Source organism: Saccostrea echinata, unplaced genomic scaffold (assembly GCF_033153115.1).
Source record: "Saccostrea echinata isolate AGI-Se365-2 ecotype Australia unplaced genomic scaffold, CSIRO_AGI_Sech_v1 ptg000020l, whole genome shotgun sequence".
NCBI lineage: Eukaryota > Metazoa > Mollusca > Bivalvia > Ostreida > Ostreidae > Saccostrea > Saccostrea echinata.
The window spans coordinates 6,387,294-6,459,382 of NW_026889769.1; the positions used below are offsets into that span (position 1 = coordinate 6,387,294).

At 34.8% G+C, this 72,089-nt stretch overlaps 6 protein-coding genes across 6 annotated transcripts; 3 read left to right on the forward strand and 3 right to left on the reverse strand.

The window, feature by feature from the left end:
* Nucleotides 1–17,726: 17,726 nt before the first annotated feature.
* Nucleotides 17,727–18,656, reverse strand: LOC133190011 (uncharacterized). The gene is made up of 3 exons (XM_061325486.1): nt 18,517–18,656; nt 18,265–18,382; nt 17,727–18,030 (listed from the first exon to the last, which is right to left on the reverse strand). The coding sequence occupies exons 1-3, from the start codon at nt 18,603–18,605 to the stop codon at nt 17,773–17,775; spliced, it is 465 nt and encodes a 154-aa protein (XP_061181470.1). The 5' UTR covers nt 18,606–18,656; the 3' UTR covers nt 17,727–17,772.
* On the reverse strand, nt 18,649–21,991 carry LOC133189855 (uncharacterized). The gene is made up of 4 exons (XM_061325248.1): nt 21,959–21,991; nt 19,627–21,750; nt 19,226–19,357; nt 18,649–18,675 (listed from the first exon to the last, which is right to left on the reverse strand). The coding sequence occupies exons 1-4, from the start codon at nt 21,989–21,991 to the stop codon at nt 18,649–18,651; spliced, it is 2,316 nt and encodes a 771-aa protein (XP_061181232.1).
* A 12,106-nt stretch (nt 21,992–34,097) lies between these two features.
* LOC133189856 (uncharacterized protein K02A2.6-like) lies at nt 34,098–37,568 on the forward strand. The gene has a single exon (XM_061325249.1). The coding sequence runs from the start codon at nt 34,098–34,100 to the stop codon at nt 37,566–37,568; it is 3,471 nt and encodes a 1,156-aa protein (XP_061181233.1).
* On the forward strand, nt 37,535–39,787 carry LOC133190009 (uncharacterized). The gene is made up of 2 exons (XM_061325485.1): nt 37,535–37,878; nt 38,557–39,787. The coding sequence occupies exons 1-2, from the start codon at nt 37,677–37,679 to the stop codon at nt 39,759–39,761; spliced, it is 1,407 nt and encodes a 468-aa protein (XP_061181469.1). The 5' UTR covers nt 37,535–37,676; the 3' UTR covers nt 39,762–39,787.
* A 126-nt stretch (nt 39,788–39,913) lies between these two features.
* Nucleotides 39,914–41,987, reverse strand: LOC133189857 (uncharacterized). The gene is made up of 2 exons (XM_061325250.1): nt 41,718–41,987; nt 39,914–41,339 (listed from the first exon to the last, which is right to left on the reverse strand). Exons 1-2 carry the CDS (start codon nt 41,927–41,929, stop codon nt 39,914–39,916), a joined length of 1,638 nt encoding a protein of 545 aa, XP_061181234.1. The 5' UTR covers nt 41,930–41,987.
* Nucleotides 41,988–51,455: 9,468 nt separating this feature from the next.
* Nucleotides 51,456–54,209, forward strand: LOC133189858 (CD166 antigen-like). Its single transcript, XM_061325252.1, has 4 exons — nt 51,456–51,510; nt 51,946–52,278; nt 52,563–52,869; nt 53,807–54,209. Exons 1-4 carry the CDS (start codon nt 51,456–51,458, stop codon nt 54,207–54,209), a joined length of 1,098 nt encoding a protein of 365 aa, XP_061181236.1.
* The last annotated feature ends 17,880 nt before the right edge of the window (nt 54,210–72,089 follow it).

A 72,089-nucleotide genomic window follows, 5' to 3' on the forward strand; every position in this document is an offset into this window, starting at 1 on the left:
GAGTTTGTTGATATCCATTATAAATAATACGTGTTAAGTACAGGTGATAAAAGTTGTATTATTCTAGTTATACAAGTTTTTGTCAACAAGATAGTTCACTGACACGTTCACTCATACTAAATGTCTCACTGTTATCAAACAGATTATGATTTTTGGAAAAACATTGATCTTTAGATATATAAGTTAATGCATTAAAGATTGCTCCAGTTTTGTGTTAGCGGGCTTGCCATTTTCCTTATCTGTGAGAGTTATAGCTGCAGGTTCGGGTTGCACTGGCCAGAGAGCTTCTTCTGCGGAATCAGACGAACATAATTCCTACATAGAGTTATCTTCGATTTTAGCCCCACCCTAACCCAAGGGTCAATAACTTGGTAGAAAAATGAATTTAATTAAAAGTGTTTTGCATATTAATGATTGGTTGTACGTGACCTTGCTACCCTTGAAAGGATTTGTTTCTACATATTCCCTTGTAAAACTCTGATTCCCTATTGTAAGCCCATCCCAACCTCAAAAAAAGACACAACTCTTAAAAGGAACAAAGAAAATTGAATCTTCATTTCATCATAATGCTTGAATATAAATATACCTAATCATGGCTTTGCTTTTTGGTCTATTTTTTTCACTATATATTCCCATGTCAAACTTGTGGCCCCGTTCTACCCTTGATGGCCATGATTTGAACAAACTTGAATCTACACTACCAGTACCTGAGTATGCTTGCATTAATATGGCTAATTATAGCCCTGCTGTTAGTCATCAGAAGATTTTTTTTAAAAACATGCTAATATTCCCATGTAAAACTTTGATTTCATACTGTGGTCCCACCCTATCCCAAGAGCCCATGATTTGAACAAACTTGAATCTACAGTACCTACAGATTCTTGCATATATTAATATTAATCATAGTCTTGTTGTTCTTCATCAGAAGATTTTGAGGGTGTTTCCTATATATTCCCATGTTAAACTGTGATTCCCCATTGTAGCTTCACCCTATCCCAGGGGACCACGATTTGAACAATCTTGAATCTACAGAATCAGGAAGCTTTCATAAGAGTTTCATCTTTTCAATGGTGAGAAGATTTTTGAATGATATCACCGAATTTTCATTAATTCAAAATCATCTCCCCTTTAAAGAGGGTTTGGGTCTTCTTTTGAACAAAATTGAATCCCCTTCACCCGAGGAGGCTTTGAAGCAAATTTGGTTGAAATTTGTCAAGAGGTAATAATAATAATAATAATAACCTTTCATTACCAGGGTGACATACATGTATTTAGCATAAAGCTAGTTTTCATTGTGGTCCTGCATCAACACATATTTACAATCATATATGGGCATATAAAATTAACATCTAAATAAAAACATAAGATACAAGAGTACAATCACATGACAGATATATACATGTAGAATCATATTTGTAACAATACACTCATAAATTGGCACATTCAATGAATTCAAAAGGAAATCTAGTTTATTTAAGTATTGACTCTGTTAAAATACTCAGTAAGATACACAGATTTAAAAATGCCCACTGAACTTGAGTTCCGAACATTTTGTGATAGTTTGTTCCAAAGAAATGCAGACGAATAGCTATATGAACGTCTGTAATTTTCTGTTTTGATTCGTGGTAAATATAAAATATTTGACATACAATCATTCGACCTGGTTTGGCGACAACTGGTCCTAAAGAAGAAGTCGAAACTGGTAAACAGACGGACAGACGAACAGTTAGGCGGAGTTTAATAATCAGCTCATACTTTGTTGAAGGTATACATTTTGTAAAAAATAAAAAAAATATTTAAAAACAATTAGAATTGAAGATATTTTTCTTAACTTACTGTGGTTTCCATGGTAACACATAATAAGGGGAAAAAATAATAGTTTTGTTGGTCGAAAGTCATTTCATATATGTGAAAGTTGTGTGCTGTGAACACTTTTTCAAACCAGTAAAGAAAAAAGTAGGTTAAAATTTTTAGTTTCCATCTGAAGCTTGATGATTAGTGACATTGCCTCTTAAAAATATAGTAATAAAGATAAAAATAAAAGATCAGCATAAATGCCTTCAAGATGTTAATGAAAAAAGAGTAAAAGAGGGGAAAAGAAGGAAAGGAATTTTCTAGAAAACGTCATACATGTACATTTAAGAAGTATTTCGACATCGAAAATGATAAAATACGTGCTTTATTTCTATCTTATAAAATGATATCGTTTGATCCGCTCTAACAGATTGCTTCATAAGTTGTGTAGAGATCTACTGGAGAGAATCAAAAGATTTTATATCAGTTAGATTGAATATTAATTACGCTTCCTTTGTTTGTAGATCTGCTAAATATTTAGAAATAATGTATCATTTTAGACACAGGATGGTCACGGATTAAGTTAGTATCTTACCTGACAAATGTTATCCCCCCCCCCCCCAAAAAAAAATCTTTAATCTTATCAGGTTAAAGATGTTTATTGAGTAACTTATGTCAGAAAAGATAGTAGGTTTGATTAAATACCGTTCATGAAAATTCTGGACTTTCAGTTACTATGGCTATTTTCCGTGGGCTATTTTGTTTATTACAACATTCAAACAAAAAATACAAGCCAGGAAAAATTCGAAGAATCCTACACGGATGACTGCTTTTAGAATGCTATTCAAGAAATATGTGCTTACCGTAAACATAAGATGTCCTTTATTGTGCTAATATACATTATACATTATGTGTGAATAAAAAAAATCCTAGAACAAATTTTCCTTATTTAAGGAAATCATGCATATACGGAACTTTATGAAATAAAAATACTTCCTTGATCAGGGAAATCAACAAATATATCAACTGAATATGCACACGTAATTTCGAGGTTATATGTTTTTCTTATGAGTTGAATCATTTATATTGATTACCTTATAATGCATTTCCATCTTTAAATATTTTTAGATTTCCAGTTTTATACTTTCGGAATGTGGACAGCAACATGCTCACAATGTGCTTGTTTATCCTCCTTGTCCTCACAAAAGGTAAGAACTATCTTGAATTTATATCTAAACCGTCAGATTTTGTTTGGGCCGTTTGATAAACTTAATATTTTTTCTAGAGTAATTTTACTAAAGAAATCAATGACAGGCCATGCACTGATTCATTTAGAAAAGAAGAATTTTTAGTTCACCTGTATATATTTTTGCATATAGAATGCATGGTTAAAGAGGAACGACATTGTCCTTGCCCCAATGATGCCTAGAGATGGAGGAAAACCAACCAAAAAATCTTCTTTAATCCTTAACTTCTTTCCGGGTACAAACATTTGCATAATTATTATGAACATTGACATTATGTTGAAACAGGGAAATTCTTAACCTTATGTTTTCGATATTGAAAGTGCATTACTTTTTTTTAATTCTTGCATAATAATAAAGAACAATGTGACCTCCTATTCATTGCGATCCATAGGTCCAGAATTCGAGCTAAAAGATCCACTTGAGTCGTACATTGAATGAAATGTATGGAGATAACGAACAGTATTCAAGCTCAAAAGTCCATTAATCAATACAAATTTTGGAGCAGAGCAAACACGGACCTCTTAAACATCATAGGTGGGATCAGGTGCCATGGAGGTGTGAGCATCCCTTGCCGACCGGTCACACCCGCGTCGTGCTCTTTGTCATAATCGGGAAATTACTGAAAAATCCGTCGACAATTCAGTGATATAGCTTTCGTTGACCCAAGGTTTTTGTTCATTTTTTTTTTCATTTAAGTATGCATCTAATAAAAACAGTTTTAGAGTTCAACATTGATAAGAAAGCAAATCTGTAGAATGGTGGTGTTTTGTGTCACTTAGCAGTTAACATGTCAAAGTATTTTTTTGCCTTCTGTGAAGTATATCAATTAAGAAGATTCGCCGAGCCCAAATGGCCTGGTGAACATTGTTATTCAAGGATAGCACAAAAAATGATTGTGTTAACCCCAAAACATTCAGGGATAGTATATATTGTACAGATTACTCTGAAACGAAATTTAGATAAAGATTGATGAACTCTTTATTTTATAGCTGTCTATCTGTCTCAAAGACAATTAAAATATGAAGACAATTTATCGATGGGAAACAACCCACTATCATGTTTATTTGCTTGTTTTTTCTTCTTTAGGTATCAGCTCAATAACAGTGATAACAAAGCCAGAGATAAATGTTACACTCAGGTCAAATACACCCATTGTTTTGAATTGTACATACCCAACAAAAACTAATGTAAGAACAATAATGTGGAAAAAATTAATTCATGGCCTTTACAAGTACTTGGCACTATTTGATCCTAGTGCTAGTGACGCGAGTTTTACTGGTGATGGTATTTACTTGCGGAATAGATCTACTCTTATCAATCCCAAAAATGGTTCTACAAGTGCTGTTCTGATGATCAATGACGTCAAGTGTGAAGATGACGGGAAGTATCAATGTTTAGTAGAGTACCACGATGAAATATTTCAACAAGCTACAAGTGAAACAACCGTCTTTTTACAAGGTAATAAAATATATCGAATGAAACCATTTGTTTATCTTTCAGATGGCATAATTTTTCAGTCATTGTGTGACTGGGCAATCACTGTTCAAGTCTCACCAGGTAGCTAGTCCAGACGCTGGTTCTTTATTCAGAATAACTTCAGAATATTTAAATGCCATCTTTATAAAACGATTTTGAAATTGTGGTTAGATATGATGAATACAATGTATTAGGAGAATTATGAAATCCTGTCTCAAAAACAAAGTTATTTATTAAGCAGGCTGATAGTTTCAAAGGATCATAGTAGCTATCAAATCGTCAAAATTTGGTAATGGTACCGTCTTTATTAATAAATACACTATATTGAGAAAAGGACACTTTTAAGAGCTTCTTAGTTTGAATATTTCTTAGTTTGAAAATTTTAAAAGAGAACTGCTCACAAATTGTCCTGACAAATATTATGTTATGCATTTCAATTCTCTCAATCTAAATATGTACATACAGATAGAGACAAAAATTCCATATATAGTTAATCTCACATTGATATAAAGAGATAACAGTTGAAAACTTATAAAAATATAATTATACTGATTAGGAAGATTAAAAATTGATTTTCGGTAAAAGATTGAGCAAGACTATGTATTAATTATACATTAAGAGGGATGCGTTGTTGAATAGGCCACCATTTACATTATTCTTAAAACTATAGAGTTGAAATATTTTGTAAGGTTACAATAAAAATACAGTCATGCCTCATTAATCGGGCGCTTGTGTTCCCGTTCAATTTGTCCGGATTAATGGAGCGTCCGGATTATTGCATTTGTACAGACATCTCGTGCCAATATTCACCAATATAAGTTCAGCAACTCATTTATTATATCACCAATATAAGTTTAATAACTCATTTATTATATAAATAAAACATTCCCCAAGTGATTTATATTAAATATTAATCGTTTAAATTAAATACATTTAACTCAAAATTAATGAGAGGTCTTCAGTATCGGTATCTAAAAGTTTGCAAGAAGACAGGTAGTCCTCTTTGAAAAAAAAAAAAACAGAAAAAGGTGAAGTTAAAGGACGTCACGTAGCAGCGAGTAGCGATATAATTTCGTTTCGCACTTGGGAAACCTCTAAACAAACTCTGAAAATGGTGGAGAAACCAGGAAATATATATGAATGAGTAGTTTATTTGTATTTTAATGATAAAGACAGTGTTTGAGTGGTAGAGACTTTGAATGGGACGATGTACAGTTTGTGAAGAAACAGCTTTTCGGCGCTACAAACCATGTGAGAAATGACGAGGGAAATTGTAACTTTCACGACGTTGTTTTTGACGTTACAATGAAGTTAAGAGTCAGCATTTATTTTTAGAGATATTTAAAAGAATTTCAAATGTTTTCAAATATTAATTCAATTCGTTTAGTTATTCATCAGATATGTAGAAATTAATGATTAATGACCAAAAAAAAAAAAAAAAAAAAAAAAAAAAAAAAAAAAAGAAAATACGACACACTATTTTTTTCCAGTAACTATCGATAAGATACCTTACTGTCAATCAGAATTTTGATGACAGTGTACCACTCAAAGTGTACTCAAATCAGACATTTTACTATTCAAACCTTATCGCAGTATTATAAAATTATAAAGTTAAGGACGTATAGCCAAATTAAAAAAAACACTATAAAAATGGTGAAGAGACCATGTTCGACGGAGTCTGTAAAAAAGCTGTAACATTTACCTCATTATCATTAGGTATGTCTGAATATTTAGTAAGCAAGTTTTTCAATTTACATGTACTCTTTTTGTAACAGGACACAAGCTATTATTGTTAATATTTACGTTTCACCGGGTGTGTTCAATTTGTTAAACTCTGTACACATCACTGAACACGGACTGACAATACTGGTGAGTTGGTTTTGCTTTCTCACATTTCTACTCTGAATTTTCTGGATTATAGTTTTAATATTTTTCATTAATACATACCAAAATTTTTACTTTTCATAAGTATATAATGAGGATAAAGTTTACTTTGTGAAAGTGCAAGGATGTGTCAATCAAACGCGTCCCGAAATTCGTAGTTTCAATAATTTCCAGATACAATAAGTTATTTTTTATATTTCCGTGTAAAATGCTATAACAACATATAAGTGATGATATTGTACAGAAAAATTGAGAAAATATTAACTTCAAATCTGTGTCCAGGCCCCTTTAATGAAATGATAATGTTTTTCCATACTCGCCTTGAAAAGAATTCCTGAAATGGTCTTTCTTTAATCTTGTCCTTTTTGCCTCGATGTGTGAGCCTGATGTACAATGAGTAAACAATTGTATTTGACCACGATATCTGATTATCAAGTTTTTCTCGAGACAACGGATTATCGATATTCTAGTATTTCATCGTAGACAACAGTCACACTACACCGTTTGCCGTAAAAATCACTACAGCCACAAGTATCGTTTCTAAATTAAGCAAAGGCGTCTGAACGGGGGGGGGGGCTACGGGGGCTTAACCCCCCACTTTTTTGCAAAGATAGACATAATAAAGGGATTGAAAATTGGAACTTAGTCCCCCAAACATTTTTTGTTTGTGTAGCCCCCCTTTTTTGTGGCTTCCGACGCCTTGGCAGAATAAAATAATTTTTAAAAAAGACTTTAAATTATCTTATTATTAACAAGATTAACTAGAGTTTTGCGCTCCTCTGTTCATTGTTGACGACACATGTCGTATCCGCATTAGTGTAGCGGATAGTTAAAAAAATAGTTCACTTGAAGAGAAAAGCTCCAAATTTGGCATGAAGGTTCCTTTTCTATTACCTGAATAGGAAATATCGTTGGTCTTTCATGTTTCAGCCATTTTCAAAAATGACCGAAAATGCTTTTCAAAATGGCGTTATTTCTTATATTGCATATTTAGCATTTTCATATTTTTTTTTTGTGTCAAACATTTTAAAAATCTTTGAAATATCCAATCAAAATTTGGTCAACCTAAGACAAACAAAGTCTTATCACACGTATATATATCCAGTGAGCATGCGCTAAAGTACAGTTTATTGCTGTTTTATAGAACTTATAAGACCAAGTCTTAAGCGTACACATTACAGATGCATAGAGCAATACACGGTAATTCTACCTGAAACAATTAGTTAACCAAACAAGTAATTCTACACTTATCCAAGTACTTCTTGGCATGAGGCTGTCATCACCACCAAACAAAAATGTTCTGTATGTGACTCAAACTTAGCCATTTTTGTTTTAAAGGTGACTCATACCGGCTGCTTCCATGTATGCTCTGCTTCCGAGACAGATTGTTGATATGCTCATATACGAGGGGTGATCAAAAAGTTCGCGAACTAATTGAATTACTTCCATAAAAGAAATAAAATTAGGTTTCAGTGTTCATTATTTTTTAAAGTAGTCCTCTCCGAATTTAATGCACATTTGCCACTGTTCTGTCCATGCGCGAATCGCGTGATCCAGGCGGTCACGTGACATGCTCCGTAGCGTTCTGTTCACAGAAGCTGAAAGATTTTTCCGAGTCTTATATTTCTTACCATGCAAGTTATTTAAAAAACAAAAACAGTCCATTTGTCAGAAATGGCCAATCTCGGAAATAGGATGGGTGGATAAGGAAATCCTTTTCCAGAAAGAGCATGGTGACCATCACAGCCCAAGTCCTCTGTCTTATGAACGTTGTTTATCCAATATGGATATAGGATGGGCGCCTTCTTTTTATCATATCTGATATGTTTAAAGTCTAAAGTAAACAATAATTTAGGGTTTTAAGAATTAGATTACTGTTAAGTTATTCAACTATTTTTCTAACTGTAACTTGGCGATCTTTCATATAAAATTGATCTACTAAAAACACATCTCATCCTCAGCTTGCTTTCACTTGGAAACAAAACTAACACCATTTTTAACCATCTCCCTTCCTTCACTAAAACAATCAATCCAGTTATTGATTGAACCTCTGGCAAGTCTTTTGTCTTCATAAACCTTGTACAAAATATTATATGCTACTGCAAAGGAATTTCCAAGATATAAGTTAAACTTTACAGCCTTTCGTTGCTTGAGTACGACTGAGTGAAGCATTTTTTGTAACAAGTCACCTACATATTTACGTCATTTTCACATTGTGACGTCACAAACATGAAGCAAAAAATTACATTACATCTGCTATTTATAGAACATATATATGTATGACTATATGTGTGTCAAATTTCATTCTGATCTGAATTGTGGTTTTGTAATTATAGAGATAGTTCGCGAACTTTTTGATCACCCCTCGTAGAGCAGCTCTTGAGAGCTGAAGTGCTATCAAGGGAACCCTGTTTAGGGTAAAGATGTCAAGAAAGACGGATTCCATGTTGGTGTAGAATTTTGGCCTTCTCTGAGGTTGCTGTAGACTTCTAAGATCTTAGAAATGCAAAAGCCTGCATTCCTTTGCTTACGTAAACTTAAATGTTTATATCAGTTCACCTGTTTGGTACTACTAAGATAAGAAAATTGATTGACTTCTTTTATGTCATCTTCTTCAAATGTTACCTTTCCTCCTTTCTAAGTCGTAACTCTTTTTAACTTTATATCTTTAGCCTTTTTTCCGTTTCAGATGTTTTATTTTGTCTCTCATGATTGTTAGATTGATTGACCGATTGTATGTTGTTTTACGTCCCATTCGAGAATTTTTCACTCATACAGAGACGTCACCATATACCGGGGAAGGGCTTCAAATTTTGACCTTTACTCGACACTCAGGGCCATTGAGCATTGAGGGATCTTTATCGTGCCAACGCCTGCCGTGATACGGAGTCTCGGTTTTTAAGGTCTCATCCGAAGGACCCGCAACTTTCACTTCAAAGTGCCGAGCGCATGGCGAAGGAACAGTTGCTACTCATTTTTTATCGACTTAGGTCTGTCGCGGCCGAGATTCGAACTCACGACCTCCCGATCACGAAGCGAGCGCTCTACCGACTGAGCTACTGTAAACGGTCTCATGCTTGTTAGAGTGTCGTATATTATCTAACCGAAGAGGGGCTGAATTCCTCTTGTACTTTTGTAAATACCCATTCAACAACTATCAGAAATAGTATTGGTAATAAGGGACAACCTTTTAAAACCCAGTCTTTTAGTTTTACAATAAATGATTCTAACATTCAGAGTCCTTTTGATGAATGACTGACAATGTCTTTATCATGATGTTTCATATCTCAGTAGTTTCCCTAATACATGTACTATGTCTATTGATGTTATCAAATGGATTTCATGTTGGTGCTAATTTTGGTATTCTCTGACGTTTCTGTAGACGTCAGTGCTGATCTTAGCATTGTGAAAGCCTGCATTCCTTTGCTTTTGATTAAATGTTTATGTCAGTTCTCCTGTTTTGTTTATGATACTACCAAGATAAGAAAATTTATTGACCCTAGGTCTCTTCTATATCATTTTCTTTGAGTGTTAAAATTCCTTCCCTTTTGGTCAGGTCTCTCATTTTTCCTTACTTATGCTGCCATATACCTTCATCACTTGATACGGGGTTTATATTTCACAGTTGATTCGATACACAAGAGCATGCTCTACGCATGAACAATTTCTAAAACGAGGTAAGTTATTAACAAACAAGCTGATGAAACAAGAATATCAACAGTCTTGTTTTAAGTCGTCATTTCGTAAGTTCTATGGTCGATACATTGATCTTGTCAGCAAAAACAATTTATCATTAAGTCAAATGCTGACTGACTTTTTTCATACTAATTGTTAGGCCATTATTTACACAGTGCATTGTCGACGGATTTTTACGTTATTTACCGATCATGACAAGGCGAACACGGCGTGTGTGACCAGTTGGCAGGGGATGTTCACTCCTCCATGACCTAATCCAACCTCAAATGCTTTAGAGGTCCATGTTTGCTCTGCTCCTTATTTGTATTGTTTAATAGACTTTTGAGATTGAATACTGTTCGTTATCTCCATATATTTCATTTATTGTTGTACTAACATCAATTCTTTCATTTAATATCTTTTTTTGGTTAGGATTTCAATTACTTTTTAGCTCACCTGAGCTGAAAGCTCAAGTGAGCTTTTCTGATCACCCGTTGTCCGTCCGTCCGTCTGTAAACTTTTCACATTTTCAACTCCTTCTCAAGAACCACTTGGCCAATTTTAACCAAAGTTGGTACAAAGTATCCTTGGGTGAAGGGGAGTATAAATTGTTAAAATAAAGGGCCAAGTCCCCTTACAAGGGGAGATAATCAAGAAAAGACAAAAATAAAGTGGGGTCATTAAAAAATCTTCTTCTCAAGAACCACTGGGCCAGAAAAGCTGAAACTTATGTGGAAGCATTCTTGGATAGTGTAGATTCTAAATTGTTAAAATCATGACCCCCGGGGGTAGGGCGGGGCCGAAATAGGGAATCCAAGTTTTACATTGAAATATATTAGAAAAATCTTTAAAAATCTTCTCAAGAACCACTGGGCCAGAAAAACCGGAACTTATATGGAAGCATCCTGGGGTAGTGTAGATTCTAAATTGTTCAAATCATGACCCCCGGGGGTAGGGCGGGGCCACAATAGGGAATCCAAGTTTAACATTGAAATATATAGGAAAAATCTTAAAAAATCTTCTTCTCAAGAACCACTGGGCCAGAAGAGCTGAAACTTATACTGAAGCATCCTGGGTTAGTGTAGATTCTAAATTGTTCAAATCATGACACCTTGGGGGTAGGGCGGGGCCACAATAGGGAATCCAAGTTTTACATTGAAATATATAGGAAAAATCTTAAAAAATCTTCTTCTCAAGAACCACTGGGCCAGAAGAGCTGAAACTTATACTGAAGCATCCTGGGGTAGTGTAGATTCTAAATTGTTCAAATCATGACACCTTGGGGGTAGGGCGGGGCCACAATAGGGAATCCAAGTTTTACATTGAAATATATAGGAAAAATCTTTAAAAATCTTCTTCTCAAGAACCACAGGGCCAGAAGAGCTGAAACTTATACTGAAGCATCCTGGGGTAGTGTAGATTCTAAATTGTTCAAATCATGACCCCCGGGGTAGGGCGGGGCCACAATAGGTATTACAATGGGGGAAATCTGGTAAAGAACAGCATGGCCAAAATTACTCAGGTGATCGATGTGGCCCATGGGCCTCTTAATTAGAAAATGTTTTTGCCTGCATCCCATTTATTTATCTAGGTCTTCTGTGGTATCTAGACTTTGAATTTGATTTTATTGTTGGATTGGAAATCCGTGTCTTTCTCTTTTTTTCAACAATTTACTCTTACGTAACTGAATTCCGAGCTTTTCATCTCTGACTTATCATGACAAGATAAGTCTGGTTTTTCTTGAATACATCTTCTGGACTCTCATGTTTCTTTTCAGAAATTCAATACGAGGGAGTATGGAGCCTCCGATAACAACTGCATTTATTTCACGAAATTCAGTCAGAAGGTCTTTTGCATTCACGTCCCCAGATGCATTATGCAGATACACCATGTCTTCTCATTAACTTTTTTCTTGACAATCGTTGCATTCATGTCACGGTAAACTGTGTCATTTTGCAATTGCGAAATTGAATTGCTTTATGAACCGTCATTCAGCTTTTGCTTTACAATATGATGATTAAGATGTCTTTAACATTTTTAGCATATTTATAACCAGAATATATCACAAAATGGCCAAAGTATGATATTCAGGTCATTAGCAATTGTTTAAGAAGTGGGGGAGCCAACTTCACCAAAAAAATCTGACAAGCAAAAAAAAAAAAAAAAAAAAAAAAAAAAAAAAAAAAAAAGACACAACAACAACAACAATAAAAAAAACAAGGAAAAAACTAACTAGATATCATTGAGATGGTGGCCATCTCAAAGGGCCCCGCTTTCAGCAACGAACATGAAAATGTAAGGTGGCTGGAAAGGGTTTTATTTTGAAGAGGAACATTTGTGTACTATTAAGGGATGTTTTGTTTGAGTCTAAAGGGCTTCTATGTCATCCTTGTTATAATAAAAAATGGCTAGAAAATCGCGAGTGCTCCATACCCTCTATCAAAAAACGGCACAAAAATCACGAATGTTGCATATCCTCTATGAAAATTGTTGCATATCCTCTATCAAAATATGGAAGGAAAATCAGAAATGTTCCGTACCCTAAGTCAATTGGTAAAGTTTGAGGCTGACTGGACTAAAGGGAAAGAAATTATGCACCGAACAAAGATTTTAAACAGAGAGGCTTTTTTTTTACCTTGACCCTTGATCTAGAAACTTCGTTCAAAGTTACTGCACATCCATTGACCAGTGTCACTCTGTGAGTGAAGTATTAGCCACATTGGACAAAGGGGAGAGAAGATATTCTCCGGACGAGGATTTTTCATTTAATTCTGCTATGACCTTAACTTTAGACCTAGAAACATGGTTCAAGGTCACTGCACACCCTTTACTCAAAGGCACTCTGTGGGTGAAGTACGAGCCAGATTGGGCCCAGGATAGAGAAGGTATGCTCCGGACAGATCTCGGACGGACGGACGGACGGACGGACAGACTGATCACTATAGGGCGCCCGCAGAGCGGGGCCCTAAAAAAAGCAAAACTAAACTTATCAAAGTGTTGGGGGGGTTGGGGGGTTGGACAAAGTCCTAAAATTATTTGACAAGCAAAAAAGGCAATTTACTGTCCATTTTGCCAGTCTCCGACCTTACAAATCAAAAAGGGGGTGCAACCAGCATCTACAGGAAAATTTACTTAAGCAAAATAATATACTCAGAAAAAAGTGGGGGTAGCCCTAATCCCGCGTTCTACGGGCCTGAAATATTACAGAAGTCGATCAGTGTAAGTCCAAGTAGTATAGAAATATCGCCATTTTGTTTCAGCGGCAGTCGTCTTGAAAACTGCGATGACCAATGATGATTTTAGGAACAGTATCATCTGACAGATAATTGTGCCAAATTTCATGCCTGTCTCCACAAGTGAAATATTCGGGTGAAATTTTGCTCTGAGCCGCTACACTACATGTCGAGACCAGTTATTTGACAAACGTGATAAAATAATCGTTGTATTGTGTAAATTATACGAATAACACTACAAAACTACGCATTTTAATCAATAATTCACCAAAGATCAAAAGAGAACATGTATTTTTTTTTTATTTTACAAAATGAAACAAGATGTATTTGTGAAACACTGATGCCCCCGTATGGCAGCTTATGGCGAAGGTTAAAGTTTCTCAAATGCAAGTCAAAGTCCAGGCCAAAAGATAAAAAAAATTGGTACCCAAAGGTCTTGTCTCGAGGAATATACCTGTGAAATTTGAAAGACCTAGCTGCAACTGTTCAAAAGTTATGGCGAAGGTTAAAGTTTTTTTAAAGTAAGTAAAACGTCAAGGTCAAGGTCAAAGTGGTTGGTATCCAAAGAAAAGTCTCGTCAAAAGGATTACATATGTGAAGTATGAAAGCCCTAGCACCAACCATTCAAAAGTTCTGACCAAGGTTAAAATTTTTCGAAAGTAGGTTAAACTCCTATGTCAAGGTCAAAGGGTCAAAGTGGTTGGTATCCAAAGGATGGTCTTGTCACAAGGATTACATATGTGAAGAATGAAAGCCCTAGCACCAACCATTCAAAAGTCATGGCCAAGGTTAAAGTTTTTCAAAAGTAGGTCAAACTCCTATGTCAAGGTCAAAGTGGTTGGTATCCAAAGGAAGGTGATCCACAAGGATTATATGTGTCAAGTATGAAAGCCCTAGCATCAACAATTCAAAAGTTATGGCTAAGGTTAAAGTTTTTCAAAAGTAGGTCAAACTCAAAGGTCAAGGTCAAAAGGTTAAATTGTTGGTATCCAAAGGAAGGCCTTGTCACAAAGAACACACATATGAAGTTTGAAACCCCAAGCACCAACTGTTCAGAAGTTATGGCAAAGGTTAAAGTCTCATAAAATTTTGCAAAAGTGGGTCAAACTCCAAGGTCAAAAGGTCAAATATGATGGTACCCAAAGAAAGGTCTTGTCACAAGGAATACACATGTGAAATATGAAAGTCATAGCTCCAACCAATCAAAAGTTATGGACAAGGTTAAAGTTGGCAAGATACAGACAGACGGACAAACGGACAAACAGACAGAGATGACAGAAACAATATACCCCCGGGATCTTTCGATCCGGAGGCATAAAAAAGTTAATAAAAGTAAAAATAACAACACGTGGATTTGTGACTTTTTTTTCTCTGTTACGTTTTTACCGCATCCGACCCCCTTTTGCCAGTCGCGGTTTCATATGTATTGTTCTCTACTAAAACCTCTGTTTCCTATCGTGGCTCCACGGTGGTGGTAAGAAGACTTTTAAATGGCCCCACCAAATTTTCACTATTTTTTTAATTACCTCTCCATGAAGAAGGGCACAGCATTTATTGAATAAAATTCAAGGAATATTCATGGCAATTTTGGATGAATTTGGCGCACGCAGTTGTTCTAAATAAGAAGTCAAATATGTGAATTATAATTATAAAGACGAAACACTACAAACATATGGATATACAATCAGAAGGACGCCGCACACTTTACGGTCAGAAAAGCTCACTTGAGCCATTGGCTCAGATGGACCGCTTTAAACTGTAAAACAGATGTAACTTTATATGTTGGCCTTGAGGATCTGGTGACGGCTCAATCTCTAGTTTCTAAGATCTGAATTCGAGATAAACAAGCATTCTGAGAGTATTGCATAAGCAATACTAGTCCCCCTACCGGCAAGTGTAATCTGGTTCCCGTTAAAAATTGAAAATACCATAATTTCGTCAAAAATCAATAAAGTGGAACGAAATGCAAACTTGATCTATAACTCGTCAAGGTAAAGTCACGAACCAAAAATCAGCTAAATATCTGCCAGCGTTTAGAAGAAAATTGCGGAAAACTCTTCAAAAAATTGAAGAGGTTGTAATTCAAAAATCAATGAAGCGGAACAAAATACAAAATTGATCTGTAACTCATCAAGATACACTCACATACCAAAAATCAGCTCAATATCTGCCAGCGTTTAGAAGAAAATTGCGGAAAACTCTTAAAAATTGAAGAGGTCGTAATTCAATGAAGCGGAACGAAATGCAAACTTGATCTGTAACTCATCAAGATACACTCACATACCAAAAATCAGCTCAATATCTGCAAGCGTTTAGGAAAAAAGTGCGGAAAACCAAATGGGACAAACTGACAGACAGACAGAGGGACAGACAGACAGACGGACCGACAGCTAGACAGACGGACGGACAGACTCAGAGGAAACCTTTAGTCCCCTCCGGTTTCACCGGTAGGGGACTAATACGCCGTACAAAGTAAACGAGCTTTAAGGACCGGTGTAGCATAATATTTTGATACCGCGATATATTGAACCCGGGTTCAATATATCGCATAATATTTTGAACCCGGGTACATTTTTTCGCTGCGATATAATGAACCCCCTTATAAAATATTGAACCCGGTGGGTTCAAGATATTATGACCATAAAATATTGAGTCCCCTACCCTTTTTATTTGAGAGGGAGGGGGGTTCAAGATATTATGACCATAAAATATTGAGTCCCCTACCTTTTCAATTTAAGAGGAAGGGGTTTCAAGATATTATGACCATAAAATATTGAGTCCCCCTACCCTTATAATTTAAGAGGAAGGGGGTTCAAGATATTATGACCATAAAATATTGAGTCCCCTACCCTTTTTATTTAAGAGGGAGGGAGTTCAAGATATTATGACCATAAAATATTGAGTCCTTCTACCCTAATAATTTAGGAGGAAGAGGGTTCAAGATATTATGACCATAAAATATTGAGTCCCCCTACCCTTTTTATTTAAGAGGGAGGGGGTTCAAGATATTATGACCATAAAATATCGAGTCCCCTACCCTTTCAATTTAAGAGGGAGGGGGGTTCAAGATATTATGACCATAAAATATTGAGTCCCCTACCTTTTCAATTTAAGAGGGAGGGGGTTCAAGATATTATGACCATAAAATATCGAGTCCCCTACCCTTTTTATTTAAGAGGAAGGGGGGTTCAAGATATTATGACCATAAAATATTGAGTCCCCTACCCTTTCAATTTAAGAGGGAGGGGGGTTCAAGATATTATGACCATAAAATATCGAGTCCCCTATATACCCTTTCATTTAAGAGGGAGGGGGATCAAGATATTATGACCATAAAATATTGAGTCCCCTATATACCCTTTCAATTTAAGAGGGAGGGGGTTCAAGATATCGAGTCCCCCTACCCTTTTAATCTAAGAAGGGGGTTCATGATATGGCCATAAAATATTGAGTCCCTTATATACCCTGTCAATTTAAGAGGGAGGGGGATCAAGATATTATGACCATAAAATATTGGGTCCCCTACCCTTTCAATTTAAGAGAGAGGGGATTCAAGATATTATGACCATAAAATATTGAGTCCCCCTACCCTTATAATTTAAGAGGGAGAGGGGTTCAAGATTTTATGACCATAAAATATTGAGTCCCCTACCCTTTTGATTTAAGAGGGAGGGGGGTTCAAGATATTATGACCATAAAATATTGAGTCCCTTGCCCTTTCAATTTAAGAGGGAGGGGGTTTAAGATATTACCACAACATATTGAGGACCCTGTTGTACGTGTGTGTGTGTGTGTGTGTGTGTGTGTGTGTTTTCATGGGGAGTTTTATAATTTCAAGTCATTATGATTGCAAAAATATTGAATTTCTATTACACTTTTGAGGAGTTGGGTTTTAAATATCATGGCTGTAAAATATTGACCCCACTTAAAGGTTCGTGGAAACTGATTTCAAGATACAATGGCTTTAAAATATTGACCTTCCCACTTACATTTTAATTTTTCATTAGGGATGGGGGTTCAAGATTTTATGGTTGCAGAATTCTGACACCCCCTCCCCCTTTTTTAACTTCAGTGGTCAAAAAGAGGGGTTCAAAATAATATGGCTGGTAAATATTGTACCCCAATTAGACTTCTTTAGGTACTCATTTCCGTTTAATGTAGCTTTCTCCCTTCATAAAACACCAAATATTCCAGTTACACCCTATGGGATGAACTATTGAATCTAGCCAGATTTTAATGGTCAGATAAATGGTGGTTGGCTGATATATACTGTTCATCCTTTTGTTTCTTTCAATTTTACCATTCTTGGACATAACATATATAAGAAAAGACAAATTCCATTTCATTATAAATTAATTTATGGCTGGTACACTGTAATAGTTAAATAAATAAATATAAACATCCCAAACATTAAAAAAAATAATCTTTTCTCTAACGTCTTTCTACTCAATCACAAGACTGTCCTATGCACAATAAATACACGTCTCCACAAAGTCTTTTTCTCTGGTGCCAAGGCAGGCATGGTGACACCATCTTAAACAAGAGTAGCACTGGATTTGCTTCTTGTAGCTTGCTGTACAGAATGGAAGGTCGCATGCGAGGCTCCTTTTGTCTAATTTCCCATGAGTGAGAAGCTCCTCACGAACATAAGCTCTGTAGGCCTCAACATGACACAGCCGCATGACTTGGGGGGAGATGTAGGATAAAATGGCTGCTGAATTCTACAAATCATTTAAAATGACTGTATAAGATACCTTGTTGATTAATGAAAGTTCTGAAATGCTATTTGCATAAGTAACTAATTTAAAACAAGAAATAATTGCTTTCTGCTTTTTTACATTTAGTGAACAAATTGTTCTTACATGTATTTAAATTCTTTTGACATTATTATATACAATCATTTACTTTTGTTAGCTGCAGTGGAGAGATAGTAGACAATTTTCTTGATTTCTTACCATTAGCACAAAAACTCCACAGGAATGTCCATCTTTTTGAACTGAGGACTTAATGGGGCCAAGAGTCCATGATAGAGGAGTTGCAGGCTCAGCTTGAAATCGGGTTTCCATAAAGCATCTGGAAATAAAGGAGAAATCTTTTTAAATTTAAGATTTATGCTTTGGAATTCTTGAATAATTTGAATGCAAAACCTCTAATTTTACATTTAATATGAGGGAGAAAGAATTTGCAGAGTATATAAAAATATTTACCTCCAGTGTTTGGCAATTTTTTTTTCTCTTTGCTTCTTGGGCAGAGAATCCAAAATCAGCAGAGTTTCGAATTTTGGATAGCCAACCATTAGAAACCAGTGGTCATGATGGCACACAGGCAACAAAATAATGTCATAGGTGTGAAGACTGAAGAGGAACCTATATTGAAATAAAAAATGTGTATCATTAACTAAGGCTTCTTCTAAAAATATTTACGAAGTAGTTGTGACAGTTTGATACGCATAGTAGGGCTGATTCAGCATATTTGTACATAAAAATTCAATAATGTATCATATCCAAAAATTAACTTCCAATTTGTATAGGTCATGCAGTTTGTCTTATAATTCTGTGAAAAACTTGACCTTTCACTTAATTGACAAAATGTAGTTAATATTGAGATATCAACACACTTAACTTTCAAAGAGTTATCACAGAGAAAACAGTTGAAAATGTAAATATTTTAAGCTCCATTTAGTAAAGATATTTAACATAAAAATGTAAATGTAAAATAATAAAATGCAATTAGAAACATTGTGATCAACAGCAAGTGTCCAAAGATTAATGACGAGTTGGTGTATGATTAATTACATATATTACACCTGTGTGTGCATGTGTGCATGTGTGTTTCTTTACATCCCATATCCTTTTAAGATTACTGTAAATGTTTGTGTTCATATTCTAAATGTATTGTTTAAAATTCTTATATTACCTTCGGGAACAACCAGGATGAGTAGTCTCCGTTTTCCCATTTTGTAGCCACAAAGCAGGATAGCACGTATGCTGACTGGGGTTCTTTAGAATTACATTGCCAGCTCAACAATCCAAGATATGAATGTATGATCTGTAATGTAAAAATGAAAATACTATAAATATATGCACTATTTTTGTGCTTTTTATCTATCTACTATATATCTCCTATACATTTGCATTAATGTTGAAAAAGTAATTTAAGAATTTCAGATTGTTTTTACTTACATTTTTTTAAGAATTGGGGTTTAATTGATAAAAGTACAAATAGTAATTATTTACTCAATGCCATTTTCTGTTTCTATTTTTCTGTTTCATTGCAGTTGTATATAATTTAAACATGTGAATTGATAGTTATAATACCTTGTCATTCAGCCAATTTGTGGAGTCCAGAGTGCTAATATCAGCTTCATTTAAAACAATTCCACCAACTCTAAGACGATTGATTTGTCCCTTTGGTCTCTTGCAAGATGAGGTGGAATTACCCAGTGGAACACTATCAAGGGTTGGAAGAAATTTCTGAGCTGGTATTAGGATTTTGTAGGACTGGATGAAAATGGCAGCAGCAAGCATAAGTCCAGGGGCAGTCTCAGAGGATTCCTGAAGAGACATGTCCTGACTGTGTGCTCCAGAAATAACTTCCATAAGATCATTTACACACTGATTTAGGTCATCTTTACTCTCTCTTTGGCAAGCAAGATACAAGGAAACAGGTGGTGATCTAGGTGCAGTATCTGCAAGGCTGTACTTTGAACAATGTCTGACAATTGATATGATGTCATCTGATGAGTAACTCCTCAGGTATACATTCTGTGATGGTTGTAATTTTGTTTTCTCTATTCCCTTGACCCTCTTGGATGGTTTTTCTTCAATTGTAGATCCTTTCCTTTTCTTCAGGGTTCGACTAGATGACTTGGAAACTTTGGGTGAGTTGGAAACCTCAGATACTCTTAGTCTTCTATTAGGATGTACATGGCATGAACGTCCCTTTTGCAGAGTTTTCAGCTTTGATTTATTGGACCTTCCTTTAATCTTCCTTTTGCTAATCTGTGAAATTGAAGTACACTTTCCTTGGCCCTTCACAGTAGGTGCTGTAAACTCCGTCTTTGGTTGGGATACAGCACTGTTTCGACTGCTTCTCCTCCTCATTACCACTGTTGAACAGGTAGGCTTAAATGCTTTCTTCTGTTCTCTTTTTCTTCTTCGGCATCTTTGGAGACCACTTACTCTTTTCTTTGAGGTGGCACTCTGCTTAGTTTTTCTTCTAGACTGAGATTTCTGATTTTCTGTTGTTACAGTCAAATTCTCTCTGTACAACTTGATGCTTTTAATGTTGGCTATTTCTTTTCTTTCCACCAGCTTGTATACCCCTTCTCCAATGCATGTAGAAATAGTATAGGGACCAGTCCACCTGTGGAGCATTTTGTCACCTTTCCGATTGATCCTTTTAGAGTTCCTCAGGAGTACTCTCTGGCCAGGTTGAAGAAGATCGGCAGTTCCATGTTTTCTATCATAGTATGTCTTCTGTTTCTTCTGTTCAATGCTGATGTTGTCTTTAGCTGCATCATGGGCCTTTAGAAGTTCAACAAATGAAGTTATCCTGTCACTGTAGATTTCATCAAACTCTTCTTCTGTTTGCTGTCTCTGCATATTAGGCACTGTTGTGGGAATATCTAATTGAATTGGCAGGACTACTTTTCTCCCATAGATTAAATAGAAGGGGGATTCTTTTGTGGACTTCTGCTGACAAGTGCGCGCAGCAAATGCAACTTGTTGTAGGTACTGGTCCCAGTCATCCTGCTTTTCACTTACATATTTTGTGAGTGCACTGCAAAGAGTTTGATTAAATCTTTCAGTCAGTCCATTGGTTTGTGGATGGTAGGGGGCTGAAACTCTGTGCTGGATCCCCATTGATTGGCACAACTTGTCATTAAGAGAATTGCAGAACTCCCTGCCCCTATCTGTAAGGATGGTCTTTGGTGCTCCATGTCTGCAAATTACTTCAATAATGAAATCACAAATAACGTCTGCATGTTTTGAAGGTATAGCTTTGACTTCTGGCCATTTTGTCAAGTAATCAGTGAGGACAGCAATATATTTGTTTCCACTGGTAGTCTCCTGAAGGGGCCCAACCAAATCTAGTCCAACCATCGAAAAGGGACCATCATGGACTGGTATAGGATGAAGAACTGATGGTGTTTTTCTCAGCTGGTTCTGTCGTTGACACTTCTCACAGGTGTCCACATATTCAACAATGTCCTGCTGCATGCCTACCCACCAGTATCTTTCTCTTATTTTTGTGGCAGTCCTGTTCACTCCCTGATGTCTAGCAGTAGCAGTGGTATGACATGCTTTAAGGATGGCAGCCTTTTCTTCAAATCTCACAACTCTTACTGAAGAATGCTTCTTGTGAAGGTAATACAGTGTTCCATCTAGGAGTTGAAATACTTTTGCCTTTCTTCTAAAGTTATTCTTCTGGGAATTGGTCTGAAATATTAATGTTGTTCATATACCTTTTTGTAATTTACAGAATTACCTTTAAACTAATATAGCATTTCTATCTGTGTAATTTGTAAACAATTTGATTATCAGGTCTTTTCCCTTTGGTAAAACTTCTGGGAAATATCTTGTTTTATGTCTTTTTATTTCATATGATAATAAAGTAGGAATAATTAAAACTTGTTTTAATAATAACATCCTGTGTCAATTGTTCCCATAAAGTCCCCATACTCCCTTTAGGTGCCTAATATCCTATATGTATCAATAAACAGGACAAAGTTTTTGTATTGTAAACTTCAAATTAATCTTTTAAAGTATTTTTAGGTCTCCTGAGTTACTCAGGTGACCTATTGCTATATGTTTTCATCCGTCGTTGTTAATACGCTGAATGTTACAGCTATTGTTTTACATGTTTCTCAAATATGGCCAATACCATTTAAATCCATGTGTCGATTGTAAAGAATTGAACACTCTGAAAATGCTGAACCAATTTCAGCCAATTTTATCTATAAGTGAAGGTGAACAAATTTTGTGAATTTCATGGTCCCTGCCCCCCTGGGGTCTGAGGGGTGGGGCTAAAACCATCAAATTAGTGCTATCTCTAAAAATCTTCTTCTTTACTTCTGGACATCAAGCAGTCATTATGACTGTTGGCATGATTGTAATAAGCATTGAGTCCTCTACCAAAATGTGAAATTCATGGCCCCCAGGTCAGGGTTCTGGTGCTAGAGCTGGGCTATATAGTTCATATAGTGAAAGTGCATTATTTCTTTTAAAAGCTTCTTCTCTGCTCCTGGGTATTTAACAAACAAACTTAATGCATTGTTGTGATGAGGAAGGGTGTCTCCTCCAAAATTGTGAATTTTATAGCCCCTGGGTAAGAAGTTCAGATGTTAGGGTGGGACTCTATTGATTTTATAGTGAAAATGCAGTAATTCTTTGAAAACTTTCTTCTCTACCCCTGGGTCTTATGCTGATGATCTAAGTACATAGTTATGATGAGCAAGGGTTCTTTGTTCAGAATTGTGAATTTCAAGGCCCCATGGGTCAGGGGTACAGTGGGGGACTCTAATGATTAATTTATACTGAAAATGAATTAATGCTTTGAAGTCTGCTCCCTGGTATTAATCAAACATTTATGATGAGCAATGGTGCCTCTTTCAGAATTGTGAATTTCCTGGCCTATGGTTTAAAACATAAACCAAATTCAATTGTTGGAAAGTTGTTGCATGATACTCAGGTGACCTATAAGGCCGGTGGGCCTCTTGTTATAACAGCATTTGTAAAGCAAAAAGAGTATAAGCAAAACAAATTTCAAAGCATGTGCATGCACATATTTTAAAAATTGTCAGAATCATGCACAATAATCTCATAGTGGGTCAGGGGTTCTGGAGTTAGGATGGGGCTCTATTTATTATATAGTGAAAATGCATTATTTCTCCAAAAATCTTCTTCTCTGCTCCTGGGTATTAAGTGAATAAACTAAATGCAAGGTAATAATGATGAAGGGTACTCTTCCATGTCCCCTGGGTCAGGAGTCTGGTCTTAGGGCAGTGCTTTTTTCATAATTAAGTAAATCTGCATTTTTTCCTTGAAAATCTTCTTCTCTAGTCTGTTGTTAGGCAGGGGCTCTATTGATCATGTGGTGAAAATAAATTCTTTGAAAAATCTTTATTCTATGATCCTGTGTATTTAGTAAACAAACTAACTGTATGGTTATTATGAGAAGGATGCTTCGTCCAAAATAGTGAATTTCATGACTCTGATAAGAGGACAAGTTGAGGGAGCTCTCCATTGATTGTATTTTGAAAATGCTTAATATTCTTCAAAGTGATTTGCATCCAAACATGTTTAATGTTTTAATGAGCTAGGGTATTTTTACAAGTTTTGTAGAATTCTGGACCACTGGATCAAGTGTTCTAGTGCTTCGCATGGCTTAATTTCTTGATCATGTATGATCAGGTCAAAGATGTTGGTACCAAAAGCAACATCTTGTCACAAGGGAAGGAATACACAGGTGACTGATTGATTGTTTTTTTTGTTTAATGTCCATCTCGAGAATTTTTCACTCATAATGAGACACCCCCACTTGCCGGTGGAGGGCTACAAATTTTGACCTATGCTCGGCACTCAGGGCCACTGGGCAGTGAGGGATCTTTTTCATGCCAGCACCTACTGCGACATGGGACCTCGGTTTATAGGGTCTCATCCGAAGGACCAGTCTCCACATCCCGTAGTGGGATTTGAACCCACAACATAAGGATCAACTTCTTACTCTGCAACTCTACAGCAGACGCTCTAACCACTGCGCCACGCGGGCGTGTAATACACCGGTGAAATATGAAAGCCCCTTGAAACCTGACAATTCAGATTGGAGGGTCTAGCTACTAAATTAGCTGAAGACATTATTTATGATTTTTAGGTCACCTGAGTCCCTCAGATGACCTTTTGCTGTTTGTTCAATTCATGACTCTGGGGATAGAGTGGGGCCACAATGGATGATCAAAGATTTACAGATGAATACATATGAAAAAATCTTTTATTAACGATCTTCGTCTCAAGAATAGCAAAGCCATGATCTGTCTTATTTATATGCAAGCATCTTTGGGTAATATTAATTCAAATTTGTTCATATCTTGACCCCCTGAAGTAGGAAGGGGCACAACAGATGATCAAAAGTTTTTTAGTTAGGAATTAATAGGAAAGATCATTTAAAATTCTTCTCAAAAACAACAAAATCACGATAAGTCATTTCAATATAATTTAATTTTGGTTGAAACACATCATTTGATTGGATAAAAAATTTATATTGTATAACCTGGATTTTTAGGTCACCTGAGTCACTCATGACCTATTACTATCCGTTTTTGTCTGTCATCGTGCATCGTGCAATGTGCATTATAACCAATTTCAACCAAATTTGGCATATAGCATCTAGGGGTGAAGGGAAACGAAAATTTTATGGTCCCTGTCCCCCTGGGGCCTAAAACCATCGAAATTAATGCTATCTTTAAAAATCTTCTTCTTTACTCCTAGACATCAAGCAGTCAAACTGTTGGCATGATTGTAATAAGCATTGAGCCCACTACCAAAGTTGTGAAATTCATGGCCCCAGGGTCAGAGGTTCTGGTGCTAGGGTGGGGCTATATAGATCATATAGTGAAAGTGCATTATTTGTTTGAAAATCTTCTACTCTGCTCCTGGGTATTAAATAAACTAAGTACACAGTTATGATGAGGAAGAGTGCCTCTTCCAAAGTTGTGAATTTCATGGCCCCAGGGTCAGGGGTTCTGCTAAGTAAAGTTACTCCCTTATGCTATTCACCTTTGATAATAAATCACTGTAAATAATGTATTTGAAAGGTTAATAGAATAAGAAAATTATGCAAAAATATTTATTGTATAATACAAAAAGTACTTTCATAATCATTTTAATGATCAGGTAGACTTGGAAATAATAGATGAATAAAAATGAGACAAAAATAACTTATCTTTTTAAATGTTCTTCAAGGGCCACGAGAGGCCAGTGTGAAAAGTAACTAGATAAGTAATTAATAAGTATGGAAGAAAAATCACAAGTTTTTTGCAGCATTCAATTTATATTTCATGGATCCTCTATGGATTGATGTTTTATACTCAGGTGACCATTAAGGCCCTTGGACCTCTGTTGTCTTTATTTTTATGGTTTGAAAGAAGAAACAATAACAAGCTTTCATTCAGAAAGTGGTAATAACTCCTTGAAGGGTCAAAGTTCAAATATGCACATTCAACTGCAAAAATCTTATGGACTATAAATCTTTTCAATAAATCTTGAAATTCAAAATTATGCATTTGAAAAATGATACTAACTATAAGATTGATTGTCCGTGAACAATTAGAAATCTTTTCACCTCTTTTAATTTTTTCACAAATCTGCTCCTCAGCCAGGAACAATAACTCAAAAAAATTCAAATGTCTCAAAATGAAGCTTGAAATTGAAATATTTTCATGCTTCCATTTTCATTTCATGAATTTCAATATGATTCATGGTTCTCTGAAGTCTTAGAAATGGACTTTTAAAAAGTTGACATTTGTAAAATACTTTGTAGCAAAATCAAATTCCATTAATCTTGCCTTAATTAATATATCGATGCTTATTATAATGATATTGGAAGTGATCTGTGAGGTCTTGCAATGAAAGCACAAGCTTTTTTACACTATGAATTATATAAAAATTGAAGTAAATAGAAGAATTGAAATACCATATAAGTATTAAAAAACATGCAATTTCCTCCAATTGCCTGGATACTTATAGTTTCTCATCATTTATATATTTTGTTGAGCAAATTTCAACTAGAAAAAAATGCACAGTGGGGGCTTTTATTTGCAATTCCTGAAAATTTTTTGAGATTTGATAATTATGCACCAGGATCGAAAGATCCCGGGGGTATATTGTTTTTGTCCTGTCTGTCTGTTTATCTGTTTGTCTGTCTGTCTGTTGTCAACTTTAACCTTGCCCATAACTTTTGATTGGTTGGAGCTATGACTCATATTTCACATGTGTATTCCTTGTGACAAGACCTTTACTTTGGGTACCATCATATTTGACCTTTTGACTTTGACCTTGGAGTTTGACCCACTTTTGCAAAATTTCGTGAGACTTTAACGTTGGTCATAACTTCTGAACAGTTGGTGCTTGGGGTTTCAAACTTCACATGTGTATTCTTTGTGACAAGGCCTCCTTTGGATACCAAACACCTTGACCTTTTGACCTTGACCTAGGAGTTTGACCTACTTTTGAAAAACTTTAACCTTGGCCATAACTTTTGAATAGTTGATGCTAGGGCTTTCATACTTCACTTATGTAATCCTTGCGACATCACCTTCTTTTGGAAACCAACCACTTTGACCCTTTGACCTAGACATAGGAGTTTGACCTACTTTTGAAAAACTTTATTCTTGGCCATAATTTTTGAATGGTAGGTGCTAGGGCTTTCATACTTCATATATGTAATCCTTGTGACATCACCTTCCTTTGGATACCAACAACTTTGACCTTGACATAGGAGTTTGACCTACTTTCGAAAAACTGTAACCTTGGCCATAACTTCTGAATGGTTGGTGCTAGGGCTTTCATACTTTACATATGTAATCCTTGTGACTAGACCTTCCTTTGGATACCAAAAACTTTGACCTTGACCTTGATGTTTTACTTACTTTTAAAAAACTTTAACCTTCGCCATAACTTTTGAAGAGTTGCAGCTAGGGCTTTCAAATTTAACATTTTTATCTTTTGGCCTGGATTTTGACTTGATTTGAGAAACTTTATCCTTCGCCTTAAGCTGCCATACAGGGGCATCAGTGTTTCACAAACACCTCTTGTTTTCTCTATATAATATGATTAACTATAATTTTTAAACTTAATTTTTAAAGTTTATAATAAACTTAAGGTTTATTTAAGATTATTTATAATTTTAAACCCGTGCACTAAAACATTGTCCTCTAAAGTTTATTGTTTTAATAATGATATGGATTATAATATCATATGTATAATGACATTCGGATCTCTGTAACATTTCGTGCATCTTACATACCTTCTTCAGAATTGAGCCCTGACCCCACCCCCGAAAAAGGAAAACACACTAGGTACCCCATCATTACATTTCATCTGAAATATGAAACATGAAATATATGTTCTTTAAACGGTTAACATTGATAAGATGCTATTTAAGTTTAACATTTATATTCAAAGTACAATGAATTTGAATCGATGATTAGACTCACTGGTGCTTTTTTTTTTTTACCAGGAGCAATAATTCGGTTCGGGACTTGGCTGAACAGGTTAAATTCTTTATCACTGAAAATATTTTTTCTGGCTATTAGATCTCATAAGATAAATTAGAGATTTTTTTTCATTTAATACAGAAGCCAGATATAACTTATATTGCTTTAAAATCAGTTTTTGGAAACATTTAAAATTTTTAAAATTTTTATGGATTGGAGCCTTAATCACTGCAATTAAATGTAAACCTAACTGCCAGGGAAAAGAAGTACACAGTTCTAGCATTTCCTTTTTTCCTCCATATTTCTGTATGACTTTCATTTTCATGCTACATGTATAACTAAATATCGAGACACCCTCTGGTTATTATGACTGTTTAAAAAAAAATTAACATCAACAACTAATTTTTTTCAACAAAGGTCATAGTCCTGGTGAGTAAGTTTGGATTTTTACATCGACGTCTATAGAACGCTTTGCTATAAAAGGTACAGTACATGTTTTTAGTGATATTTTTGCGATATAAACATTGGAGTCATATATATAAATTATATACCATTTAATTCTAAAAATTCTAGGCTTTTGAAAATATTTTGAACGGCACAGATTTGAAACGTGGCATTTTTTAGCCAATACCGTACCTTGTTCTTTCACGAAATTATGAAATCACTATAAAAAATCTAACTACAGGTTGTTTCATAATTTATCTTTATGCCTTTTTCTTTGGGAATTCTTTAGCAACAGGGTCTAAAATCCTAAACCATACTGAATTAGCTGAAAAAGAACATAAACCTTCAAATGAGGAGGGTCTTAGCAAAAATGTGTGACAATGTTATAACAATTTCAAGAAGCAACTTTATCTTGCAATCAAAGTAGGCGAAGATCATTTGGAACATGTAATGTGGGTTTTGACGTTGTGAAATTCAATGTATCAAAAGTGACGCAATTTAGAAATTTCACTAATTTTCATTTATGTTTGAGATTTCGGCCTGTATTTAATATTTTATTTGGTAATTGTGCATAAAGAATCTAATGGATACATGCATCAAATTGATGAAAACTCTTGTCTGTATCCTTTTCTTTTGTCAAATTATAGATTCAAAATGTAACATATATTATGAAAAACCCTGTACACTAATAAAAAACTGCATTTTTAATGATTTTTCCAACATATAAAATTTATAGATAGATGTTGTAATAGTGCATTTGTGACATTATGATAAGCTGAAAGTCTTTAAGAGAGAGTCATAAACAAGAGGCTCATGGACCACATCCCTCACACACACATATATATCAGTCAACTGAGCACATTGGCTTGGGAAAAGCATAAATCAGTCCAGTATTGAAAAAATTACCAGAGGGGTGGGGGTGGGTGGGGGGATTTTTAAAACTAGCTGAGAATATAACAAATGGCTTTGCTGTTCTTGATAAGTTTTTTCCCTATATATTCCTGTGTAAAACTTTGATCCCCCATTGTGGCCCACCCAACTCCGGGGGGGGGGGGGGTCATAATTTGATAAAATTTGAATCTACACTCCCTGAGGATGCTTCCCTATCAATATGACTAAACATGGCTTTGCTATTCTTGAGAACAAAATTTTTTAAAGTTTTTCCTATGCATACCTTTGTAAAAAATGTGTTCCTCAATTGCGGCTCTACCCTACCCCCCATGGGTCACCATTTGAACAAACTTGAAACCACACTATGTAAAGAAGATTTCTTATAAGTTTCAATTTTTATGGTCCAGTGGTTCTTGAGGAGAAGATTTTTAAAACATGCCACAAAATTTTTCATTATTTCTTATTTATCTCCCCTTAGATGAGGACATGGCCCTTAATTTGAACAAACTCACATTCCCTTCACCCAAGGATGAAATTGGCCAAGTGGTTCTGGAGAAGAAATTGAAAGACAGACAGCTAGACCACAGACAAAATGTGATCAGAAAAGGCTCACTTTAGCTTTCAGCTCAGGGTGAACTAAAAATGAATCTACACTACCAGAGATTGCTTCCAGCTGCACTGTTCTTACGTAGAGGAGTTTTACAGTTTTTCTCAATATAATCCTATGTCATTATTTGATTCCCTATTGGGACCCATCCTACCCCAAGGGGCCATGATCTGCACAATAGAGAATGTACATTACCTCGGGAAGCTTCCACATAAGTTTCACCTTTTCTGGCGAACTAGTGGTTCTAATCATTAAATGAGAAAAAGATCTTTAATGGATTTTCCTTTTAAATATTACAATGTAAAACTTTGATTCCCTATTGTAGCCCCACCATTCCCCAAGGACCATGATTTGAAATTTTTAGAATCTACCCTATTGAAAATCACTTTCTTATTTGCGACGACTTTTTTAGCATATTTAAGAGAGTCTGTGTGCTCATGAAAATTTTATCCTCACTTCTATTTATATTGTTAAGATACTATACAAAAATAAATGCAGCTAGCTCAAATTCTGTCTTGCTAATAAATGACAAAAATAAGGTGTCATGAAAATAAAATGATCTTTAGTATTCTAGCCCCACCCTACCCTCAGGGGTCATGATTTAGATAATTTTTTAATGACCCCACCCTATTTTTGCCTTTTCTTGATTATCTTCCCTTGATAGGGTTCTTGGCCCTTCATTTGGACAATTTAGAATCCCCTTTAGCCAAGAATGCTTTGTGCTTACTTTGGTTACAATTGGCCCAGTGGTTCTTGAGAAAAAGTCGAAATGTGAAAAGTATACAGACAGACAGACAGACGTAGGGACAGATGCCAGACAATGGGTGATCAGAATGGTTCACCTGAGCATAACATTTAAATAAATGCAATTACATATAAGTTTTTCCTGAATGAAAATAAAGATATTTGTATGTTCAATAATATATTTTCCAAATTTGGACATCTCTCATAGATTTTCCAAAATATATGAAAAAAAAAAACCCATTTACATACTAGTTGAACTTCGGTATCTTGAACACGGATATCTCGAATGCCATGGATATGTTGAAGTGATTTTGAAGTCTAAACTGCTTTTTCCTTAAGTATTTTACCCTGGATATCTCAAATCCTCGGTTATCTCAAAGTATTTTCTCGGTCCCTTCGAGTTTGAGATAACGAGGTTTGACTGTATGTGAAAATTGACATACAGGAATCTACAGCTGGGGTGTATGGCATCAATAATATCGTATTTATAACTTGGAATTTTTAATTTTTTAAAGAAATAAAAAAAATTGTTTTATATATTTTAAAAGAGTTCGTTAAATTAAATAAATGCGTAAAGTTGGAAGACGTCAATGTCCTTCAGAGATTAACGTGAGTATAGCATCTCCCTAAAGAATTTTTCTATTGTAGTTTTCACAAAGTAAAACCCAAGTTGGCTCTTTTAAATAAGTTTTAGTAACAAAAAGGTCTTCTTTCAGAATAATACACCAAACATTTGTAATACCTCAAATTAAGGATACATTGTAATTCTTGATTCAGAAGATAATATAAGGTTTGATTTCACATTCTTCTTAGTGTTCAAGGTCTTATACATGTATGCTATTTTTGAAACCTACATAGGCAAAAATATTTTTTCTCGTGACATTATATTAAATCAGAGCATTATAAGCTCAAAGGAGATCATTTAAATGATATATATGTAGATGGAATTTTACATATTCAATTCATAAAGTTGATTTCCTAAATCAGTCAAATATTCATCCTATATTGTACAATCCAATGCGCCAAATAAGTTATATATTGGCAAAGACTTGAAAGTTTGGAAGAAAATGAGAGAATTTCCTTAACTCAGAAATGCATATAAACATTCTAAGAAACTATATGCTAATAATAGATCCTCTTGGTGCATGTCACTACACATTATTCTAGATAATATACCAGAACTGAAGGGATGTTTAAATAACAGGAAAAAAGTTAGTTAATATATACATTTCATAAACTTCTGAAGAAAACTTACATAAAATTATGGCATGACAATTTGGGCAAATATATGGATAGTAAACTATGGACTTATGTCAAAATTAAAGATCAATTTGGTTTCAAAAATTATCCTAACATCATTAAGAATTTTGAGATGAGGAGATGCCTGAGTATAAATTTAGAATATCATCACATATCATTTACAAATTGAAGATGGAAGGTTCCAGGGTGTCCCAGCACACATGCGATTATGTTCAAAATGTGATTTGAACAAGGTGGAGGATAAAATACATTTTCTCTTCAAATGCTCTTAATTTAACGATGAACACGAAATTTTCTTAAAATCTGTCTCAGAATTATGTACCAATTTCCCTAATCTTGATTGTAATGAGAAGCTTAATATATGGCTATTTTCAAACGGAAATGAGTCAATCTTAAGGTAGTATGGGATACCTCCACGTTATGACATTTTTCTGTTTGAAGTATTGTTTTGATTTGCATGAGTGCTTATTATCGGGTCAAAATTTGCATTGTGCTGAATTATGACCAATCAATTATCACGTTATCCAGAGCTGTTCTTATTTGTTATTTAATTCAAAAAGTAACTGTTTGGTCACAAAGAGCTATAGCTGTTGTATACATTCCCAAAACGTTTAGATGAATGCAATTGCTCTGAACGAGACATGTCTTGGAAAGCGATTTTCCATATACTGTTTTCAAAACATTTCAAAGCTGAAAACTACCACTGCAACAAAGTGCGATTTTTTTTTTTTTAAGTTTGGGAAAAAATGCTCATCATTTCTGAAATAGCACCCAGGTTTTTTCAACCCTTGGAAAATAAAGAAGGATAACTCTTCCGTTCAGATCTTTTAATTCTAAAATTTTTTAATGCATCCTATATTTTCCATTTATATATATTTTTTCAATTTATCTATTTCACTTTGCTAACGTATGAAGATACATTCTAATTGTAGACTTTCATGAAATGTTAACATTAGAGACTATTTTATAAATGAGATCTGGATAAAAAAAAATAAGGTCCTATTAGGGGACTATTATACCTACTTTTCTAGTAGGGACTTTTTAATATTAAGCATTAACCAAATAATAAGCCATACTCGGTAAAAAGGTTACAATAGGAGATCAAAGGGTTAATTAGACATATATAGGACAAAAAATCTCTATGCATCTCTTCTCATCAAAAACAGCAAAGCCATATGATATATAGTATATATTATTCATTTTTATACAAGCATCCCCAAATAGTGAAGACTAAATTATTTTTTTAAACCCCCCACAAACGAACTTTAGGGGGGTATATTGGAATCACCATGTCTGTCTGTCCTTCCATCTGTCGGTAGACGAGATTTTGTCCGGACCTGTTCTCAGAGACTATATTGCATGGATATGTCTGAAAATTTGTACACCTATTATTCACCATATGAAAGTGTGCACCTACTATTTTCATCATGATTGGATAATTTTTCTGCATTTTACAGGTGTTTTTTTTTTTCATTTTTATTAGGTGATTTGTCCCTTGGGAGTAATGAGTGGACATGCATCCAATTAAAGGTTAATTAATGAGTTCAATGTGGGAAGCTGTTAGAGCATCTCTGATCATGCAAGCATGTGTTATTTATATCTTCTGGGAATCGGGCAGAAGAATCAAAGATCTCTGTTCTTTAACTTTCTTAATTGTAATTTATGTGTGTCAAAATACATAGTTACTGGATGAACAACCTTTTATTTTTATAAAATGAACTTGATATTAAGTTATCAAGATTTATTTGATTTTTTTTATAATTACCCATGTCAAAGTGGAAGGCAGTTTGTTGGCAGTTATTAATGTAATGTTTAAGTGCGAACGTTAAGATAAACAGAACCGTGCAGTTTGTTTATGTTCCTGATGGCTGAACTCTTAATGCTTTGAGACGTTTATTGTTTTATCTTAAACTCCATCGCCTCACTGGTCAACTGTTTATACTTTCTCAGGATATCATATTAATTCTGCTATTTTGTATCTTTGTTTATCTCTGTAGGAGTTAGTAATAGATTTGCATCCAAAGAGAAATCATGTGTTATTCTTACTAGCAACATTACATTGGCGACGAGGATATAAATTTAACATAGTGTTTGAGCGGTTATTAATTTTGACTGAGAAATATCAAAAATGGCTACTGGATTTCCTCCATTTCCGAAGTTTGATGTCTCAGATCAAAGTTCAATAGGACAGCGTTGGAAAAAGTGGATCCAGCGATTTGAAAATTTCGTCCTTGCGATGGGAATTACCAGGAATGATCGCAAAAGGGCAATGCTCTTACACTATGGAGGAGATGAAGTGTACAACATTTTCGACACACTCGCTGATACAGGAGGGCCTAATGACTATGATGCAGCAAAAACAAAATTAACGGAGCACTTTAACCCAAAGAAGAATGTTGAATTTGAAATATATAAATTTCGACAAGCCAAACAAAACTCCAGTGAAACAATGGATTCCTATCATACAAGACTGCGACAATTAGCCGAAAACTGTGAGTTTGAGGATATAGACATGCAGAGAAATTAAGTCACAAGTCATACAAGGATGTGAGTCAAGTCGTTTGAGACGCAAAGCACTGCGTGAGCCTGACTTAACGCTCCAACAAATCCTAGATTCAGCGAGAGCCATGGAAGTCTCTCAACTCCAAGCCTCCGGTATGGAAGACCATAAGAGTCAAGACATACAACTAAATACTGCGAATAGGAGAATGAATTCTTCTAAACAAAGGAAACAAAGAGAACCAACAAATACGTGTCACAATTGTGGAAAGCAATGGCCACATAAAGATAGACCGTGCCCAGCGAAGGGCAAGGCGTGCAACAAATGCAAGAAAATCGGACATTTTGCAAAGCAGTGTAGGTCTGGCCAGAAACAGGATACCAAAAACTTCAACCGCACATCCAGAACAAGGAAACCATTGGTCAACAATCTGGATAATGACAGTAGTGATGAAGAGTACGCTTTCGGATTGTCACTCAATGCAACAAAATCCTTGCCTATCGCAGATGTCAAAATAAATGGGATTGAAGTTGGTATGCTGGTGGATTCTGGAGCAAGTGTTACTGTCATGGATGAGTCGACATTTGAAAAAGTAAGTCGCAAGAAACCAATCAAATTGTCAAAATCAAATGCCAAAGTTCATGCTTACGGAACAAAAGCAGCATTACCCATAAAAGGTAAATTTCGAGCTGAACTAGAATCTAAACTTAGGATTATCGACACTGAAATTTTTGTGGTGAAAAGTGCAAGTGGATGTTTACTAAGCTGCGCTGATGCACAAAAGCTTGGACTCATTTCGATTACAATAAATGCTGTAGACCAAGATGAAACTACGGACCAATCCAGCATATTAACGAAGTTTGCTGATCGATTTGAGGGGATAGGAAAGTTGAAAGACTTTCAAGTAAAACTTCACATTGACGAAACAGTGAAGCCTGTTGCGCAACCGCATCGAAGAATTCCGTTTCACCGACGAAAGAAATTAGAACTAGAGCTAAAGAAACTTGAAGAAATGGACATCATAGAAAAAGTTGATGGACCGACTCCTTGGGTGTCACCTATTTTAGTAGCTCCCAAACCTAAAAATCCTGACCAGGTGAGAGTTTGTATTGACATGAGAAGAGCTAACGAAGCTATACTTAGAGAACGCCATTTGATACCTACTATTGATGAACTCATCACTGATTTGAATGGAGCTAAAGTATTCTCTAAACTTGACCTAAATAAAGGCTATCACCAACTTGAATTAGCACCTGAATCGAGATACATCACATTTTCATCACATGTTGGACTGTTTCGTTACAAAAGACTGATTTTTGGAGTCAATTCGGCAGCTGAAGTTTTTCAGGCAGTGATTCAACAAACTATAGAAGGCATACATGGAACACGCAATATAAGTGATGATATTATTGTGTTTGGGAAGTCTCAGGAAGAGCACGACAAGTCGTTAAAATCGCTCTTAACTCGACTGAGGGAACGAAATCTTACACTCAACAAAGATAAGTGTGAGTTCAACAAAAGAAAGCTTGAATTCTTTGGATTTATTTTCTCTGAAAATGGAATCTCAGCTGACCCCAAGAAAGTTGAAGCTATCAAACATGCAGAAAACCCCAGGAATGCATCTGAAATGCGCAGTTTCCTTGGCATGGCTAACTACTGTGCGCGATTCATCAAGGACTTCGCCACGATTTCACAACCTCTACGTGAATTGACCAAAAAGAATCAACGATGGACTTGGGAAAAGAAACATAAAGAGGCGATGCAGAATATCAAGGAAGCATTAACAAGTAGTGCAGTTATATCTTATTTTGACCCTTCAAGGCGCACAGAAGTCATCGTCGACGCAAGCCCTGTCGGACTTGGAGCTATCCTTACGCAAATTGATGGAAATAGCACCCGAAAAGTTATTTCCTATGGAAGTAAAACACTTTCTCCAGTGGAACAACGATACTCCCAGACGGAACGTGAAGCTCTTGCAATTGTCTGGAGTTGCGAACATTTCCATCTTTATCTTCTTGGAAACACATTTGAACTTGTGACGGATCACAAGCCATTGGAATTAATATTTGGAAACCCAGCTTCAAAGCCGCCTGCCAGAATTGAGAGATGGGCGTTGAGACTACAGCCCTATGATTTCCGTATTAAGTACAAACCTGGAAAGTTCAACCCAAGTGACTATATTTCACGTCACCCAATTCTTCAAGAAAATTCTGAATCACTCTCTACTGTTGAAAGTTGCATCAATTTTGTAGTCCAGACAAATATCCCGAAATCCATGACTCTGGATGAAATTCAAAAGGCTTCTGACAACGATATTTTGATACGAGACATGCGAGAGGCAATGAAGAGTGGATCATGGGCTGTTTTCAAGAAATCAACACGACCAGACTGGCAATCTGTCTATAAACTGAAGGATGAATTAACTGTTTCGGAAACTGGGATAGTTCTCCGAAATGACAAACTGTTTGTTCCACGCTCACTCAGAAAACATGTCATAAGGTTAGCACATGAAGGACACGAAGGTATCGTGAAAACAAAGTCGTTGCTAAGGGAAAAAGTTAGGTTTCCTGGAATTGATAACCAAGTTGAGTCGACACTCAAAAGCTGTTTGCCTTGTCAAGTAACAACAGAAACAAAACATCTAGAGCCACTGAAGATGTCACCTTTACCAAGTGGACCGTGGACGGACCTATCAATGGATTTTTGTGGACCGTTTCCCTCGGGAGATTATCTCATGGTTGTTATGGATGAGTACTCGAGATATCCGATAGTGGACATTCTTAAATCTACCTCTGCAAAAGCTGTTATTCCTAAGTTAGACAAAATTTTTGCAGAATTTGGAATACCAAAAATTCTGAAGACTGACAACGGACCTCCATTTAACGGAACGGAATTTCGCCAGTATTCGGAATACCTGGGATTTTCTCACAGGAAAATTACTCCTTTATGGCCTAAAGCAAATGCAGAATCTGAAAGATTCATGAGAACAATTGAGAAAACTATCAAAGCAGCTAATGTGGAGCATAAAAGTTGGAAACAAGAAATCTTCACCTTTCTAAGGAACTACAGGGCAACACCGCATTGTACCACAAAAACATCTCCATTTGAAGCACTATTCAGCCGGAAGATCAGAACTAAGATGGGTGTAGACATTCTTAAAGAAAATAAAGGAGGAAAATGTGAAATCCACACCGAACTAAAGGAAAATGACATTAAAGCTAAGTTAAAGATGAAACAACATGCTGATCACTATTCTCGGGCAAAGGAAATAGATTTGGAAGTAGGGAACAATGTTTTGGTAAAACAGCCAAAAACAACCAAACTGTCAACCCCGTATGAACCAAACCCACTCGAAATTTTAAAAACTAAAGGTACCATGGTCACTGCAGGAAATGGTGAGAAGACAATTACAGGAAACGCATCACATTTCAAAAAGATTGAAAGTAATAAGGCAGATCAGGACGAGGAACCAGAAATTGACATTGAAATACCCGCGAAGGCAGATAACACCGCGACTGACATACCGAGCCGTCCCAAGAGAGTAATCCGCACGCCCAAAAGGCTAATGGTACACCGGCGCCTGTTATCTTTCCCTTAGGTGGCGCCACAGAAAAATGCGGTCCCCTTCGGAACTAGCTCGCGCATTATCATTACGATTTTACCATAGCACATGTAAACAAATCGCTGTCATATACACACGTGAAACATGCCGGAGACTTGCTGTTGCGTACCTGGGTGTAGTAATAGAGGTGGACACGCTTTCCCATCAGATCAAACGAGGCGAAAATCATGGATTCACGCAATTAGACGAGGAGAAACACGTTTTCAGAGCTGGGAACCTTTTGCCTATGCTGTGGTGTGCAGATCGCATTTCAAAGAAAGCGATTATTTAGCAGAGACTGTTCACGGTAAAATACTAAAAATTTCCTCATCTATTTTTTAAATGTTACATAAACTTATTATGCACAAAATAATTTATGGTAAAAAATTATAATTTTAGGTATGAAATCAACAAAATACAAGTAAAATATATGATACGTTCTGCCGAATTTCACGAATGACAATTGACATATTTTTGAGTTTTTATTGAGTTTTTTTTTTTTTTTTAGTTTTAGTGAAAAGTTTAGTCTTTCTTTATGTGTCTCATTTTTTATCAACAAAAGTAGTTAAATTATATCGTAAACAACAGCTCTTGACATCAAATGCCAAGAGTACACCCCCACTGATTTGCACTATCGGAAACATGCCATACATACGTAAACAACTGCCCTGTGTAAACATCTGGCATCGTAAATTTCTATGTTCAATGAGACCACCTGTGGTAAATGATGACTTCTTCTGCATTTGTTAATTACATTAGTCTAATCTCCTAACCTGATTATCAAACAAAGAAAAACAATGCCATAGTAATTAATTAATAGTTTGCATCTTCAGTCAAACTTATTCATATTTTTTTTTAATTTTTTTTTTACATATCCATATGTTCTTATTAATCATTAAATGTTTTACATACTGAAATGAAAAAAAACTTTGAAATATATATTTTTTCTTAGAAATATTGATGAATATCATCAATATATTTCCAGGAAATACACCTTTAAGTAAGAGGTTAAAGAGAACAGCAGTACCCAGCCTTTTCCAATGGGCAGATCCAGCAAGCCCAGCTGTACTTGCCAGGGCTGACAGAGCTAGGACAAGGGGTGTCAAAAGAAAATTAATAGAAGACATTGCATCTACCAGTCACAGTTCAGAAGAAGTGTTTTTTGATGACATTAATATTGTAGAAGAAACTATCTGTGATTACAGCAGTACTACTAATGAAAATGTCTCAAGTCAACATGATGATCAGCAAACAATTCGTCAAAATGTGGAAACACAAACGCCAACATTTCCACCAATGTGCATCGATAACTTTGAAAAGGATGATGCTGGCATTCATTTTTACACTGGTTTGGAAACTATCTCTAAATTTTATTTTGTATTAAGAACTTTAGGTCCTGCAGCATATTCTTTAAATTATGTTTATCACCAAGTCACAAATATCAGTGTTCCAGATCAATTTTTTCTTGTTCTCATCAAATTAAGGAGACACAGAACTAATTTCGAATTGTCAAGATTATTCGGCATTTCAGAAAAAACTGTATCTAATATATTCTATACCTGGATTCTATTTATGTCCAAACAGTGGAGAGAAGTTGATATATGGCCACCGAAATCCCTTGTGAAATATTTTTGTCCCTCTGATTTTAAACTAAAGTTTCCAAAAACCAGAGTTCTAGTTGATGGAACAGAATGTCCTATCAAAAAACCAAAACAACCAAAATCCCAGCAAGCTACATTCTCAACATACAAAAATAAGAACACAGTGAAAATTCTGGTTGGTGCAACCCCTGGTGGCTTAGTTTCCTATGTATCTTCTGCATATGGTGGTTCAACAAGTGACAGACAAATAGTGGAACGTAGCAGTTTGCTGAATTTATGTGATCCTGGTGACTCTATCATGGCTGATAAAGGATTCAATGTGCAAGACATGTTTGTTCACAAAAATATTCAGATAAACACACCTACATTTTTCAAAAAAAAGAACAGAATGTCATGTGCAACTGTACTTCAAGACAGAAAAATTTCGAGCAAAAGGGTGCATATTGAGCGAATTATTGGTCTTGCTAAAACCTTTAAAATTTTAACTGAACCAATGAATAGTTCAGAGACAAAGCTGTCCTCACATATAACTTTTGTCTGTTTTATGTTATGCAATTTTAAAACCTGTATTGTCCCATCTTATGCATAGCAACATGAATTGCTTTCATTATTTATATATATTGGTTTTATATTTGATGTTGTCTTAATTTCTAACTTAGTGCATTACTATAACAATTAAAATGAACACAAACTGACTGCATCTTAATCTTTTATTTTGGACAATGACAGTCATCACAAGATTTAAAATAATTTTTTTTCCAGAACAGCAGGCCTAAAATTATTTTCATAGAAAAACTTTAGTTTTCCTATCATCTCTGAAATGAAAGTATCGTTTCTTTGAATTTGGAAAAATAAAATATCATTGAATGTATGCACAATAAAGAAACAAGTTTTTTTCTCTGCACAAAAAAGTTGTCCTTGAACTTGATAATAATAGTCATGGTTTTTGTCCAATGAAAATGTACCATTGTTCTGTCTTATATAAGGGACTGTCTGTCGAGAAATCATTTCGTTCCTTGCCACATAAGGGCACTTCACTTCAACAACAGTGTCTTCATCAATGATGCCATCAGGTGAAGCAGCCAAATAGGGATTTGTTAGGCTTACACAAATTCCTGTGTCATATACTGTATGTCCAGTTATGTCCTGGAATTTTTTTATGGCAACTTTTTCAAACTTTTGTCCATGGAGAATTGGAGCTGAATGGAGTCGACGTTGTTTCGTAACAAGTGTCTCTGCTAGTTTTACTTTGTCTGTTCTATCAGTCATTTTGCAGATTCTGCCAAACACAGAAGAGTGCAGACGCTTGCATCTTTCTTCGTGCCACATATTGCATGCAGCCTGTTTTGCTGTATTTAAATTAAGAATCCGTGCCTCTTCTTCTGTTATCTTTGAAACATTTATACTCTTCAAATACTCGCAGCTACCTTGAAAAGTAAAATAGTCATGGTCCACATCAATTCCCCTCATATTTGCTGGAGGGAAAGTTTGAAATATAGGAGTCTTGCTTACTCCTGGATAAGAAAGGCATACATTCTGGAAGTATGATTTATATCCTGGATTGTTCCTATATTCTATTGGCCTCGGATCAAATCCATCAGCAAAATTACAAACTTCATCACATCCCGGCATGTCCAGGTTATTCGCTTTCATAGGGGTTCCTCTATGTGGCCTCACTCTGTGAAATGTCTGCAGCCTTTGTGTGCATGTTTGTTCCGTTTTCACAATTCCATTTGTCTTAAAGGAAAGACATGCATACAGGGCTGTGCATATATGTTTACAGTGCGCAAGTGGTCCCATTCCAGCTGCACACTCGCACTGACACTCTGCAATGTTGCCATCATTTTCCATCACAATGTCTATAGTATACACTACAGACTTTGACATCTCTGCTCTAATGGCACTCCTAACATACCATAGGGAATTGTCTGCAGTGGTACGGATGTACTTAATAAATCCATCATTGTACAAATTCCTTGCTTTTGATTCCAGATTTTTATTGAACTGTGCCAAGTATGTGGTGATGTTATCCATATTACACTCAGGAAAATTCTTGTCACTGTTCAGATCTTCATATTTTTGAGGATCAGGTAAGGCCATCACATAATCTTGAGCAGTAGTGAGGTCTGTCCTGGAGCAGTGGGCATTGCGTGTGTATGCCTCCAGCCTGTTAAAAACAAAATAAGCTGTTACTATTCATACATAATATGGGCCTAGTCGACATTTCTTCTACAAAACAAAATTAACCATTGATTTTAATACACATTTCTGAGCGCTGTATATCTGTTAATTTGCCAAAAAATTATAAAATATGGAGTATATTTTTAATTTATGCCCCGTACATAAATGACTAGGAAATTCGGGTTACATCGTGAAACCAGTTTGAAAAGTTCTGCAATACATTTTGTCCAGCAAAGGTATAGAATCGGAATTACTTAATTGTCTTTTTCATACTTCTGCGTCCTTACTTCATACTGATTGGAATAATCGCGTAAGTATTTTAAGTAAAACAGATAAGAATCATAAAATGTAAAACAATACGTACCTTTCTACAAGCTCTCTTTTTCGTCCCGATTTTTTTGCACCAAATTTTTCGAGTTCCTTTCGTAATTCAGGAATAGTCATTGAACCAAAATTAGTTGCCATTGTATACAATTTCCTCTTAAAACAATATAAAACACGTTCGCTTTCTTTGAGAATACAGATACTGATAAGATGCAGATATGCCATTATCAGCTGTTTTGTGTTGGACCGCATTTTCCTGTGGCGACCTCTCGCGGTGCAAGATAAGATAACTCACTCCGGTTCCCCATTGAAGAGATGTAAACACATACGCGTTTGTGAACATTAGTGCCCTGAACAGTGTGTTCAATAGATACTAGAAATATTAGCCGTGACTGTGCTTATATATACTTAGACTTAGACAATAAGTGTTGTGTCTGCTTATCTATTTCTTTATTTTGATTCATATTTTAATTCATTGGGATTTGTTTCTATTTCAAACAAAAGGTGGGAAGTAATGTTTAAGTGCAAACGTTAAGATAAACAGAACCGTGCAGTTTGTTTATGTTCCTGATGGCTGAACTCTTAATGCTTTGAGACGTTTATTGTTTTATCTTAAACTCCATCGCCTCACTGGTCAACTGTTTATACTTTCTCAGGATATCATATTAATTCTGCTATTTTGTATCTTTGTTTATCTCTGTAGGAGTTAGTAATAGATTTGCATCCAAAGAGAAATCATGTGTTATTCTTACTAGCAACATTACAATTAAGCCTTCCCAGTTTCATTTTATAAGCAGTTTATTAGCAGTTCCTTAGCCTTCCATGTCCCTCAGACAAGTTGATAATTATTCATGAAAATAGGCAGTTCAAGGCAGTTTTTCTTAGCCTTCCCAGTTTTCAACCAGTTTTGAAGCAGTTAATTTTAGCGAAATATTTAAATGAGTTTTAAAAAACTGCTTGAAACTGCAAATGACTGCTTTAGAACTGTTAATCCATTTCCATTTATGGTTATGACTAATGAATATTCAAAGCAATACAATGATGCTGAAACTGGTAACACAAACGTACAATTTTAAATTGAAACCCTGCCGAGATTTGGCTGAAATATTGCCGACTCACCGTAAAACAATATTAAATATTAATCCATGAAATAATTAAAACAACAGAATTGTAAGTTAATTATATATTTATCATACTGTAGTTTACAACACATTATTTCACATTAAGAAATCAAATTGAATGCATGTTAAAAGAATGGTACCTACTTCAACCCATTTTCCTTTATATAATATTATCAAAAAATGCATTGATTATGGAACTTTTTCTAGCAAAAATTAAACACTGCAATTTTGTCTTTTCAGAAATATATTTTCATAGGAAAAATATTTAAATGTACTGTTTAATACATACATCTGTTATAATCAGTGTAACTTGATACAATATGTGCATCTTCTATATTCACATTCACAACCATGCATGCAATTATACTCACTGACGTAAGAATATATCCCAGGGCATATATAATTTTTGACAAGACTCACTTAATTCAAACATATACAAGCTGATAAACTTGTGAAAAAATCCAAATTGTCAGGTTTTTCAATCCGGTTACCACAAAAGTATAATATATGTTGGCACTGTGTTTCTGTAATTAATTCCAACTGTTTATAGATCAAGCTGTTTTTCTTGAAAGAGACACAAAAACAGAGGGATCCAAGATAATTAGTGTCACTTCTCTTCTGAAACTGTAAAGGAAAGAAAATTAAATTATGTGAAATGGATCATATGTATATATATAATTATAATACAAACAGGCACATATTTTAAATCATGCAATTCATCTCCTTATTCAATGTGACATATTAATAAATATATTGTACCTACCAATGGTTAAATGTCTGCATCATAATTTCTATCAACCTAGCTAAATCTTTGTGGCTAGCTGCAGGCTTCTTGAGTACTTGACATGCTGCTTTCCTTCTGACTCCAACAATACAACATGGCAGCTAAAGCTGAATTTTGGCGGTCAGACTTGTATGCATGGTTCCTGTTGTGTATATTTACTGATCACTGAGCCCAACTTTGAAATTATTCTCGATCCCAATCAAAAAACTAAAGAAACTGCTAATTACTGCTTACAAAACTGCTTAGGAAAACTGTCTTCTCCCCAAGCATTGGCAGCTGTGATATAACTGCTAGGGAAACTGATAACTGCTTAAAAACTGCTTAGGAAAACTGTTTACTCCTAAAGCTCTGGCAGTTAGAAAAGAGCAGTAAAAGCCCAACTGTCTGAAACTGTTAGAAAACTGCTTGAAATTTGTAAAACTGCTACAGAACTGCTTCATAACTGCCTATATAGGCAATTCACATTTCCGTGGGGGTAAATATGTTTTTTTTTTCAAGAATTAATTTGCAGAGTGTCATGTCTCAAGATGACAGACAGCTGCAATTTGTTTTTTCAATGTAACAGGGACCTATATACTAGCTGACATAAATGCTAGTATATAAGCTTATAAATTAAGTCCCTCTTAAAATCATTAATTTAACCAGGGACCTATATATAGGTCCCTGATTTAACCTGCAGTCCTTACAGACTGTATCAACACTGATTTCCTTGTCTGACAGACTATGCATAGAGCTTCTTTTTTTTATGAAATTCAATCATCTTATAAAATATACGCTATGCAAAATTCTTGATTAAACTGAATTATTTACATTTGCAAATATTTTTCTTAGATGAACCTATTGAAAAGAAAATATGTTCAATTCTGTATGAACTTATTAGGGGGTCAGAGGTCATGGCGTGACCAAATCACACAGCGAGATGATATCTTGTCTATATATTTCTGTCACGGTGACACTGGTTTCGGAACTTCTAAGCTGTTAAAGCGATGAAAAAGATAAAATTATTGAAACATATATGTTTTTTCGTTCAACAAATGATCATTAGTTCTTTCTTCGGTGTGAAGAATGTGTTTAATTAGCCTAAAATCACGCTTACCTTTTTAACCCGAAATTCCTTTGAAGGTATGTAAACTGAAGACGATACCACCGCGTTTGACTTCATATATTTAGAACTCATACAATAAAAGTAAGATTATTCTCAGTAGCGATCATAGTTTTTTTCATTATGAACAGATATTTCCTGAACTGGACTGCTTAACATCAATGTAAGTATTCAAATCTTGGAGCGAGGCGAACATTGGGTACAGTCCACTAATTGTTTTCCCATAGGCGGCAATGTTAACGTTTCTTCACATAGCAATGTCCCTAATTTTCGTTCAGCAGTGAGTGACCCCTCAAATCAAAGCACATCAAGTTGTCTTTCCTTGGTTAAAATCTCGAGGTGGCATGTCAGATTCGTTTTCCGGCAAAATGCGTCTGTCTGCATTAACCTCTGAAAATGAAAGTGAAAGTAGGGGAATTCCAGACTTCTCACTAGTGTTACAATACATAAAATAATTCTGCTGATCTTATTGATAAATTACATCTGCCAAGCTTTTTTGCAAGGGAACATACTCCTTATCAACAAGTATGAGGCTCAGTTTAATACATTATCACAGTTTTTTTTATTCAGGTCTACAAATTAAGGAACTTGTAATTTCTTCCCCTACCGATTCTAAAAATAATTAGAGGTATGTACCCAATATGAAAGAGTATTTTCTGGATTTTACATCATAAGTCATACTACAGTCTATGTAGTGACACTATGCCAAATTTCAGGAAAATTCAATCATTAATAAAGATTTTACAGCATGCACAGTTCTATATGCAAAATCCTTTAAAAATGCTTCCATCTAGCCACAACTGCCCCCACATTTTAAGTCATCGGTTAGCCTATTAATGTACTTCTACCACTTTTATTCTCTTTCATGACTTTAAATACATCAAGCAAAATTACAATCAAGCACTCATATGGGTCCATTTCTCTTATTTCAAAAAATCAATGCATTTTCACACAAAATTTGATCATCCCTCACCCTTAAAATTCATTGTTTCTCCATGATAGACAACAATATTAAGTTTACAAATACCCCAAAAGTAGTAAAAATAGAAAGTACTGATTATTTCCTGTCCATTGATGTATCATTCGAGAAAATTGGTGTAGGAATAAAAAAGTTATAAGCCTATATATTCTTGTGTACATTCATCTGTTTCAAAGCAATTTTTACGCCAATGCAAGTTCACTCATCTATGATGTCATAATGACATCATAATAATGGATTGCTTATTACACATGTAGTGTTACTTTTCCCGTACTTTTAATTAAAAGATGAAATTAGAACTAAAATATTCATTATAACTATAAGATAATAAAAATACTAGCATGAGCAGATCAAATAAATAGTCTACAGAAAATGTTTTGTTTCCATGGTAACCATTTTGTAATTTGTAGAAAAATGAAAGAGAACTTTGAAAATTTTGAATTTCCTTACAAGTCGCTCGTTTTGACTGACAAATATTAAAGAAATTTTAACTCTTATATTTTTTAATCTTAATATTTTATCATACACAACACTATGAATGTTAAATATTGTTTTGAAATTCTTTTCAAATTATATTAGCTGTAAAATATATAGCATACATGTACAGATTAGTTTGATGGTCACTTTCATAGCTTAAATATTAATTTAAAATCTACATTTTCTAAGCTTTAACACCACCTCCCTCCCCTCCCCTCCACCCCCCCCCCCCCCCCACACACACACACAAAGAAGCTTTAGAAAATTCAACTTACATATTGAAAGTACTGCCATCATTTTACATGTGAAGACTCAAGATGTGTTCAAATGAGTTTGTTTTTACTGACTGATAGCTTTAATAAACACCATCTGCATGAACCTCGAAGTTGTCCTGTATCACCATGAACCTAAAAAAAAAAATCAATTTAAAAAATGGTGCAATAATTTATCAGCTTCAATAGCACCTAAAACATTCACAGACAGACACCAAACACACACAATCCTACCACATTCCTTTTATGCCCATAATCTAATATCAGTTGAAAATTATGAATTTGCACTGATTAGTCTCAACATTGTTAAATTACATGTAAATTAATAATACAGGTAAAAAGCATGTTTACTGACAATAATTATACATTAGACAAATACACGTAATGCAGTTAATACATGTAAAATATAAAAAATGTTAGTGTGCATGTTCACGCACACACTGCTTAACTTCCACAGAACTGTAGCCTGACCAACTTCTTTGAAAGAATGCACATGTATACTATGTCCTCATTCATGTATTTCTATTCCATGCAAATAAAAGTTTTCATTTACAAATATTGTAATAAGGCATGGAAACCTTTTTTTTCTTTACCTCTTTCATAAAATGACAAGTGCATTTCACCTACATACTGCAAGACTCTGCACTAGGTAACACTAAGCAGTTTCGATAACTTACTGCCACTCTACTTTCACTTTGACCTTGAACTTCACTGAATACTGATTCCGACCTCATTTGTGAATTTTTGTGTATTGAAAATAAACAATAGTGGTGGATGTACTTCTAAAATAACTGTTCTTTTTTTCTAAATATCTATTAATGGCTCTGGATTAATAAATTGTATAAAATCGATACATTTAATTTACATGCTACATGTACATGTGTACACAATGGAAGATATGAGCATAAGCTGTCTGTTCCTAAGGGGGTAAGGGGGGGGGGGGGGGCTATTAACAAATCAATTTGTTTCAAAATATGTATAAACAAATTAAAATGTGCTTCCTTCATAAATCTAAACAATTGGAAATGATAGTAAACACCGAGTTCAAAACAAAATAAAGATCTATGAGAATGTTCTCTTACCAATAGGCTCCACATATTGGGTACAGTCCACTAATTGTTTTCCCATAGGCGGCAATGTTAACGTTTCTTCACATAGCAATGTCCCTAATTTTCGTTCAGCAGTGAGTGACCCCTCAAATCAAAGCACATCAAGTTGTCTTTCCTTGGTTAAAATCTCGAGGTGGCATGTCAGATTCGTTTTCCGGCAAAATGCGTCTGTCTGCATTAACCTCTGAAAATGAAAGTGAAAGTAGGGGAATTCCAGACTTCTCACTAGTGTTATAATACATAAAATAATTCTGCTGATCTTATTGATAAATTATATCTGCCAAGCTTTTTTGCAAGGGAACATACTCCTTATCAACAAGTATGAGGCTCAGTTTAATACATTATCACAGTTTTTTTTTTATTCAGGTCTACAAATTAAGGAACTTGTAATTTTTTCTGCACTACTTTCTTCCCTACCGATTCTAAAAATAATTAGAGGTATGTAACCAACTCTCACGACGCGTCACAACATAGCAATACGGCGGGCCGTTCGTGTAATAAATGCAGTTCTTTTCAGAATTTTCGTCTCAAATGTAAATAAAAGTAATAAACAACAATGTTAAAAAGTTCACTGGGAAATGAACTTGGTTGGTACATGATCAAATCTTCTGAGAAATCTTCTGAGAAGCCCTTCGGGCTTCACAGGATTTGATCACGTGACCAACCAAGTTCATTTCCCATAGAACTTTTTAACATTATTGTTTATTTCTTAAATATTCTGATAAAACATATGACTTTTGGAGGTATTAAATTTTCTCAAGAATTATCTTAGATTCTTATACCCATATTCCATAGATATATAACACTATGAAGCTACACCTAAACCTTTACATAACTAAATTATAAGTACTTTCTAAATATAAAGAATGTTTTAAATTAATCAATCAATTAATCAATGTGCAAATAGTTTCACAGGAATAAATAACTCTAAAGCATTTTAAGCTCAGCATGGATATTATTATTAAAATTTAATAATTAACAAAATTAATTAACAAAAATTATTGTACCCATACAAACTAAAGGGAAATAATCTATGAGAAATGTATTAATACTATTTCAGTGTACTTATAATTAAAATTTATATTATGTTGTGCAAAGTAGCTAAATGCATACATACAATACATTGTCAAAGAAGAATTATAGAATTCATATTTCTATACACATACCGTTGTGTTGACTGGCCATTCTCGTCTGTCTGGTGGACTTCCCAGGAAATTTACCAGATCTCGGTACTCTGAGACCTCCATCTCCTCTTGAAGACGACGTTGGAAATGATTGCATTTGCTTTGATTAGTTCGATTTTAACATCAGAATGATGTATGTAAGCTAAACACCCCTCAAACTAGACTACTCAATTTGTACACTCTCTAAACACTGTATTGAATAATATAGAAATCATCAAGGGGAAACAATAGACAGTGGGTAATGTTGACCTCCAATGACACCTCCTTGTGTACACACAATACACAAGTGCTATATCCCTGTTACCTCGTCAATGGAGAGATACTACGTGGCTCCTTGAATTTTCTTTTTTCAAATTGTAAATTATACAAAAAAAAATTAAATTAAAGAAAGTAAATAAATACCTTATGGGATGGAATAAAAGACAAAGAAATAAATATCTCATAATTGTTTTTCCATCAGACATATCAAGTTATTTTAGTTATTTGATGTAGAATATTTGGGGTTTGATGGTAAAAGACAATTATTTTTAATTTCCTTGTGACAATTTCAGACTTCAATGTTTTGGTTATATTATTTTACTCTCACTTCTTTAGGTATTGCACAGTTATTAAAAAAAAATTAATATAGAGATACCCATCCCTTAAGATCTAACAAATAAATCAAAGTAAGTGTGTGGGAGACGGGTGTTAAATACTTTCACTTCCTTTTCCATAGTAGTCTTTAAATGGAGGTTCAATACTGCACAGCCACAATATTTTCAACTCTTATAAAATGTTGTGGATTGAACATTTCACTGCCATAATTTCTTGACCCCTCTTACCATTCAAAAATTATTTTAGGTCAATAATTTTTACACACCCTACTATACACATATATGTCTAATAGGGGTACAACATTTTACAGCAATAAATCCTAGCTTAAACCTCCACCCCAACCTACCAAAAAAAAAAAATTAAAATTAGGAGGTACAACACTTCAATGCCATAATCTCAGAAACCCCTATGCTTGAAACAGAGAATGACTGTAATGTGGTTCAATATATTATGGCCATAATGCTATAATATAATGAACCCGGGGTTCAAAATATTATGGCCACAAGGCCATAATATATTGAACCCGGGGTTCAAAATATTATGGCCCTAAGGCTATAATATATTGAACCCCGGGTTCAAAATATTATAGCCCTAAGACTATAATATATTGAACCCCGGGTTCAAAATATTATGGCCATAATATTTTGAACCCCGGGATCAATATTTTATAGGGGGGTTCAATATTTCGCAGCGATATTTTGAACCCGGGTTCAAAATATCGCGGGGTTCAATATATTATATGACACCGGGCTACAAAAATCTGAGCTTAGGGTGCTAAGCAAAGTCCTCCTCCAAAGGGAGATACTAGTAATTAAGAAAAGTGAAAAATTGCATCTCATAAATCTTTTCAAGAATCACTGGACAATGAAAGCTTCCCGACATGCTGTAAATTAAAGTTATTCAAATCATGTTCCTCGGGAGTAGGATTGATCAACAATATGAAATCAGTTTTACATGATATGAGGTGCACGTAGAAAAAAATCTTTCCTCAAGAACCGCAAGATCATAAATAGTTATATTTATCTGTATGCAAACATCCTAAGAAGTGAAGATATAAATTTGTTCAAATCATAGCCCTGGGCTTAGTTTAGGCCACAATAAGCGACTAAAATAAGTATATATATAAAGAAATAAGGATACATGTATATAGCAAAACATCTTATGTCTTTATCTCAAAAACAGCATGGCCAATGTTAATCATTTCTATATGCAAGCATCGTCATTTAGTGCAAAATAAAATATTTCTCTAGTTACACCCCCCAGAGGTATGTGTGGCAACAATAAGAGATCAAAATTTTTACACGGGTATATACATGTATAACAAGCATTCTGAGAGTATTGCATTAGCAATACTAGTCTCCTACCGGCAAATGTAATCTGGTTCCCTTTAAAAATTGAAAATGCAATAATACCGTCAAAAATCAATGAAGTGGAATGAAATGCAAACTTGATCTATAACACATCAAGGTAGAGTCACATACCAAAAATCAGCTCAATATCTGCAAGATTTTAGAAAAAAAATTAAGGAAAACCCTGAAAAATTGAAAAGGTCGTAATTCCGTCAAAAATCATTGAAGCGGACCGAAATGCAAACTTTATCTGTAACTCATCAAGATACACTCACATACCAAAAATCAGCTAAATATCTGCAAGCGGTTACAAAAAAGCGCGGAAAACCAAGTGAGACAGACAGCTAGACAGACAGACGGACGGACAGACTCAGAGGAAACCTATAGTCCCCTCCGGTTTCACCGGTAGGGGACTAACAAGGAGCCACACTATATCAAATTAATATGCAAACATTTTAAAGTATGGTGGATAAAATTTGTTTTTCATATAATATTATTTACCCCGGGGTCTTGGTGAGGCCATACTCGGGAATTTTATAATATACATGTTTAAGGTATGAAAAACGTCAAGGTTACTCAGGTGAGCGTTGTGGTTCATGGGCCTCTTGTTTAAAATCATTGCCTATCAAGTACTCTTTTGATAATGTAGATTTTAACTTTTTATGCCCTTGCAAGAAGAAGGAGATATCTCTTTTCAAGTCAATCGATTAACCGATGAAAACACAGCGAAAAAATCATATTTTGTTCAAAGGATATAGTCATAAACCCCAAAAAGGTGAAGTTAGCCCAATTTTTTTTGGTATATCAATGGCTTCTAACCAATACATGGAGATACCCTTGCTTGTTGTCATACACGCCTTAGGTATGTTATACCTATACTGAAGTAAGTCAAAGTTCCTTAAGATGATTAGGCATTCAATTGTAAATGCAATTTGATCATGAGTAAAAGCCAACAGGTGCATTTATCAAGCATTCTAGAGTAGTTCATACAGTAAGCAATACGACTCACTTACCGGCATGTGTAGTCTGGTTACCTTTAAAAATTAAGGCTTTATAATAAAATCTAAATGCGGTAATTTTGTCAAAAATCATCAAAGTGGAAGGAAATGCAATCTTGATCTGTAACTTATCAAGGTACTAACGTTCTTAAGTTCAGATCAATATCTGCAGTGTTGGAAAATGTCTGGAATACCAAGAAGGACAGACTAACTGACAGACGGACGAAAAGAAACCCTATGCTTAAAAATACTTTAATGTTTAAATAAATGGATCTACTCATAATATCTTTCTTCCTCAGTTGAGGCAGAGCAGCCGACAAGTTTCGAATTCTACCAAAATGGCAATCTGAAAGAAAACGATGCGGTATTTTTGTCATGTTCTGCGAATGTTGGAAACCCTGGTGGATTTGTTGCTATATGGAAGCTGAATAAGGCATCAAATCAACCAATAATATTGAATAAGTCAAGTGAAATAAATGAAAAGACGGAGAATTGTACGGCGGTTGCAAACCTCAACATAACCTACATTGTTTCCCGCGATGACAATGGTGCGATTTTCCGATGTTATTCACAAAATAGACAAACACAGGAACCTGCTCCTTATAAAGACACAGCAGCAATAGATGTTCAATGTAAGTGCTATGATTGAAAAATTGTGTTATAATGAACGATTTTTTTCTCTATCTTTTATCAGAATATTTTAAAATCTTTTCAGTATTAGATTGTAAATACTACTGATTTACGAGTTTGTATTGAACTTTGACTGATGTGACAATATTTATAAAGTCTTAAATGCTGTTTTTATATTACAGTGTATACGTAAATAAACTATTTGACTGCTACATTTTGTAAATCATAAATAAGGTATTTAATCGTTTACTTAATATGTTTATTTCATTTAAATTATTACTTTTAGATGGCCCTTCCAAGGTTACAATTAAAAGTTCGTTTTCCCATCGGGATTTATTTACTGGAGCAAATGTTAATCTCACATGTGTTGCTGATGGAAATCCAGTTCCCATTTTTACATGGAAATTTAAAACCAGAAACGTTCTTAGTGATGAAAGACACTATTTTACTCTGGACAACAGAACCCTTATTCTTAAGAAAATGGTTTTCAACGACAGTGGAATTTATTCATGCTTTGCCTCAAATTTAGTAGATGGAGAAATGCTGAAGATATCATCAAGTATTTCTCTTAAAGTCAATGAAAAACAAAAAGAGTATGTAGAAACATCCCAACCAATCTGTGGAGATAACTACTGTCAGATAACGGAAATTTGCGAAAAAGTAAATGGTACAGCAGTCTGCAAAGTAAACCAATGGTTTTTTGTCGCCGCTGTCTTTATTTTCTTCACTCTAATTTTGATGTTGACAACAACATTTTTGTCAATAAGACGTTCAAGGCCCAATAATAGCTCTGTTTCAACGCAAAATCCAATGAACTTCAGTTGGAATTTACAATCTGGGTAGGTTGAAAATTCAAAAATCTTGCTTACTTTGTATTTGACTAGTTGATTTCAATAACTACTCAAAAACCATGCCAACACAAAAATACCCATTGTCATAAGACAGTAGCTTAAAACAATTTAGTAGTTTATAATACTTAAAATAAGGATTTTGTTCAACTACATGTATTTACTAGTAATTAAGCCCACACCCGCTTTCACTTCGCCTCTCTACACTAATATTCTCCATATCAGAAATTATACATACATATTCATATATATGCACATAACGAAACGATGTGCCGGTATTCCATATTTTCTACTTAAAATGAAATATGGAGATAACGAACAGTATTCAAGCTCAAAGTCCATTAAAACAATACAAATCGGGAGCATAGCAAACACGGACCTCCAAAACCATTAGAGGTGGGATCAGGTGCCATGGAGGAGTGAGCATCCCCTGCCGACCAGTCACACCCGCCGTGTGCTCCTCGTCATGATTGGGAAATAACGGAAAAATCCGTCGACAATTCAGTGTGTAAATAATGGCCTAACAATAAGTATGAAAAACGTCAGTCATCATATGACTTACAGCAAATTTCTAAGTGAACAGATTAAATCTTAAAAAGGTGTACATACCGTTTTGATCGAAAGAAAATGCATATCATATTTTTTCATATCATATTTTACCTTCAACCTTTTTTTCTTACAGAGGCCATCATTCGAAGGAAAGTAATACTGGACATGCACAGTATGAAGTTTTGAACGTAGCAGAAGCAACGAATACAACAGGAACAAGTGGTACTGAGAATACAAGATATGAAGTTTTGATTTCCAGGGAAGAAACGCGCATATTAAGAGAAAAAAATGCGATGAACACAGAGTATGAAGCCTTGAAAGGAGAGACGAGTGAATTAAGGAAAAGTGTCGTTGAGAATGAAAGATATGAAATTGTAAAAAGAACTGAACAAGCAAACACACTTGAGAGTGGAGATACTGTGAATGCAAGATATGAAAGGTTAAACATGGCGGGGGAATCAAATTCATATGAGAAAATTCAAGCTGAACATACCAAATATGAAAATTTGCAGATCAAACGCATTAAGAAAAAGTGACATACATATACTGTTTGTAATATTTGTGCTTTATCTGCAAAATAAACAGTTTAGCACACAGCAATTTTGTAATGACATATGAAATAATGAACAATAATCAAGATCAAAAGTCTATTAAAACAATAGAAATTGAGAACTGGGCAAATACGGACATCTCAGATTAATATTTGACCATAACACACACATTCTCTCTCTCTCTTTCTCTCTCTCTCTCTCACACACAACAAATACTCAGTAATGCTTACATTTTAAACTGACACACTTTGTTGACCGGGATGATTTACAAAAGAAAGAAACATATGGAAAGAGCAGATGGGATTGTATTTCTTTGTAAATTTGTACAAATTGGCTTCAGTGTTTAATTTTTGTAAAGCAAAGTCACAGGTACAATGTGTAATTTCTTTTTACTTTTTTTTTTCTTTAGGCAAAAAAAATAAAAAATAAAAAAAAAATAAAAAAAAAATAAAAAAAAAAAAATAAAAATAAAAATACAAACTTTATTTCATATGTAGTTCATTATGACGAGGAAGAGTTTTTTTTTTTTGTTTTGTTTTTTTTTTTTTAAAGAAAGGATTAAATCTAAACCATGATTATACTTTAAATCTGATGTATATGTTTTCAACATTGAGTTACCTGTTTTAATTTTTAACATTACATGTATTTTGTTTCTGCAGTATATATAGATCGAATACAACTTTTGGCTATATATCACCCTATTCACAAATTAAGGGACAAAATATGATTATAAACTGAAAACAAATTAATTGTTAAAACTAAAGGGAAGCATATACATACTTTTATTTTTTATCGGTCTTAGTATTAACTCTAATAAGAAATTTCTTTAAATATTGTAATAAAAATAGACTGTGTATACATATTTAAATCAAAATTTTGATGTCTACATGAATATCATAATAGTATTATAATTTGTTCTTTAGCACAATTTATTAAAATAGAGAATTTATATCTATTGATTTAAAGCAAACACTTGACCATTACATTGTCATTGCTATCTGCCGCGGGTTCTACCTGTGGAGTACCTGTCAGGTATACGAATACTTCAACCCCCCCCCCATTGTTTTATTGCTTATACACACCGACAGATTTCACACCTTTAATCGTCCTAATTTACACAAAGCGAATGCTGGGGGAAAACAAACACAAGCCCAATAAAGAGGACATTTTTTTTAAATTAATTGCCCTAAACGGCATTGCTAAAAGCACACTAAACAAGGAGTAGCAATTCCTGTCCTAGAGATACGAGGGTTGTTCGAAAATTATTGAGACAAATACATTAACTCCATAAAGGGCAAAGATAATTTCAGGAAAATTCGTCAACATTTTATAAAGAACGAATAAAACAATTATACAAAATTTCTAATTTAAAGGATAATTAGATAAGTTCCGGTGAAATAATAAACATGCATATGTCTATCGACCTGGCGAAGCATCGCTACGTCATTTTAACGTCACGTCAGCAGGAGATGATTTTGCATGTGAAACGATCGGGAAGCGTTTACTCTTCTTTCCTTGTTATCATAATTATATACCCTACAAAAATCAAACTGTTTTTTTTTTCTTAAACGATTCTTAAAAAATGTGTGCTGTTGCTTCACTATTGTAAATTTTTCAAGCGTCATTTATATAGTATGACTTAGCATCATGCAGTGCCGATTTATGCAACGCGGGTCATCGTTATTAATTCCTTTACCGTAAAAATTGATGGTCGTCCGGAGCTTTTGATTTTACTGTAGTTGAATTATAGGTTAGAAAAAAATATATACCAATGAAATACATGTAATAAACCCTTAGACATGTTTTTTCTCGTTGTTATTGTTTTAGCAGGTTGGTCAGTCTGGAAAGGAGTTTTACATAGCGCTACACAAAACTTTAGGTCTCTCGCTGCTCCGCCTTGACGTCAAAATCCATTTTGTCGTCGTTATCAGATTTCTTTACCGCGCTTAATTTTTTTTAATGATCTCCGCATTTCTGATCAGAATTCTAACAAACTTGCACAACATGAAGTCAAAATAAAATTAAAAAATTATATACATAAATTGAATTATTTTCGCTCTTATTATGGGTCCACCGGGGTGTTGAACATTGATGTTACATATTTTCAGAATCTGATTTCGTGACTGCGCCGGGTACCCCTACCATTGACACATTTATATTCCATTGAAGAGAAGAAATATAATATTTGTAAAATATTTCTTGCTTTTATGAATTCTTAATGTTTGTCAAACGTATATGCAAATTTTCACCGAAAGACGTTCATTAGAAAGAAAAATATACAAAATGTCTCAATAATTTCCGAACAGCCCTCGTATGTTGTACAAAAAATAAACACAACAACGAGGTTAAATCCTTTTTTCTTCATATGATGTAAACAAACTCTCTTTAATTTTATGTGTTTAAGTCAAGATTAAAAAACATTTTGGACCACCCGGATCTTTAAACTTCGGCGGACCTTTTCTTATACGGGCCGGACCTTTTCTGATAAAAGGCAGACCTTTTCTTATAAAAGGCAGACCTTATATGTTATCGTATTAAACGAGGCGGGCCAAATATTATGCGACACCTTTCACACCCGCTGTGTGCTCCTTGTCATGATCGGGAAATAACGGAAAAATCCGTCGACAATTCAGTGTGTAAATAATAGCCTAACAATTAGTATGAAAAACGTCAGTCAGCATTTGACTCATTGATAAATTGTATTTGCTGACAAGGTCATTGTATCCATCTAAAGTCTTATTATGTAATGAAGTAATTTTCGAGGAATAAATGAGTGGTTTGCAATAAAGAGGCTTGACCAGAGACGTCTAAAACGATTTACTTGACAAGAAAAAGTCTATTGAAGCGGTCAGGCCCTATCATAGAGAGGTAGGAATTATTTAATAATATAATAAAACACTAACTTCATCTGGACGGAGATTTCTAAAATAGGCTATGCTTGCTGCAAAGCCCCATTTACTTTTGTGATTAAATATTGTTATTATCCTTCAGAATAATACAGTCAATCTGATTGGTTAAGAGCATGTCACGTGCAATGAGACAATTCGTGATGTCTCCCTCACGTGCAGGGTGAACAACCGTGTTGTCTACCTTTGAATGAAAATGAAATATTGTAAGCGATAAAACTCGTATATACTGGTATATAATACGCAAGTTTTGAGATTATTTCCCTTGGTGCTTTTTTCGTTACGGAGGGAAGTTTTGTTTCTGCGTAAGCAGGCAGGTGGGACAGTTATTTGTATTGGATACATTACATCATCTATACACCGGCCTATCATAAATGATTGTCGGAGTGTACTCATTACCGAGTTAAAGTAAAGGTATGGCACGCCGATTGCTTCAAAATTATTTTCTGCACAACGATCACGATTTTATACACGAGCTTGATGAAAAATATACACGAGTAAAATAAAAATGCACGTATCGGTAAAAATTGCACATAGTTTGGAAGATTTTGACACAAACATAACGAAAAATAGACGAATCTGAAATTTTTTACACGACTAAGGGGTATAAAATGCACAAACGTAAAATCAAACACTGCACGAGCAGAGGAAACTAAAAATTACACAAACAATTTTACTGCGCATACAGATGCGCATATCATTATTATGCACATAGAATATTCATTGTGTTCTTGGTTTTCTGTACTCTTTATCTCTTCATGAATGCTGGATGTAATCGAGAGAAAATGGCGTTGACGATGATATGCATGTTTGTTTGCTTCTTTATTTCTTTGCTAAAACTCGATCCGATTTCTAGCTAATGCCAATCGAACGAATGAAATGTTTTCTTGTGAACTGTGTGAAAAAATTTAAAAGTTGTATATTATACAACTATAGATATAATATTTTATTTAATATAGATATTATATTTTTCTTACATTGACCGAGATCCTAGCCAAAATATGGAGGTATTATATAATGCCGGACATAAAATTGTGACAAGAAAGGAATCGCATGTTTGTGTTATAATGCGGGGGAAAAAAGTACCATTCCATATGATGCACTCGACTCCGAACTAAAAGTAATACGCTCTATGGCCTTTTAATATTCTCTAACTTATACATACAACTTTAACGGAAAGTACTTGTATAAAATAAAATTAACACATGCGTAATAAAAAGATTAATAAAGTGGATTCTTCATGAAAATTATGGCAGAATTATTGCTGATTATAATCATTAAATTGTATAATTTATTTTGGTACTTCTCATTTTATACTAATTATGAATTCATTTGGGCAATTTTTTTTCATTTAGGAAATTATTCAGTTGGCTGGATATATTTTTATTTTCAAAAAGTTTAAAAAGTGGGGATTACCTGACCTTAGATATACACAGTTATGTTTTTAAAGTCAAGCATAAAAATATATTTTATTTCTAATTATACATGTATCTTTACTTATAAAATATGAGGATATCAATTTTGGTTGGATATCTTAGCCTACACTGTTATGAATTCCTTAAATGATATCGCATATTTTCAGTCATAAACTACTCAATAAAAAACAAGACATTCCTAAGGGTAAGCGTTACCCTCATTCGTAATGGCGATTACTTGATAATTGTTTTCACTTTTAATAAAAAGGACCAGATAAAGGGAAAATATATATACTCTATGTGCTTTATGTACATGTATGCGGTTTTGTGTTTTGTTACTTAAAATTTGTCCAGATGAAATAACAAAACTCTACTCAGATAATCCTGGCACCGGTAAAACATATCATTAGTGGCGGATCTGGTTCGTGGATTGATCGAGTCGCAACATCTGAATCTATGTATTTATTAAAGTTTCAAATCGTTGGACCATAATGACACATCAGAAATTTTAAAACATACTGAATTACGTAAAATGTTACAAATAAGAAAATGGGAATGGATATTATAATAAATAGAAAGAACATAGCACGTGTTTTATCACTCTTGAAAAATACAAATAAATCATGTTCTTTATGGATCTCGAGGTTTGACAAATATTTTCCAAGATAACAAATTCTCTTTACATTTCGAATTCGTATGCATAAAATTTTAATTATTTTCCGAACACTTATTTTTTGTTATAACACTTTTTTACCCAAATCTATAGTCATTATAAAAAGAACATGACTTTATAGCAATATTGTACATGTGTATCAATGGTTTCAACCAGGTTTTAATTCGAGCATGACTACGAATAAATATAAGAAAACATATGATGAATAGAAACCTCAAGAAATCTTTGTTTTATTACGTAACCGTGTGCAAATTTATTATTGTCAAAACCTGCATTGAAAATAAATATGCATGTGTAGCCAAGTCCCAGCTAATTAAGTTTATCTTGTATGTCTTCTTGAATTTGGTCTTACAATATCGTTACAGTTCAGTTGAATTGCAATCCAGATTTTGAAAGACTATTATATGTACCCTTAAATTCTTAAAAAATATTTCAGGCACGAAGCATCAGGAGGGGCCCCCACTTTTTTTCCAGACATAACCCACTTCTATTGTAAATGTCCACTGAAATGCTGGTTGCCCCCCCCCCCCAACCTTTGTTGTAGGATAGTTTAAATCAAAGTAATTTGGTATTATAATGTGTTTCGAAAAGAAAGTGGAAGGTGGACCCCCCCCCCCCCCCCCCCCACGGAATAGGATTTTGGAGTTTGGACAATTTACCTTTTTTTGCTTGTCAATGTTTTTTTTTCAGGTAGGTTGTCAAAAAAAAAATTCTGGCTGCCCCCCACCCCCTCTTAAAAAAACCGATACAACGTGCCTGTACTTTATAATTTTTAAATTTTCTAAACTCCTTTATATGATTTTAACTATTCAAAATAGACTACCGCCGGTGCATTAAAAGAACATAAATAAAGCTTTAATTCACATAAGTAAAACGACTGTATATTTTTTTCTACATTTTCATGGAGTTTTATGAAATCACCACACGTTGCTCAAAAGTTAAAACTACATGTACTACTTTGTTACATACATATATCAAAAAGTGAGATATGCGTTTCAATATTAAAATTTAAGTTGCACAATTATTTACTCGATTTTCTTTACTGTTGACTTCCAAAATATTTTCGGTCAAATTCCACAACCCAGATGATCGCAACATTGCTTCAAAATCTTTGTATGAATTGCTAGTAATCTTTAATCAGAAGGTATTATTGGTGTGCTAAAGAACTATAAATCGATTAGCGTACAGGTGTTTTTCGTTCCAGAACCATGCATGCAGCATAGAGAGATCTCTGTATGAAAAGGTCACGCATGCACATCATTGATTATTACCAAAAGTACACACAGTGGGTGGTGGAGGAGAATAGTGTGATTTGTTGTTAACTCTCCTGTATTATACCACATGTTGTTTTTATCAATTTTTATTTAGCCCTATATGTCATTGTTTTTAACTTTCAAAAGAAATTGCTATATACAGGAATGACATACTTTTAAAAAAATCCAACAATTAAACACACAACTGGTAATATGCATCCCCCTTTTTTACGTTATCTATACATGTATTCTGTGTAGAATGTTTTTTTATTCGGGGGTGTTCATATACTACAAGTTTAAGATTGCGTGCCTGTCAATTTATCTACATGTATAATATTCGTTGTACATATTCTTGAGAGTCTAGCGGAATTTTAAAAGAATCTTTTTGTAAAATGAATACTCGTTACTCCTCCTTTTGTATTTATAATATGTTTCAAGCATCCAAGCCACATTGAGCTGTTCTCTAATGAATATTAATGAAATGTGCCCAATGAGGATGATTTGAATATTATGTCGATGTTGTATTCTCACTCGTGCAGTTTTCGTTTTTACGTTTGTGTAATTTCCTCACTATATCGTGTAAATATTTTGTTGATTGTGCAGTTTTTCTATAGTTTGTGTAAATTTTAATTACTTCGTGTATATTTTCCTCACTTTGTGTAAGTTTTTACTTACTCGTGTAATTTTTGTTTAAGGTCGTGCAGAAAATAATTTTGAAGCAATCGGCGTGCCATATAAAGGCGTCGATTTTTTCTACGAAAACAAGAGGCACAAGGGCCTTAACGGTCACCTGAGTACAATACAACAATTTAGAGGATCCATAAACTGATAAATGAAGCTTTGTTTCCCAAAAGCAAGAAAAATAGTATTATTAGCATCAACAGAATAATTGGTCTAGTATCTATCTGTCCCATTACCATGCACACTATTAACAAAATGTCTATTTTTTAACCCCATATTATTACTTCTCACATTGGCCTCTCTTGGTCTTTGAAGAACATTTAAAAAGGTTAGTTATTTTTGTCTCATTTTTATTCATCTATATATTCCATATCTACCTTATCATTAAAACTATGAATGTACTTTTTGTATTATACAATAAATATTCTTGCATAATTCTCGTATTCTATTAACCTTTCAAATACATTGTTTACAGTGATTTATCATCGAAGGTGAATGGCAAAGGGGAATAACTTTGCTCAGCAGAATACAAGTTAATAGAGCCCTGGCCAGGACCAGAACACTTGACTAAATGGTCTAATTGTTCAAAATTCTGGTAAAAATACCTTTGCATATTACAACTTTTACTCTGTTTGCCTCGAATATGCCCATAAGCATAGATTTTCAAAGAAAAGCATTTTCACTATATTATTAAATAAATAAAACCCCACCCTTACACCAGAACATCTGACCCAGGGGCCATGAACTCACAATTCTGGAAGAAGCACCCTTGCTCATCATAACTATACACTTGTTTCTTTGCTTTATAACCAGTTTTAGAAAAAATATTTTGAAAGAAATTATTCATTTCCCTAGACAATCAATAGAGCCCCCCCGCCCCCCCCCCCTCACCTCATCAGAACTCTTGACCCAGGGGCCATGAATTTCACAATTTTGGAAGAGGCATTTTTCCTTATCATAAACATGCACTTCCTTTGTTTGAATAATACCCAGGAGCAGAGAAGAAGATTTTCCCTATATAATCAATAGAGCCCCGCCCTACCACCAGAACCCTTGAGACAGGGGCCATGAAATTCACAATTTCTGAGGAGGCAGCCATGCTCATCATAACTATGTTCTTAGTTCATTTTATATCCAGGAGAGAGAAGAAGATTTTCAAAGAATTAACAATAGCAGAGAAGATTTTCAATGAATTAATGAATTTTCACTATATAATCAATAGAGTACCACCCTTACACCTGAACCCCTGATCCAGGGGCCATGAAATTCACAATTTTGGAAGAGGCACTCTTGCTCATCATAACTATGTACGTATTTAGTTTATTTAATACCCAGGAGCAGAGAAGAAGATTTTCAAAGAATTTTAAAATGCATTTTCACTATACAATCAATAGAGCCATGCCCCAACACCAGAACCCCTGACCCAGGGCATGAAATTCACAATTTTGGAAGAGGCACTCTTGTTCATTATAACTATGTACTTAGTTATTTTATTTCGTACCCAGGAGCAAAGATGATTTTCAAAGAATTATTGCAAATTTACTATAAAATCAATAGAACCCCGCCATAACACCAGATTCCCTGACCCAGGGGCCATGAAATTCACAATTTTGGAAGAGGCACTCTTACATATCATATTCATGTACTGATAGATTATTTCATACCCAGGAGCAGAGAAGATTTTCAAAGAATTAATGCATTTTCACTATATAGTCAATAGAGCTCCGCCCTAACACCAGAGCCCCTGACCCTGGGGCCATGAAATTCACAATTTAGGAAGAGGCACTCTTGCTCATCATAACTATACACTAAGTTAGTTTATTTAATACCCAGGAACAGAGAAGAAGATTTTCAAAGAATTAATGCATTTTCACTATATATGGTCAATAGAACCCCGCCCTAACACCAGAAACCCTGACCCTGGGGCCATGAAATTCACAATTTTGGAAGAGGCACTCTTGCTCATCATAACTATATACTTAGTTAGTTTATTTAATACCCAGGAGCAGAGAAGAAGATTTTCAAAGAATTAATGTATTTTCACTATGTACTCAATAGAGCCCCGCCCTAACACCAGAACCCCTGACCCTGGGGCTATGAAATTAATGCACTTTCACTATATGATCTATATAGCCCCACCTTAGAAGCAGAACCCTTGACCCTTGGGCCATGAATTTCACAATTTTGGTAGAGGACTCAATGCTTAATATTACAATCATGCCAACAGTTTTACTGCTTGAAGTCCAGAAGTAAAATAGAAGATTTTTAGAAATTGTATTAATTTTGGTGGTTTTAGCCCCACCCCTCAAGCCCCAGGGGGCAGGGATATAAAATTCACAATTTTTGTTCCCCTTTACCCATAGATGCTATATGCCACATTTGATTGAAATTGGTTAAGCGGTTTCAGAGAAGAAGCTAAAAATGTTCAAATGTTAACGCACGATGCACGCCGACGGTCGAAAACGGATAGCAATAGGTCACGTGAGTGACTCAGCTGACCTAAAAAGGAACAAAAGAAAATAAATACACATGCATCTGATTATTGTACGTCGCCATTCTGAATGATTCTTTTCCATATAATAACTTCAAAGAGCCCAATAAAATTTTAGAAAAGGTTTGTACAATCAAAGAATTATTTCTTTTAAAAAGGCTATGACGGTTCTTTCGCTTTCAAGTATCCTAACTGAAAGTAAATTTTGTAAATATGTATAGAAGAGCTTTACAAAAATGATCACTGCTTAGCATTTTCATCTTTTTATAACATCAAATTAATTTTAAAAGCCATAGTCATCGTTCTTTTATTTATTCAAGTTTGTATACATTAACAACCTGTCCCACCTCCATGCTGATATACATTCTTTTTGCTCCTCTATCTTAGGAGAGTTACAACTTCGAAACTCGCGTATTGGTATAAATGCGGGATCAGTGAACATATAAATTCTAACGGTGACGTCAAAGTTGTATGTTGATATATTTTGAAAGCAGTAGATAACCAGTATCTGGCGACTGCTTTTCATTATATCTGTATGGATATGTTGATAAAAACCTGCTGCAAGTTTTGCATTATGATACGGTGGTGTAATTTCGTCCGATTTGTTTTTATTTGTACTCAAGATTTGTTCCAGTGTGTCACTGTTTGTTATGTTACAGCTTTTACTGGATAATTTTTCCTTTCGAGTACCTTTTATTTTTCATATTACATTGTTTTAATATACATGTAGTTAACTATAATTTACTTTTAATAGCTATTTTTTGAAAGGGTTCTTACAAAAATATTAACTTCTGTAAAGGAAAACGTCAGATGCACAATACTAATGCATATTCTAGAAGTGGTGTAAATAAGATGTAGATTCTCAAACACTCCAAAGAACATTCCGAAAATTTAAAATCGCCAAGGTCAGTAACATCAAAACGTACGACTTTCTACACGATTTACAGCCATTTTACATTTATGTAGTCTTCGGAAACCAGGTCTTCCAACAAACTGTTGAAATTTTGATGGGTACTTATTGTGCTCTTTCATTAGCCGACCTGTTTTTATATTCCTATGAAGCAAAATTTGTTAAAACAAACATCTACTTGAGAAGAAGAAATCACCTTGCTGTGGCCATCATCTCGACATTTAAATACTAGTATATCGACGATGTATTATCAATTAACAGTAGTTACTTCCATTCGGGCTTCTGAACCAAAATTGTTTCTTAATTTAGTAATATAATTTAATATTATTATTGACAATGTAAGTTTACGAATGAATTTTGAATAATCAAGAAAAAGCTTAAAATATTTTACGGTGCATTTTGGCACCGGTACACCGCGACACCAAACATCGGGTAGCATCGAGCACCGACTTGGATATTAATCCATTCTCTGTTGCATGTAGGTTAATTTTGGTGGTTGGCATTAGCACAAAAATGTAACAGTATTAGCTCTCCAACCTACGCGCATGATATGCTAACAAAGGAACAGTATGGAAGAGGAGGGCTTTTTGTAGTTTAGAACTAGAATTCTGTATTTCAGATATAGGCTCAGATTGTCCTAGCTGCAGAACTGTAGCTCTCTGCTTGAGAAAATTCGGACAGACAAAGCAGAGAGCTACAGATCCAAGCGTTGTGAAAACCTTCGATTTTCGCCGCCGCTTTTTTGTCGCTCGCTTCGGCTATTATTTCTTGTATCTAATGCTTTCCCCTGCTTTAAAAGTGGTATCCAATAATTATCCATATATTTTACTCCTATTCCTGATACTTTATTTACCTTTTAACGGTCTCAAACAGCCCTTTATCAGCTGTTTATGGTTTTGAAATGTCGGTTTAAAAAATTCCCATTCCGATGTCCATGTTATTGGGGGTTGTGCGAAAAGAAGTAATTCAAAGAACATATACTTGTCAAGAAAATGTAAATAAAAATTTCAGGAGGTTTAAATATCATGTATATTGTCTATAAAGATTAGAATACAACATGTATGTAAAAAAGAAATGAGATAAATAAAACTCGGGCGTGTTGTTTCAGGATGACACCAACGTCGACGTCGGAATGCATTTTTTTGAACTGATATATTATTCCAAAATCACATACGGCCGTCTGGAACTGTTGAAAGGTAAATAAAGTGTCAGGAATAGGAGTAAAATATATGGATAATTATTTGATACCACTTTTAAAGCAGGGGAAAGCATTAAATACAAGAAATAATAGCCGAAACGAGCGACAAAAAAGCGGCGGTGTAAATCGAAGGTTTTTACAACGCTTGGATCGGTAGCTCTCTGCTTTGTCTGTCCGAATTTTCTCAAGCAGAGAGCTACAGTTCTGCAGCTAAGATTGTCCCTGCTTAGTAATACCTAGTTAGTAAGAGAGGCATTACTTAGTAGCACCATATAGTCTTAGACACCTACTAGGTCCGGAAACCAAGAAGAAGCACCGAATTCCGAATAGCATCTAACACCGAGAAGTACCGATCCACTCCAAGCTTCATATAAGATCGACAGTCTCCTTATAAGAGGTCTTTTAATATTTATTGAACCTTATGCATTGTGTCTTTGATGCAATAATAAATGTTGCATTAACTGTTTATATATAGACTTCTTTCCTTCATTAAGAATAAGTTACCTTCAAGCCCGATTATTGTAACGTGCCTCATAGGGATGTTGCTAAAACTCGGAGCGGAAAAAGAACGGAAAGCGGAACTGAACGGAAAATATAATAGCAAGTTAATCACTTCACAAATAAATAAATCATACCAAAAATTACAAACATCATATAAATTGTTCATATTCAATCAAGGATTATTAATTCGAGTTGATCAGGTCTGGACGATTTCCAAATATGGAAGCAAGAACGATAACTGAAAGTTGCTAAAAATATATATCATATCTACGTAAATATTTTTCTGCCCAATCAGTCAACAGCATTACATTCTTTCTACGCTTCTCTCTATTTCTCTATATCATATACCTAGAAGTGTATCAGCCCTGATACAGGCGTTTCGGACTAGGTGAGACAGCCTCTTGGAACTACGGCTGTCTCGCCCTAAGGGCTGATATATCTCTGTCTCAGCCCGTTGTCAAGGGGCTTTTTCGCCTTCAAATATCAATCCACTATTTCTGTTTAATTTGTGTGAATTAAGAGTAAAATTTATATTAAAATGCTAAAGATAAATATTTTGTATACTAAAACTAGTCCTGACTCTTTAAGAATTATCTATTTATGCTAGAATATTGAGAAAATTGTTTTTAAAAAGTGCGCCAAATGATGGTAGTTGTGACTTAAGATAGGTAACTCTTGTTTACTGAGAGTTGAAATGGACGTTAATTTGCTTTGACAGTAAGACAATATCAAGTTTTCTCTTTTTGTGTCATTATTATTTTAATACATATTGAAAGCAAAACAAACAGTTACTTTAAATCTCAGACCTGTAACGGTTTGTTGAACATGTAACCCGGTTCGATCCAAAGTGATTGATTGATTGTATATTGTTTTACGTCCCATTCGAGAATTTTTCACTCATATAGAGACGTCACCATATACCGGTGAAGGGCTTCAAATTTTGACCTTTACTCGGCACTCAGGGCCATTGAGCAGTGAGGGATCTTTATCGTGCCAACGCCTGCCGTGACACGGGGCCTCGGTTTTTAAGGTCTCATCCGAAAGACCCGCAACTTTCACTCCAAAGTGCCGAGCGCATGGCGAAGGAACAGTTGCTACCCATTTTTTATCGACTTAGGTCTGTCGCGGCCGAGATTCGAACTCACGACCTCCCGATCACGGAGCGAGCGCTCTACCGACTGAGCTACCGTGAACGGTCGATCCAAAATGAAAGTAGAGTTATCAAAAGTTTGGGACCTTTAAATCGTAGCAATTAAATGTGCCCTTGATTGTAACATGTTTTAAAACACCAAGACTCATCTTTTTAATGACCAAATCAGGCAAATCCTCACTTTACATGATTAATTACCTTTGTCAAGCAACAACTTTTATCTATCTCAACGATCGATGAACATCGAAAATAAAGAACGATAACTCATTTTAATTTAATAAAACATTTTTTTGGGAAAAGTCTTAATATTTGTTCTTCTTTTTCTTTGGTTTTAGATATATGATATAAACAACATCACACCGCTGTTTTGATCTCGTCCCTGGTATCAGCCCTCGGATGGTCTCGGCCCGCGCCCTCCAGGCTTGGGCCGATACCAAGCGCTCGGGCTGATACCAGGGCCGAGATAAAAACAGAAGTGTGATTTTCTATATGTCTCTTTCCCTCCGAGTCTGTTTCAAAAAAAAGATTATTTGCTTCATGAATGAATTTTGTGGATGAACTATTTTTTCAGATTTGTATATGAGATACATAAGGCATTCAGATAGATACTTGGGCTTGAGTAATTTTTTTGGTCGGTCATCGCATTCCTGTCTGATTTATATCAAATAAATGATGTAAGATTTTCCGTTTTCGATCGTTTTCTGTTCCGAGTTTTAGCAACTGCCGCCTCATAGATACCAAGTTGATGTGAAATTACAATTGGAGGCAGCGAATTTAAATGTATTTATATAAAGAACAAAACATTACAACAGTATATCCTGATGGTGGTGGATAATGTAACCAATACTAGAATGTTTACTACTTCCATCACAAGATATAGTATCCAGGTCCGTTGCATAGGCATTTCCATAAAATGTACTGCACTAAGGATACATAATGCCAAATTATTATTGCATCGGCTATGAAAAACGCACTGAAAGCGGACCAGCGCTATGTTAATGAACAGGCAAAACTTGAGATAAGTAGGTCCTTTTAGCGGCGCACAGAAGTTAAACTCTTATTAGCTCACCTGAGCTGAAAGCTCAAGTGAACTTTTCTGATCAAATTTTGTCCGTCGTCCGTCTGTCTGTAAACTTTTCACATTTTGGACTTCCTCTCCAGAACCACTGGGCCAATTTCAACCAAACTTGCCACAAAGCATCCTTGCGTGAAGAGGGTTCAAGTTTATTCAAATGAAGGGTCACGCCCTCATTCAAGGGGAGATAATTAAGAACTGGTGAAAATTTGGTGCCAACTTTTAAAAATCTTCTACTCAAGAACCATTGGACCAAAAAAGTTGAAACTTAGGTGAAACCTTCATTACATAGTGTAGATTCGAGTTTGTTCAAATCATGACCCCCGGGGGTAGGGTGGGGCCACAATGGGGGATCAAAGTTTTACATAGAAATATATACATTGTAGGAAAATTATTTAAAAATCTTCCTCTCAAGAACAACAAAGCCACGATTGATCATATTGATATGGAATCATCCTCACGAAGTGTATGTTCAAGTTTGTTCAAATCATGACCCCCTGGGGAAGTTATACATAGGAATATATAGAAAAAAATCTTCTTCTCAACAACAACAAAGCCACAATTAGTCATTTTGATATGGAATCATCCTCAGGTAGTGTAGAATCAAGTTTGTTCTAATCATGACCCCCGGGGGTAGGATGGGGCCACAATGGGGTATCAAAGTTTTACATAGGAATATATAGAAAAAGTCTTTAAATATCCTCTTCTCAAGAACAACAAAGCTACAATTAATCATATTGATATGGAATCATCCTCACTTAGTGTAGATTCAAGTTTGTTCAAATCATGACCCCCGGGGGTAGGGTGGGGCCACAATGGGGATCAACGTTTTACATAGGAATATATAGGAAAATTCTTTAAAAATCTTTTCGGGAACAGGAAAACCATGATTAGTCATATTGATATGGAAGCATCCCCAAGTATTGTAGATTCAAGTTTGTTCAAGGCATCCTCCAGTAGAAGGGTGGGACCATAATGGGTGATCAAATTTTTACCAAAGAACATATATAGGAAAATTCTTTAAAAATCTTCTTCTCAAGAACAACAAAGCCATGATTAGCCATATTGATACGGAAGCATCCTCAGGTAGTGTAGATTCAAGTTTGTTCAAATCATGATCCCCCCCTTCCCCCCCCCCCCCCAGTAGAAGGGTGGGGCCATAATGGGTGATCAAATTTTTACCAAAGAACATATATAGGAAAATTCTTTAAAAATCTTCTTCTCAAGAACAACAAAGCCATGATTAACCATATTGATACGGAAGCATCCTCAGGTAGTGTAGATTCAAGTTTGTTCAAATCATGACTCCCCCCCTTTCCCCCCAGGGTAGGGTGGCAGACATCTTTAAAATTCCGTTTTTTAGAACAGCAAAGCCATGATTAGTTATTTAAATAGGATCCTCAGAAAGTTTAGAAAGTTTAGATTCAATTTCATTCAAAACCTGGCATCTGGTGGTAGGCCTAAGGGTATGCCTAGAGCAGGCGATCAAAGCTTTACATATGAATACATAGGAGAAGAAATCTGGTGACGAAGAACAGCAGGGCCATATAGACTCAGGTGAGCGTTGTGGCCCATGGGCCTCTTGTCTTAATTGCGGTCGGAAAAAATATTTCATTGCTGAATTCATCCTCACAACGATGCACAATGTCAAGGTTTTGTGATTTCGGAACTCCACAGAAACCCTTGACATAAATCGCTATTTAAAAGTTGGGCTAGAAAGCTACTATTTCATTTGTTCCTGGTCTAGGACTGGAACAAATCACAAAACAGCTGTTATTATCGGTAAGTTTTGGAAAAAAATATGACTCGTCTTTAAAATGGAAATTGTCAATATTGTAGGATTTGTGACTAGTTACTTTTGATTAACCATGTTATCATCGGGGATTAATTTTTTGAAGATCATCCTCCTTACAATCACAAAAGATGTGCTCTGGAGTTGAGAAATTTGATAACGACGGATTTGAAAAATAAATTCTCATTGGTTAGTTTATAATTAAGTATTACGTCATGTGTTCCGAAATCACAAAACCTTGACATTGTGAGGATGTGCTGAATTTGTCCTAAGACGTCTGCTTCAGAGGGAACAGTTACAAATGATACGGGTGAATATTATCCGCCTCTAACTATTCTTCCGAGATGGTGAGGATTTATCACTATGAAGGAAGTTAACTAGATCAGACCTGAGTCGCGTTGGCTCTAGATCTCCCATGTGCGAAAAAAATATTACTAGGGGATGTGTTGAAAGATTAGACCCTAGGATCATGAAAAATCTTACACTTGAGTCAAAATTACAGTCACATTTATAATAAACGAACACCTGAAAATTATAATTTTAACAATATGAAGGGAAAACAATATTTATAAGATTTCAAATTTTTATGTATTTGTAATACATGCAATAATAATTTAAAAAGACTGCTTCATGATCTTGGGGCCTGGGATCAGTCATCGGGACCCAGGGAGTAAGTATGATCCAAAACTAGGGTAAAACCTTAATAAATTAGCAAGAACAATTTGGTCCTTATACGAGTACTAGTATATGGAAAAGGGTTTAGGATAGGGCGAATGAGTCAATGTACCCCCAAAAATAGGCTTAGTGTTATAGTTGTCCTTTTTTTTTTACTCCTGCGGCAATAACAGAGAACTTTTTTGTAAGTTAGTACCCTAATTTCTTTTCCCCAAGTGCAAATGCAATCGTTATTACTGATACCTAGGTAAAGTGGTGCAACACTCTGCAGTGATGATGGATTATGGTGTTATGTTTGGTAAAATTCACTTCATAATTCTTATTTTCAGTTCTATTGTAGACTGGCTTGTATACCCTTCTCCAAAATAGGGACAATGCAAAGAGGGCGGATGGGATACGTCAAGCAGTTGTACAAACCTACAATGAAGTGCAGGTCCACAACCTTTCTGTTTAAATTTTGAAATGATGTATTTTTGCCCGTTCCTATAATTTTAAGTATGTAAATTGTATATGGTGCAGACACCACCAATAAATATCTGAGTGTTTTCTCTGTCTCGCCGTTACAGTCCAGCATATAGGAGAACGCTTTTCATATAAGGGAAAACATTGTTCTCGAAGTGTATATGCTGCACAATTTGTTATTGAACGATTCCTTATCACTCTGGACTTACAGCAGTTAATTTGTATACACACACACACACACACACACCCTCACACACACACACACACACCCTCACACACACACACACACACATATATATATATATATATATATATATATATATATATATATATATATATATATATATATATATATATATATATATATATATATATATATATATATTTATATATATTAGGGATGGCAATCGATTACAGAATTGCTAATCGGTTAACCGCAAGACGTTCCGACCGATTAACCGGTTAATCGTATCAAAATTCACGTTTTCTTGACAATTGTTTTTCAAGTATAGCTCTGTCCATATACACAAATAGACCCAAATGAGAGCATAGAAGTTAAAACATTCCATAAGTCTTGATTCTGGATCAGAAAAATACGGTACGTATTTTTTATTTAAATTTCAGTAGACAATAAAAATTGAGAAAACCATAAAAAAAACCCTAAGAAATCTATGATAATTTTC

Excerpts from the sequence above, each read along its gene's own strand:
- LOC133189858 (XM_061325252.1), top strand. The coding sequence starts at position 51,456 with ATGGCTTCTAACCAATACATGGAGATACCCTTGCTTGTTGTCATACAC. Across the intron at positions 51,511-51,945 it reads TGTTGTCATACACGCCTTAG|TTGAGGCAGAGCAGCCGACA; the intron begins GTATGTTATACC and ends TTTCTTCCTCAG. Across the intron at positions 52,870-53,806 it reads GTCAATGAAAAACAAAAAGA|AGGCCATCATTCGAAGGAAA; the intron begins GTATGTAGAAAC and ends TTTTTCTTACAG.
- LOC133189856 (XM_061325249.1), top strand. The coding sequence starts at position 34,098 with ATGGAAGTCTCTCAACTCCAAGCCTCCGGTATGGAAGACCATAAGAGT.
- LOC133190009 (XM_061325485.1), top strand. The coding sequence starts at position 37,677 with ATGCCGGAGACTTGCTGTTGCGTACCTGGGTGTAGTAATAGAGGTGGA. Across the intron at positions 37,879-38,556 it reads TTTAGCAGAGACTGTTCACG|GAAATACACCTTTAAGTAAG; the intron begins GTAAAATACTAA and ends ATATATTTCCAG.
- LOC133189857 (XM_061325250.1), bottom strand. The coding sequence starts at position 41,929 with ATGCGGTCCAACACAAAACAGCTGATAATGGCATATCTGCATCTTATC. Across the intron at positions 41,340-41,717 it reads AAAAGAGAGCTTGTAGAAAG|GCTGGAGGCATACACACGCA; the intron begins GTACGTATTGTT and ends TGTTTTTAACAG.
- LOC133189855 (XM_061325248.1), bottom strand. The coding sequence starts at position 21,991 with ATGGGGACTTTATGGGAACAATTGACACAGGAT. Across the intron at positions 21,751-21,958 it reads GGGAACAATTGACACAGGAT|ACCAATTCCCAGAAGAATAA; the intron begins GTTATTATTAAA and ends TTAATATTTCAG. Across the intron at positions 18,676-19,225 it reads CATCCTGGTTGTTCCCGAAG|GTTCCTCTTCAGTCTTCACA; the intron begins GTAATATAAGAA and ends ATTTCAATATAG.
- LOC133190011 (XM_061325486.1), bottom strand. The coding sequence starts at position 18,605 with ATGGTTGGCTATCCAAAATTCGAAACTCTGCTGATTTTGGATTCTCTG. Across the intron at positions 18,383-18,516 it reads AAAATTGCCAAACACTGGAG|ATGCTTTATGGAAACCCGAT; the intron begins GTAAATATTTTT and ends CTTTATTTCCAG. Across the intron at positions 18,031-18,264 it reads GTGGAGTTTTTGTGCTAATG|AATTCAGCAGCCATTTTATC; the intron begins GTAAGAAATCAA and ends AATGATTTGTAG.